This window comes from Pagrus pagrus (genome assembly GCF_965226575.1).
Source record: "Pagrus pagrus genome assembly, chromosome: 6".
NCBI lineage: Eukaryota > Metazoa > Chordata > Actinopteri > Spariformes > Sparidae > Pagrus > Pagrus pagrus.
In genome coordinates, this window is record NC_140190.1 from 2,536,875 (window position 1) to 2,608,326 (window position 71,452).

Here is a 71,452-nt window from a genome sequence, read left to right on the forward strand (position 1 = left end):
AGAGCTTTGAAAAAGTGAACTCAGGAGCTCGTGGAGCTAATGCCGTCTGTGATCCCTGGCATACTGGTTTAACTTGTTGCATAATGTGCCTTGGATTATTAGATGACTCTTATTGTGTTAACAACAGAATATACAATGATTTAAAATCACAGGGTGTAACGGTTGTTATTCAAAAGAAGGTGTGGCAATGTTGTCACAGTGTCGGAGCAACACAAATCAGGAGGGTTAACGCAGACTCATTGAAACAAAAACTAATATGAAGGCATGTTTTATCAGAAATGTTTTTCATTTGAAATTGTCACACAATTTGAGATGAGCTGTACACATCAGCATCAGTGTAAATACACAACAAAATATGGGTGTTTTTTTCTTGTTTAAGCAAAAAGGTTTTATTGACTGCATTATTTATAATAAATTGTTTATACACATTATAATGCGGTTGTAATGTAAGGACATTTTAAATGTTTATTGGTGGACACTTTTCCTATTAATACATATTTTCTATTAATACAACTGTGTTATACTGTCATTCATGTTCATGTACCAGCATCCACTTATCCACGGATACGTCACAGGACAAGTATAAGTTCTGTACATCTACTTCTATAAACACTGAAAAAAAACTCATATCTATTATTATCCATGGCTGAAGGGCTCATCATTGGTTTTGCAGATATTTAGTCATAAACCAAAAGTACTAGACAAATTTCAATTTTGATCTGATTATGGTGCCAGAAGAAAAGTTAAAGGTACCAAAGTTATTCAAGTTCATACTCAGGGGGACATTATTGTCTCAGTTAAACATCATGGTAATCCCTCCAATAGCTGTAGAGGTGAAACTCATGGTGGCGCTACAGGAACAAGGCAAAAAGAACAACATGTAACTAGGTGTGTGTGTTTTTGTGATATACAAACGACTTCATGAATAACATACCTCAAATGTTTAATGGCCTATTACTGAGGTAAAAATAGACAGGGGCAGTGCCATCTATTCAACAACTGCAGGTGGGGCAATGCTGCATTATTAAGGTTTGCACGGTGCTCTACTAACCAGGACATTTGTGAGAAACCGAGAGAGAATTATTGTTGTTTTTGTACAGTTTGTATTCAGACTAAGCACTACTAAGCGTCTTACTACACAATTACTATACACGTTTTCTATAAACTGATCAATGTACAAGTTGTAAAGTCAGAGTTAGAATAGTGTTTAACTAAAGTGGGCCTGTAAAGACGGACTAGTGAGTAGATGAGTCTCCCTGTTCGCTGTGAGGATGTTTAATGTCCCCAACAACCTCTGTGGTCTCATTTAGGCACTTGTTAGCAACCACCATTTATAACACACGGAAGAGCCTTATAATTAAATTACGGGAAATTATGGATTTTGCATTGTTAGGCACAATGTGAAGCTTTAGAGTCAGATATGATTAGGTAACTGCACGGTATGGGTAAAGCACTGTTATTGCTAGAGATGCACCCATCCGTGTCAGATATATCTGATTCTATGCTGGTCACATTTACACACATGCTGCCCGCCCCCTACAAACAGGGCCGCCAGCCTGAACTGAAAGAAACAAGTTTTTATGTTATGTACCTACTTTATGTGCACCCTTTTCATGTCAGCCTGGTGTGAGAGTCTTTACTGCACTTTGCCATCACTTACAGTGGCTTTTCTCCCCTCCGCTGTGTGTTTCACCGAAGCAGAGACAAGGACGTTGAGTGGATGGCAGGATGTGTTATTAGCTGTTGCAACAGTTTTAGTAAAACACTGTAGCCGAGGGTTGTGAATGCAAAATAACAACAGGGAGTTTACATTATCTGAACCAGGACAGCCGTAGTTGAAATCAAAGTGAAGGCAATGTTCATGGGGGCCAAAATTAGGGGTTATGTTTCACACCCCGGGCCCACATAAGTTTTGATGCCGTCAAGAAACTTGAGCACTCATGTCATCATGTAGTCGGGTTAGTGTTTTTTAAGGATTTTAATAAATGAGTGAATGAAAATTGAATGATTTTAACGACAATTCTAGTCATATTTACATATTGCCCCTCATTCATTGTGATATTTCTTCTTTTATGAAGTAAAATATAAATACTTAATTAATAAGAGAAAAAAAAGTAAAAATATTATCATCAATATTATATAACTAAAGAAGGGTGCCGACTTTATATTATTGCATGATCAAATTGGATTATTACTGCTGTTTTAAGATGTAAGCAGCTTTCATTCAAGGTCATCACGTCTTCATGTCATCATGTACTTTACAGTGAAATGCTGCAGCTGAGTTATGTGCACTTCCTAAAAAGATTAACAAACTCTGCCTGGATTTTCTGCAATTTCTACAATGCAGTGGGAAACACTTCGGCCTACACAGTCATCACTGAATAGAGTAAAGATGAGTTGGCAGTTTGACACCATTCCAAATGATGACAAACAAGAAGAACCTGAAACGCAAGTGGTGTTGAATGAGGGTGAGATTAAGGGCATACCTGTAGACAGTATGTCAGAGAGTTTCCTCCCTGTCAGAACAATGTCTAACACAATGACAGGAATTTGGCTTTGCCTCAAGGAAAATCTTATTAGTGTGAGTGCTGACACATTTACACTCTAGATACTGTATTCTTTACTATCAGCATTCCTATTCTGTGTGTTTTTTGGTACCATACAAATAGCTAAATGTTTGGCTCTTTAATGACCTTAATCCTTGTATTCCTCTTTTACTTTTTTAAAGTTTTTTTCAACACATTAGTAGCTCAAAAGACTCCAGCCACAGCTACAACCTTTACTGAGATTGCTGTTCCTAATAATAATAATAGGCTTTACTGCTACTTGTACTACTGTTGATACTACTACTGCTGCCCTTTCCACTTCTTCCACTGTGTTGTTGTGTTCCTGTGCTCCTCCCCACCCTAATTTTCCTTCCACACCTGTCTCGTGTCAGCCTCACTAGCCCTGCCTTTTCCCCAGCTGTGTCAGCTCCCTCCCTTATTCCCTTCACCTGTTTTTGAAGCCTCTCTCCACCTGCACCTCATCCACTCGGCAGTTTATTGTCTTTAAGTTCAGTCATCAGTTCAGTCTCTGATGGTTTGTCTGTCCTGTGTCCCCACTTTGCTTGTCCTTTGTCACTTGCTTTTTGGGATTGGTTTTTGGACATTACGTTTTGGATTCCATATTTTGGACATCAGCTTATCAATAAAGCTTGCTTTTTGTTATACTACCTACCTGCCTGCCTGTATGTCTAGCTTTCGAGTCCTTTTACTATAACTGTGACACATTTCTGCTACTGCTTCTACTACTAGTACATCTATTGCTAAAACTACTGCTACTAATACTATCGCCACTCCAGCCTTGAATATGAGCAGCTCTATTTCAAACCCTCAGCTGACTTTGAGTCAATTATTGAGATATCTCCTGCCATTGTTCTGCAGATGGTATTCAATTATGCATTTTGTTCAAACCTCAATATGTTTCAAAAGTCTGTTTTAACTGGCCTCAACTCTGTAAAGTCACCCAAATCATATATTAAAGAAGCAAAATAAAATGTTGGTTACATTTATTTATGTCTGCCTGTGCTACCCTGTGTAACAGGAGAGAAATTACTCGCTTTCAAACCCTTTTAAACTCATTTTTGAATTTTAATTAAATGGCGGTGCCTCCACTTAGCAGGAAAAAGCATTTATGAAGTGACTTTTGAGGACAGCTTCAAATATCGAGATATATATCCTGTATCATCATATAGCCCAAAAATATATTATTTTGAGGCCATATCACCCAGTCGTAAACCCTTGGAATAACCAGAAACCTTTTTCACCAAATCTTACAGTGTACGAGCAGCCCAGTTTTAAATGACAAATGGCCCAGTACCTGCTTGGAAACACTGCTCAATGCTCTTGCAAACAAAGTATTCTTCAGTGTGCTTACTGCCAATAACACAATATCCCAGTGAGAAGCGTTTTACCTCAATAGGAGGCACAAAGGGAGAGGTGTTTGAAACAACACAGACTTTTCAAATGAACTCAACAGCACAGTTTCACTCTCATCACAGTAAAACTTTATTCAACCAATGAGAATGAAAAGAATAAAAAACACATAATACACATGACTTACAGCTCTTTGGCTTTAAGCTGCGGTTTCAACTGTCATACGCCTGATACAAAACTAGACTTTGACTTTAAAAACATAGTGGTGTTTCATCAGTGCGCTTCGGAAAGCAAGTAAAATTTGCTTTCACTGTGTGACTTGACTTGAATGGTTTATTCTACAAATGTCTGATTGTACAAGCAAAATTCATGTGTTCAGTTCATCCCTTTGGTTCACGTACCAATAAATTTAAATCTCATATCGCAGAACACGAAAGACCAACAGGAGGTTAAAGCTCTTCTTTCTTCTTCAAGATTATCTGCCGCACCATATCAGCTATTTTGGTTCGGATTTCTTTGACAGAGACTTTTGGCCCCCATGCATCCACCACTTTGCCGTTTACATCGATTAGATACTTCCAGAAATTCCAGTCAGGCTCTTTTCCAGAAGACTCTGCAGGGAATGAGAGAAGAAAAATAAGTTAAAGCCTTCACAGTGTAAAAACATTCTTTCAGACAACAGTGCATATTAAAGTGTTATCGTTCTCTGCTCTAAATACGAACTACAGCCAGAAATGGCAGCATCACTGCTGTCTTGTACGGCAATGACACTGAAGATGGGAAACAACATGAACACTGTAATATTATGGTTGAAAGGATATTCCAACCAGAACTGTTCAAGAAGCTAACTGATGTTTAAGCCTATTGGAAAAGTTACCAATGTTTTTTGAATAATGGAGAAGCTAACACTGATGTTAGCCTGTTCGTGTTAAATTCTGTCATTAAATTGAATGGGAGTAGCCTTTCCTTCACCAACAAGTTAAGCTAAAATTGATTTAGTCCAGCGCACCAACAACATCACACGTCACTCACCAACAAGGTACTTGTACACATTGTTGGCTCCAGGTCCCACAACAGCGATTTTGCTGAACAGAGGGAAGGAGACTCCGTAGACTCGACGCACAAAGCTGTCGATCTCCTTGTCGCTGCCGGGCTCCTGCTGCCCAAACTGGTTGCAAGGGAAGGCCAGCACATTAAAGTGGTATGGCCCATAGTCCCGCTGGAGCTGCTGCAGGTCTTTGTAGTGTTCCTCAGTGAAGCCACATTCACTGGCTACGTTCACCACCAGGGACACCTAAAGCCACAGAAATACACTGTGAAAACACTGCAGTTACAGTCCTCACAGTCACAAAACAACAATCAGCAGCAACTGGGGGGCTGTAAACAGCTGTTAGCTTCCCTGAATGAGAACAGAAATGCAGAAGATGCTTGATCGCTTGGGCTTATCTCACATGTAACTACATGTGAATGGAAAGAGTATGTTTTCTCATGCCAGGGTTAATCTTATTGTTCAAGGTTGTTTCACCTCGGCACATGGAACTACACCCTACAGTGGCATCAGTGTACTGGCACAGCCTGCAAAGCTTTACATAAGTGCCAACTACTCATTGAAGTCCAGCCAGCTACCGTGTAGCATGTTGTATTGTTTTTTTTATTTTATTGGTTTACAGATATACAAAGTATGTAGATTAATATACACATGAGCAACAACATATGTGATGGAGAGGAGCTGAGAGGGGCTTGATCTGGGCACCCTCCAGTGCAAAGACTACAGAAAGACAGTGCCTTCCTCATGTGCTCTATATCAATGTGTGCACGCTCTCAGTTTATAGGAGAGTCGTCTTCAGTGTACACAAAATGTTAGCAAAACAACTGATGGCTAAACAAAGTAAGAACTGAATTGATTGCACAGACATTGGACAACCTCATTAGACCAGCAACGTCGGAAAACACTGGAAGAAAAATTTTGTGTGAAATTTTGTCAAAATTAGCCTATGATTAAAAGTAAAAGTCTTAAAGTATCTGATATTAAATGTACTTAAGTATCAGAAGTAATTTTGTGGGAATAAATGCGCTGAAGTATCAAAAGTAAAAGTAAATTATACATATATTTATATATACATGTACAGTATATACTGTATGTGCGTTGATGGATTTATTATCAAATCTTATATTCTGCATTTTTCTGATTATCTGATCTGGTGGTTTTTTTTGTTCATTTGTTTTTAATCCAATTACAGATAAATTAAATTAATTTAAAAATGTGCTACTTTTGCTCTGATGCAACATGTAATCTGCAACTAGTAACTAAAGTTATCTAATACATGTAGTTGAGTAAAAAGTACAATATTTGCAGTGGAGTGAAAGTATGAAGTAGCAGAAAATGGAAGTACTCAATCCGTACAAATACCTCAAAATTGCACTTAAGTACAGTACTTGAGTAAGTGTACTCAGTTACATGCCTCCGGTCAGAGCTGATCTGGATGCATAATTAAATACGTATGAGATAAAAACGTGGGATTAGAAACATGTTCCCTCTTAAAAGTAACCTTACTTTAGGTGAATAAGCACATATTCATGGTTTGATAAAGAAAACATTTACCATCATCGTCATGCTTGTTGTTGTTGACCTGTTTCATGTTCGGTTAATGAAGCGGTCAGAGGTGCACAGGAACACAGGTGAGTCTGTTAGTACAGGTGTACAGCGTTCACTGTCAGTAAGTAAGCACATGCATTCAGTCAGTGCTGACCTCTAGTGTCTCAATGAAGCAGCTCCATGTGAGCTCTGTACAATGTGTAGATCCTAATCGGGACCCAAGTCCTTCACAACCACAAGGACAGATGGATGAGATGTTTGAAGTAGTGTGATTACACACTGATATGGTCATTATGAGCATCTGTGAACCAGGAGACCAGACAGGGGACTATTTTCTTTATTGTGTTTTACTTTGCTGTCAGGTTGTTTGTCTTTTTTATACAAACTGCTGATTGCAATAAAGAAAAGCATCATGAGTGGAAACCTGCCTGCAACCTAAATCCTGTATGTTCAGTCTCCTAAATAAAATGTGTAGAAGTTACAGGTACACTGTGCATCAGTCTGTTGCGGGCAGATTAACTCTAACCCGGGCTACTGATCCCTACCTGGTTTGAATGAAACCTGATGAAGCTCCTGCAGCTGCAGGGACTCTGCAGGCCTCTTGCCACGTAGGCTAGCGGGGCGACATGACGGGACATCCCGAGCAGCCCACAGCGAGCCGACCCGCCGCAGCAGGACTATGTTATTACATCTACAGACAAAACGTTAGTGGGACAGAGGACGGATGGACAAGCGACATTCATTCATGCAGCATGCAGTCATGCGGTGAGAGTGAAGACACCGACGTTTATATAGGCTACATCTCCTCAGACCCACTTAACTCACCGAACCCCGGTACTTTTCCAGGGACACCAGCTTGCCCCTGCTGTTCACCACTTTAAAGCTGTAAAAGTCTTTGTGTTTGCTCTCGGCGAGGCTGAAGACAGTCAGCAGCACGGTGAGCGCTGCGGGGAGCATCTTCACGGTCAGACTGCCAACACGACAGCGGGGAAACTTCTCCAAACTCCTGCGGATGGATCTCCTCCTCCGTCCGGTTCCGACAGTCAAGCCACACACAGGAAGGACAACACTTCCGGGACCGGCCGGCACTTACAAAATAAAAGCCTCGAGAAAAAAAAAACGTCCTTCTGCGGTTGTAACGTCAGAATAAGATTTTTCATAAATGTACGTAGTAATAAACGATGAATAGGCTTTATAGATAAATAAAGGAGATACTTAAGTAAATAAAAAATATGAGAGAAAAGATATACATAACACTGATTCAAAAAAATAGAAAACTATGATTTTTTTTCCAAAACTTTACATTAAACTTAAAGAATTAAAGTAATCAGATATTAAAGAAGTTCAATGTCCATTCATGGTTTTTGTGATTTAGTTTCCAAAAGCAAGCACGCAGACAGAACAAAGGAAATCTGTACCCTCTCCTGCTCTGGTGAAAACATTACCACAGGCCCTCCCAGGCCCTCAACACAAAAACAAAACAAAATGCTTAAGACTTAACAAATAACTAGCAAAAGAAAATGCTATCAAACTCTTGTCAAAATACAGCAAACATCTAGAATAATCAAACAAAAAATACTATTCTTTATTAACATAAATAAAAAACAAAACTAACAACAAACAAATAGTTGCAATAAGCAAATTCATAATTTCCAATAACTATCCCTCATGTTTATGCAGTATGCACCACAAAGGTATATTTTTTTCTAGAGTTGCAACCATTAATTGATTAATTGTCATCTATTGAAATAATCACCAACTATTTTTGATGATTGATCAATCATTATTAGCTTCTCAAATGTGAATAGAGAGTGTTTCAGGTTTCTTTAGTCCTTCTATGTCAGTAAAAAATTTAAATCATTTGAGAACGTCACTTTGGTCTTTGTTAAAAAAAACAAACACCTATTGAAATTTTTCTTCTGACATTTTATAGGCCAAAATCAAACAACTAAGCAAAGAAGGATCAATCTAGAAAATAATTGACAGAATGACCAGCAATGAGAGACTAATCTGTCTTATCATTTATCAACTTAGTTATTTGTATCTGTATGAGGCCACATTTGTCATTGTAATGAAAATCTTTAAGTGCCCCATACATTTACTGTATGTATGTTTTTATGAGATACAACATTAAAATTTTAATTTTGACTCAGTATCTTAAAATTCTGTCTTATCATCGCATAATTATGCTGTCTCGAAATGATAAAATAGTATGTTGTCTATGCAAAGTCACATTTGTCACAATGCAACATCAGCCTTTTCTTCTCTTTTGTAGTAAAACAGCATTTTTTTAAATCCTTAAATGCTTAATCCTTAATCCTTAAAGGCTTTTCATGGGTTGCACAACAGCTGACATCCAACTTTATTTAGATTTAAATTAATGGGCTATATAATAACATTCTGTGGCCCATAAAAAGCTACTAGTTTTTTTTTTAAAGCTTGTGAACGACCATGAAAGTCCTTTTCATCACAACCAGTGTGGGATTATTTTGGTTTGCTGGACTTCCCGAAGCTTTTATTTTGAAGCTGTATTGGAACTGGAACAAAAACTTTTCCACCTCTCACTCTGAGCTCATTAGGCAAATGAAGGCATGCACACCATGGCCTACTTCTTCAAGAGGAAAACAAACGAACTCAAGCCAAAAATACAGAACAAAACCTGAACACTACTCCTCTGTAAGAAGGAGTAAACTGGGTCACATTTGTGGGGGAATTTAGGCTACGTCTCATCCTCAACCAGAGGAAAGTTACACAGACTTGAGATGAGTTTTATCATGTTGGGTAATAGATATGGTGCTTATTACCCAACATGGTATGGCCATTCACTGAAACACTGGTTTCAGTGAATGGAAGCAAAATATGACGAAAGATCAGGTTTCAAAACATTCACGTCTACATCAGATCTTTGGGGCAGGTAATGATGCACAAGGAGAGAAGACAAGACAGCTCTGAATTACCTCACACATGTGGAATTACTCTGCTTTTCATAACCTGCAGAAGACATTTATGAATATAATCTTCATGGGATAAAAGATGTCTATAGTGAGTCTTCTTAGGCCAATAAATATTTTGATCATTTTCCCAAGGAGAAATCCTTGCTTGTGGAAATTTAGAGGGTGGTAAGTCTAGTTGTGGAATGTGGAATGATAAATAAATACATAAATAAATACATTAATAAAATCCCAGTCTATTTTACTTCAAATATAGACAACATTGTCTGGCAAGGGCAAATTCCATGAAGAACAAAGCCAAGTAGAAAAACACCCTTAAAATTGTGTTTAATTGCTTGTAATGCAAGTGTTACACATACAGATGTTTTATTTCCGTTATGTTTTATCATTGTTTTCTAAATGTATTCTAAATGCATCTGCAAGTTTGGGGAGTAACAAAATACATGTAATGGGATTACTGTATGCTGGTATAGGTACAGGGTTAAGAGAGTTTCTTTAAAAAATGCATTCAGATGCAGTTAGTAATTACCCTTCAACAATGTAGTCAGTATCGTAACCCAAGTATCACATTATGAAAGTAATGTAACTTGATTACTTTCCTGCACATCTGTGATGTTTTTCATGTCATTCTCCATAAAAGAAACAAAGAAAAGAAAAGAAAAGGACTATTGGAGTAATGCAAAAGTGATGGAAAGTATTCAAGTTACATTACTTTCATACTATGATACTTGAATTACGTTACTGACTACATTTCAAAGAGGTCATTACAAACTGCATCTCAATGCATTTTTATAGAAACCCTCCCAGCCCTGTTTATCTGTTTTTCATTTTGTTTTCCCATAAAAAAAAGAAAAGAAAAGAAAAGAAAAGACTTGGGGGATCCTGTAGTTATAGTACAGAGTTTCCGAGCCGTCGTTGAACGCAGCACGTTACACGCCCCTCTTCATCATCACTGGCACTCCCACAATGCAGCGGGGTAATGTATTAACATGGCGTCAATGGTTGCTGTTTTGACCAGGGCCGTGGGGTTTGAAAAACATTATTTAGACCAGAACGACAGAGACAGCTAAACAATAATCCGGATTCAACTTTAGAGCTCGAAAGTAAGTTGAGACGCGCTCCTCTGCGCTGTAGCGGTCGAAGTGTTGTTTTTCTGTCTTTAATGACTTGATGCTGTGTGGCAACTGTGTGCCAGTATTATTTATTTCCCGTTAGCTAGCTCAGCCGGACGACCGGGCACAGCGGCTAACGCTAGTTAGCTTACGAAGACAGCTAACAACAAAGTCGGCCAGGCAAAGAGCCCCCTGGAAGTCAACGCGAGTCGTTGCTAAAACACAGGAAATACATTTTGGTTTAAATGGTGAGCATTTCTTTTAGTCGATAATATCTGCGTGCGTGATGACCCCCCTTTTCGTTCCTGTTGTGGAAGTTGAGCTAACGTTGAGTCCCGGTGTTGCATCGGAGTCTGTTTCTCCCTCAGTTTCGTTTTTCTCTAAACTGAACCAAACATTAACTTTAGCCACAAGTGAAAGTATTCCTCTGCACCGCCTAACTATGACCTTACATTACTCGAAACTCATTTCTTTCACCTCCCAGGGAGAGTGGCGGTACGGGATTCACAGAAAACAGACTTCGACTCAGCATCGGTACCAGCGCTGCACTGCCTGCTGTGGCTCTGTGTTTGTGTTTACAGGGTCATTCAACACCGCTGTCGTTTTACTTATTATATCCCAAGAGATTCATATAAGACCTTTGTTCAATGATATACAGTGGTATGAATGTTTTGATTTTTATGGGAAACTCTATTAGGGATTCAACTACCATTTTCAATTGATCCGTACATTATTATTTTGATTGACTGATTAATACTCTAGCCTTTGAAATATTGAAAAATACCAATGAGAGCCCCACATTCAGTCCTCAACTTTTCTTTTTGTCTCTAAACTATATTACAATCCAGTTCAAGGGACTGTCATAAAGGATAATATACTGTTTACAGATATTTCTTAAGTGTATGTCAGTTACAATTCAAGCAGAGAGCTGTTTAGAGGTTTTTAACTAGTGCTGCCTGTTAATCAAGATATAATTAATTAATAAAATTGCAATATAGCTGCAATGTTTTGATTAAGTTATAATAAATGAGAGGACAATAGTAGAATGAAGTACCGTAGTGCTGCACAGATGCATCGACCTACAAATCCTGTTCTTCAGCTGTAAGAAAACAAGTTTGTTCGGTATTTTGATAGTGTTTTCAGTAAAAAGTTAAAATTATTTATTATATTTTTTTTTACAATATTGTGCAGCCCTCGTTTTAATTGGAACAAAGAAAAGGTCTACCATCACTCCTGTTCATCTGTTGTCACACTGGCTTTTAATTAGTTTTAGTTTGTTAGTTTTTAAAAGAATTTCATGAGCCATAGTTGTAACCTTCCTTTAAACATTAGGGACTTAAAGCAGCAACGCTCCATACTGTGCATGCGTGATTTTATCCCTACACTTCCTGACCTTGTAGTCCAACAGTTTACTGTGGGAAAACGCCTGGTTTGCTGTACCCAGGAGTACTTAAAAACTGTCAGAAGGTAGTTGTAGAAGTAGCCGTTGAAAGAGTTAAATGTTGCTTCGTGATATTCGTTTTTTCCACTACCACGGCAAACCGTTTGAATGTTTATGACTTTTTTATATTTGAATGATATAGAGCCCAACCAGTAAGTTTGCAGTTTTTGGGGCTGGTGCCAAATATTTGGGAGTAAAACAATTCTGACATCATTATATCGGCCAATATACACACATTTCCTGCAGTGATCCCTAAAATATGGTAATCTTACACTTGTGACAAAATATGTAATGGAGGCAGGATATTTGACAGTTTAACAATAAACGTTATTGTCAAAAAAGATATAACTGAACAAAAACCATGAACTTCCCTTGAATTCTTAATCAGCCCAAGCATCGTTTTCTGCACTGTGTTGTTTACAATCAAAAAGTTTTCATATCAGCCAGTATGGTGTCATGAGTTACTCTGTGATTCCCACCTGTATCAGAGACTTGCCCCTCATTCCATAGTTTGTATGATTAAAATATATCTCTATCTTACAGATAATAGCTTGAACGTTTACATACTCTGTGCTACTACTAACAACTGAGTACAGTGATGCTGTTTCCTGCAGTTGTGGACCCATAAATATCAATCTAGATTTTTTTATTTTCGGTTTAAAACCCACCCATATACCTTTTATTTTAACCTGGAATCTGTTATTACTGCTCTGCTGTCATTGTCTGATAATCTACTCTAGAATCTAGAATATTAATCAATGGACAGGACCTTAATCTGTGACTATTTTGATAATTTATTGTCTATTTGTTTAAGACCTCGAGTTGGTGACAAAACAAGCAATTTGATGACATCACCTTGAAATATAGGAAACTCTGATGGAACTTTTTATTCATTGTTTTGTCGGATACTTTAATTCATTTGTTAATGGATAAAATAAAAGGCATATCAACTAATGAAGTGAAAATAAACCAACCCTGTATAATACTACATGGGATTTATCCTGTGAAAAATGTACTTGGATTGATTTGTGATTTTGTGATTAATCAAAACATTTTTTCCCTCTTTTATATTTTGCGCTGACTTGGGAAACATTTTGACACACACAGACAGTTAGTAATGATGTGGAGATGAAACTTTTCCATGTCCTGTCCACAAGAAAAAGAACAAATTCCTCTACAAACCAAGGCAACTTTTTTTAAGTACTAAAGTTAAATGGCTCTTACTTCTCTGGCTTCAGGATCAAAGACAAAGAGATGAAAACGTCTTGTCATCTTTTTTGTTTTATATTATTTGTCGCACACAAATCAAGAGAATGTTATCTGTATTTCGAATGTTTATTTCACGTCACAAGTCAAAAAAGTCAATTTTCAAGCTTTGTTTTCATTTTAATAATAAACTCAAAAGCTGCATCAATACTGTGTAAGTGTAAAATCTGTAGTATAACATTAAGTAGAAACTTTAGTATTCATATAGTCAATATTCTGATAGTGACTTTTGAAACATTTTAGTTAACTGAGTTGATGTGTAGTGTAAAACCACGTCTCCATTTTCTTTTTCTTTGTTTGCTTGTTAAAGAATTAATATTCCTCTTTGTTTGTTGATTAATTTCTATACTTTTAGAAACGTATATAAGTCCTAGGAAGTGAAATGCAAATTAAGTTGGAGTATGTGTTTGGTCATTTGATCTCACCTGAATGGTAAAACAAGATACAACAGGCTATCACAATGGTTTTTGTGAAGTTGTTTTGTTATTTCGACTGAAAGCTATGATTTCTCATCCCTATTTTACCTAGACTTTAGGTGGCCTTTGTCCCCGGTCATCCTCACCGTGGTGTTGACTCCACCAGGGACAAGAGCAGCAGGACAGGAGGGATGGATGAGTCCAGAAGTCCAGTAAAATCAGGCAAACAGTCTCAGCCCAGAGGAGCAAAACCTTTGTCCAGCGAGAAGTCAAATAAAGACACTCCTGCCCAGAGAGACGGTACCAAGTCTGCACCCCGCAGACAAGAACACCTCGCTGCAGCAAAGGATGAACATAATATAGGAAGCCGCGGGCCAGGCAAAACTTTCACAGATATCCCCCAGGACAAGAGAAGAGGACGGCCCTCCAGGCTGACAAGACTGACTGGAAGAACGAGTTCTGGGGAGAGAGGGAAAGGAAAAGTGTCAAGCTCGCAACAGCAGCTGGTGGCACAGGCTCCTGACTTCAGGGCATCTCTTTCTGCTGACAGCAGCCCCTCAGCAAACAGAGGGACCAGCTCTCCTGCAGTCCCTGGTACACCTGAGAGAGGCCTCACAGAACAGGCCAGGAGCTCCACTGTAGCTCCAACAAAGGAAAGGTCCCATGGTGAGTTTGTAAGATGTTTTCCCTGAGATGATCTTCTCCACCAAAAGGGTCTCTGGTAAACTGCTCAGTCTTTGTTGTTTGTAGGGGTGAAAGCTGCAGCACTGATGCATCAGTCTGTTCAAGAGGGCAGAGAGGTGAGGCCCACTGTGGAGGAAGGACCGCTGACAGAGCAACAGCTGGGCCTCCGGCAGGCAGAGGAGCGCCTCTACAGAGACTACATCCACCGACTGTTGAAAGTAAGGAAACAATCCAGTCATGACGGATCTGTAATAGATGGATAGTTTGATAGAATGAAAACAGATCAATGGATGATATTTAGTTACAGATGCACTGTAGCCATGTTTCCATGTAATTGTTCAGCAAATGTTGAGCACATTTTTTTGAATGAAAAGAAAATGTATGAGTTGGGTGTTTCCATCAGCTGGTTTGTAGCGAATAAATGTGTAATAAACAGAGTAGAAGACATTGAGGTCCCGAACTAAAAACAGGACCAGTTGTTTGAAGAAGTATGAGGAGGAGGAGGAGAAGAAGAAAAAACAAAAGCACTTGCATTGGCCAGCTATGAGAGATAAACTGAGACAGGTCTTCAGGAATTTTAAAAAAGTTGTAATTTATTCTGTCATGTCGGTTAGTAGTAGCAGCGGACACCGCTAACATCTTCCTCTGGCTTCTCCTTTTCCTTCTCTCGGAGCTGATCAGTCATTCATCAGAGTTAAATGTTAGCTTCGTGAGAACTTATTCAGAAAAGGTGTATTTTTTTGGTAGGCAGGTGGACTTCATGGTTGCGATTATGATCAAGTGGAGGATAAAACGACATGTATAGAAAACATGGATAAACTGATTGCTTTTGCCTCTGTCTTTGTTTTCACAGCAGTCCCCCGAGTACCCAAACTATCAATACTTATGCAAGCTCTGTTCTGTGCACATTGAGAACATACAAGGAGCACACAAACACATCAAAGAGAAGAGACACAAGAAGAACATAATGGTATGGGAATTTAAAGTTTGTGTCTTCACTCGTCCCTGTATGCTTTGTTGAAGAAATGAAGAAAGAAAGGGTTTTGAATTTTGTTGTTTACATTCTGGCTCCGGTGTATCAGGAAAAACAGGAGGAGAACGAGCTGCGTGCCCTGCCGCCCGCCTCCGCTGCCCAGCTCAGGGCCGTGGACGCGTCCGTCCGAGAAACAGCCAGGCAGCACGGGATCTCAGAGGAGGACTTTGAGGTTCGGAAGGCCGTGGTCATCAGGATGGAGGAGATCATCAAGAAGCACCTCTCAGGTTGTATGCTATGATGTCGCTCAGCCTGGTTTATAATATAAACCTTCTGAGTTAAAGTTTTAATGCATATATTGTATAATCACAGTAAAATCTAATACGCTTTCTTTGGTTTTACAGCTTGTGCTCTCCGTCTCTATGGTTCATGTCTTACCCGATTTGCCTTCAAAACGAGCGATATCAACATTGATGTCACCCACCCTTCCTCAGTAAGGCTGCCTCTGCTATTTTATGAAATACTCATGAATGTTCTCTAAAAACATAGAGGGCACTGTAAATCAGCACTAACATCTGGCCTTATAGCTGCTGGTCTCACTTGTTCTAATTATTTTTGTCTGTTCAGATGACACAACCTGAGGTCTTGATTCAAGTGCTGGAAATCCTCAAGAACACCCGTAAGTTTTGCTTGGTGCATTGTACATTTTCTCTGAAGTTTTGACGCGATTTATTGTTGCATAAGCCCACTGCTCTGGTTTGTCTGGAGGTATTAGTTTGGCCTTGTTGCTTCACGTTTGATTGAATATTCAAATTACACTGAGAACAGGACAAGAACAGCATTACTTAGAAATACCTCATCTGCTTTGGTCTTGGAGTAATTCTACTTTGTGTGGTTCAGCTTTTATGTAAAAGTCCTGCAATGAAATTGGGTTTGTGCAACTTTCCTCAAGGACATTTCCTGTGTTTTTGTTTTTCTCCTCTCCTCTCCAGCTGAATTTTCAGAGGTTGAGTCAGATTTTCATGCCAAAGTTCCTGCCGTGTTCTGTCGGGATGTTTGCAGGTGAGTGTTGGATTAAATGCACAAATGCAGTTTTTTAAATATTTTTTTTATCTGTGTGTATATATATTTTTGTCACTTTACTCTCATTGATGTTTAAATTGTTTGTCTAGAGAGGGAGTTTAGGTTTAATGTAGTTATTAGGGATGCACTGATTTATCAGACAAACATTGATATTGGCCTTGTTGACTGCTGCCTATCGGCAAGTAAGACAACATTCACTGATGGCAGTGGCCACTGTTTATCTGTGGTCTCGCATCAATTTTGTGCTGGCACATTCATGGGGTATTGGCTCCCTGCCATCAGTTTGTAAAACTATGTAAGCTCTGAAAAATTCTTAGAATTGCTTTGGTAGTTGTTTAGCGGGCTCAAAAGGCCTTTTAATGTGAAGGGAGGTTATATTAAAAGATTTTTATACATTTGTGTTCTCGAGTTTGTGCTCTTTCAAAGATAGTGTAATGAGGGGCTGAATGACTTTTTAAAACAGTTTGGTTATGTATTTCCCTGGCACAACAGGGAGAATAAAAGGGGACATAAACAAATAAACAACAGCAAAAAACATCAGTATTGACGGGTTAGGGTTACGGCTATCGGCCAAATTGTTATTTTAAAATTGGCCATCAACCCAGAATCTCACAATCAGTGCATCGCTGTTAGTAAAAGTTTTTTAGTGTGCAGTTATCATCTTATTTTTAAATATTTGTGACTTTACACTGATGATCAGAGGAAGGAAATGTTATGATTATGTTAAATGATGTCTCATCTCTTATTTAACTTCACATTATTACAGCACATATCGGCTCCTACTTGCCTGACCTTTGTGGCCTGCAAATCCAGCACTAATTTACTGTCTGGCACCAACGTATATATATTTATCATATATTTATTGATTTTTCACCTGTGTTTCTGTGCAGTGGCCTGATGTGTAAAGTGAGCGCAGGTAATGACGTCGCTTGTCTCACCACCAATCACCTGGCAGCCCTGGGTAAACTGGAGCCTAGATTGGTTCCGCTGGTGCTGGCCTTCCGCTACTGGGCAAGGGTAAGGCTGTAGCTGATACCAACCCCTCCGTTCAAGGAAGAAATGAGAAAGATCTTCTAATGGGTTTCAGTGTTGAGTTATTTTTTAATTTTAGCTATGTTAATTACTAATTACCAGCCCCTCAGTCTAAAAGTTATGTACTGATATTGGACATATTAGTTATAAAAACTGACAGACCAGAAATAAATACTTTGTAATGGCTGTGTATGTGTGTTCAGGTTTTTCTTGTTAAATAAAGTCAGAGGTCTATCTCTGCACAAACAAGCCATATCACCTGTTTGTCCAGATGCTGAAAATGGAAAATCTAATATGTTGTTCTTTGTAATGGACTTATCATTTAAATTCATGTATTCATTGAACAAATCCAATTGAGTTTTACAGTTTCGCTTAAGTCGATAATGCATTCGAAATTGAAAGCATTTCTTTTCTTGCATATTTGTCTCTGTAGCTGTGTCACATCGACTGCCAGGCTGAAGGTGGCATCCCCTCATACTCCTTCGCCCTCATGGTCATCTTCTTTCTGCAGCAGAGGAAAGAGCCAATCCTCCCGGTCTACTTGGGCCGTTGGGTAGGTCAAATGTTTTTCTGTCTTATCCACTCTCACTGGAAAAGAGCTGAGAAAAGGGTTCGTGGTTGGCACCTTAACCCTGCTGCCGCCGAGGGCGCTCTCCTGTCGATCCTTTTGTAAACACATGAAGTACAGAGACCTATTTTAAACAACTCATGTAATGATAAAGACAGTTGTTGTCATTGAAATTACTGTGCATATAACCTGTACACCCAAACCTTTTTTGGGAGGCCCCTTTACACAGCCTGTTCAAGGTGGGAATGTTGAGCCTTTATTCTGCAGCGCCATTCTGCAAAAAAGGTATGAAGATGGAATGAGGGGTCATTGTTGTTCCACCTCTGAGCCCTACTGATGTCTGTCTGAAAAGAATGAGCCTGTGTAGAGGCAGGACGACACAGGGGTCTGACCTTTGTTAACACGGTATGTGTGCGATCCACAACCAGTAGATTTAAAAGCAGCTAGCCGCAGTTAGCAGCTAACTCAAAGAAGTGAAACGGCTACTGAAAATGTCTGCAAATTTGGTTGACAACACGAGGTTGAGAGCATGAGATCAACCTCCGTATACCATCTATAGCCATATTATTCCCATTGTTAAGAAACTGTTGTCCGACGACTTATACATCACAATAGATGTCTCACCTCTTTTGCTTCTGGAGCCCAGCATGCTATCTAAAATAACACTGCGGTGGCATTAGGCTGCCATTTTTTGGTTGAAGTTAAAAAAACAAAGCCAGCGTAATGAAATATTTTAGCATCACCTGTAAAAAGAACTTGTAAGATCCACTTTCCTTCAGACAAATTCAACCCAGAGCCTCGTTGTACAGATTCTAAAAGAAGAAATATGATTCTCGAAAACTGCTCATGTCTCTGCAACAAATACAGATTTGCTCATTTATGACATCTTGTTTATGGGAGTATAAACATAATTATTTAAACGTAATAAGTGAATGAGAAGTGGTAATGCTGATAAATGCATGGAAATCCATTTATCTGTGCCAACCTGTGTACTCCTGAATTATTTGTGGGGCATTTTTCAGTCTTTTATAATATATATACACTGTCACCTCTTGATGCAAAGCAGTGTGTGCCCATTTTATATAATGCACAGGATGACCCACATTCTTCATCTGCGTCTTGTGTCATGTTTTGCGAAAAAGACTCCCACGCAGCTCAAGTCTGTGTTTGGAAACACAGGATGTTGATACATCTCCGTCTTATTTAGAGGAGGCACATTAACTCGAGAGAGACACAAGTGAAAAATCATCCTTCCACTGTTATTAAGATGATCTAGATTTTTTTTTTTTTAGCACTATGCTGCATGTATTTGCATAATACTGAGGAACATTATGTGAAGCTGCTACAAATCATTAATTTCTTGAAGATGTAAAATTCATGTTCATAGTTGCATGAAGATATAAAAGAACCCATTTAACTGAGATTGTATTTATCATTCCTGACTGTTAGAAATAAAGTAGACGTTGTATTTTTACTGCATAGCATTTACCAGCAGGAAGAACTCCTCTGCAATGTTTAGACAAGTGTAGGTGGGAACATGTTTTTTTCTTCTTTGAGGTGAAGATTATTTTCTTCAGAACTTCAGGCTATTTGTGCCACGAGGTGCTTGCAGAGAGATGATCATGTGATAAACTGTGTGATCACACTGTGAAGAATAGAAAGATGTACTTAAAATTGGCAGCAGTTACACGTTAAAAGCATAACTTGACACCAGGCTGATGACAAACCTGCAGATGCAGTGATGTAGAACATTTATCTTGGAGTACCATGCAATCACAGAGTTGTTTATCCAGGAGAACTCTGTCTTCCTTCTTTGCACGTTTCTGTTCGAGTCTATCATGTCTGTCGGTAAAAGCCCAGAATGCCTTTTAGACCACATCTTGTTGAGATAGAAACACGACCATCGGGGAGCAACTCTGTAACTGTCCTGCTGGCTTGTGTGCATCATTTTTTTTAGATGAACATAAGCACTTGCTATGATTGTCTTTGGGCTGTAGCTCTGTCCTCATTTTTATTTTACATAGTGATTAAACACTGTTAAAAAACATTCCTTTATTATAAACTGAGGCAGATAATAAAAAAGATAATGTATCTAAAAACACAAATCATTTTTTTCCTAATATGAGCCTTATTCTCAAACTTTTGGACAATATACCTATTGGCAATTAAATAATTTTACTTGTCAAGTTAAACGCTGATCCAATCGATGACAAGCTGCGAGTTGACAACACATAGCCAGTCCTCCAGTCCCACCACCAATAACATGACAATACAACATTAAAACGTGTAAAAGCAGCTTCAAAATTCATATCCTATAAAAAGTCATATCTTTGCTTACAGCTATTTTCCCTCTGTTGTGTTTGACTTCATTCTCCTCGTTCAGATCGAAGGCTTTGATGTGAAGCGTGTGGATGAGTATCATCTAACTGGAATCACGTTGGACACATTTGTCCGGTGGGAGCGCAGACCTCCGAGCTCCACGGACGGACGAGGGGAGAACCGCAACGAGGCCAGAGGAGAAGGCCGACCTAAACAAGATCAGAAAAAACCTGATGAAGGCCATTATTCAGAAGGCTTGGTAAGTGTCACTACAGCATCATATTGATAGAACAATTAACGTTGCCTTTGATTCAGAGCTAAACTTATATTGAGGAAAGTGTTGTGTTACTGCTTTTAACAACTCCTGTGTCACTTTAAAGACCCGCCTGACCTTGGACCTGGGTAAAGGTGTGTCACTGGGCCAGTTGTGGTTGGAGCTCTTGCGTTTCTACACACTGGAATTTGCTCTTGAAGAGTACATCATCAGCATCCGCTTGAAGGAGCTCCTCTCTAGGGAGGTAAAGAACTGGCCACGTCGCAGGCTCGCTATTGAAGGTAAAAAACCACTCAGTCGGAAAATTCATCATACAGCTCTGGAGAAATATCAGAAATTCACACAGTGTGTCTCTCTCTTCTGTTTTTAGATCCTTTTGCCTTGAAGAGGAACGTTGCACGAAGCTTGAACAGCCAAATGGTGTTTGAGTACATCCAGGAGCGCTTCCGTACGGCCTACAAATACTTTGCTTGCCCGCAGAGAAAGGGCACGGGGGGGCGCCAGAAACGCAAGAAGGCAAGCAAGCAAGGTGCAAAATTGGAGGAAGTGGAGAGGAGGGAGGCTGCGCTGGTGAACAAGGAAGAAGACGACGGGAAAGGTGAAAAAAGCCAGGGTGCTCAAAGGGGCCGCCACGGGCTGAAGGAGGACGAGGAGTCTGACACCGATGATGAAGATGGGTCAGATCTGTCCACGAAGAAGGATGAGAAAACTTTGGATGCCAGCCTCATGGACATGGATCTCAGTGAGAGGAACAGAACTTCCTTATCCCCCAACGGACTGCTGGACAGTGACAAGGAGGGGGAAGAGGAAGAGGAGGAGGAGGAGGAAGAGGATGAGGAGGAGGAAGAAGAAGATGAAGATGAAGAAGAAGAAAGCAGTGTTTCAGACAAGGATGGACCTGTTGCATCAGAAGATCTGCACTATGTGTTCGATAGGATGATTTTCACTGGTGGGAAGGTAATCATGGTGTTCACCCTTTGTTTACATGTTTTCATACATTTTTCAGATATTTTAATGGAAAAATATAAGTAATAGTTTTTACTTTAGCAATGGTCAAATATCTTAAAAATACCAAATCTTGTCTGTTTATAGTGTGATATATATCTTCTGAGTTGTGTGTTATAAAGCCAATTTGAAAAAAAGAAGAAGGTATAACATAAAGGAGCATCATCTCACCTGTCGTCATTGTTTCATGATGGGATGTTTACATTTAGGAAGGGTCGTTATTGGTTTGTTGACATGTGATGACAAACCTCAGGGGTTGGTAAAGAACATCACACAGCCATTCATATTATTTCAGCTTTTGCAACACGGGACATTGCCCCACAGAAATGTTTTGTAACAGTGATGTAAGCAGGACACGGTAGTTGCAAAATTTTGGAGCTTTTATTTATGCCATTATCTTGCACTTCCTTTGTGGTGGTGAAGGCTGTCATGTTCTTATTGCTCATTTAATTTATGTTCTTTGAACTTTTTTTGGTTCCAGCCTCCAACTGTTGTGTGCAGCATCTGCAAACGCGATGGTCACCTGAAGGATGAGTGTCCTGAAGACTTTAAGAAGATCGAGCTGAAGCCTCTTCCTCCTATGAACGACCGCTTCAGGGATATCCTCGATGGGCTCTGCAAGTTGTGCTACTGTAAGTTTTCTTTCACGTTATTCTATTCTAGAAGGTCTACAGTATAACCACACCAAGAAGATCAGAGTGCAAAGTGGCAAATTTCCACATTTCAAACAATGAAATGTTTGTATGTTTGGTGTCAAATTGCTTAGAATTATTCTGCAACTATTTATCACGCGTGAATCCTTTAGTTTAAATTAACTAATCGATCAGTCGACTAACCATTACATCTCTGTGTGACTACATTTCTGTTCTGCTGTTTGTAGATGAGCTGTCACCTACTCATGCTGAGCAGCAGAAGAGGGAGCAGATCCTCGCTGGCCTGGAGAGGTTTATAAGGAAGGAGTACAATGGTGATTATTGAGCATAAACTCTCAGATAATTGCTGTTGTTGTTGTCTTCTGTTTATACAAATTTGATGCTTCCTCTGTGCATTTCAAGTTAAAGCCTTCACACAGTTCACGGGACACTGGAAGTCACTTATTGTTAAACAACCGCTGGAATTGCTAGGTTTAATTAAGTAGAATCGATCAGAATATATAAATTAGACAGTGAGAACAGTATTTATTTTAAAGACGAACTAGGCAACAGTGTGGTGAATATAACATGTCTGTTGTTTCTTTACTTTACCCAGATTGTCAACAGACTGGCTGTTATTTTAGAAGCCAGTTTTTATTTGAGAATCTCTGATCATTAAAATTCCTTCCTGTGTGTGTGAATCCACAGATAAAGCTCAGCTCTGCTTGTTTGGCTCCTCCAAGAACGGCTTCGGCTTCCGCGACAGTGACCTTGACATCTGCATGACTCTGGAGGGTCATGAGACTGCAGAGGTAGGTGGACTGAACAGGCATACCAATGTTTTATGCAACTCGCGCTCCCTCGCTGGGACTGACATTTAGTGACTCGTATAAATTCTTTTCAGTCTTACATAACATTTCTGATCTGTCTGAACAGAGGCTGAACTGCAAAGAGATCATTGAAGGGCTTGCAAAAGTGCTCAAGAAGCATACAGGTGAATGATTGTTTTACTAATAATCATTTATCTGTCTATATCTCTGTGTCAAGGACTGAATCTGACAGTTTTTTACGCTGACATCACAGGTCTGAGGAACATCTTGCCTATCACAACAGCTAAAGTGCCTATTGTGAAGTTTGAACACAGACAGAGCGGTCTGGAGGGAGATATTAGCCTTTATAACACCCTGGTGAGTGTTAGCAGAACCTGCCTTCACTGTTCTATAAAATGCTTAGACGTGCCTTTTTTATTGAAATGGCTGAATGAATTGCTTCGGACGCGTTGTCTCTGTAGGCTCAACACAACACTAGGATGCTGGCTACGTATGCAGCGCTGGATCCACGAGTGCAATTCCTGGGATACACGATGAAGGTCTTCGCTAAGGTGAAGATACTCTTCACTTAGGATGTTTGTGAAGTGTTCCCATGTTGCCTCTTGCTGTGTGACTAACGTCCCTCTGTGCTCACAGCGCTGCGACATTGGGGATGCGTCCAGAGGAAGCCTCTCGTCCTACGCTTACATCCTGATGGTGCTCTACTTCCTGCAGCAGAGGCAGCCGCCAGTCATTCCTGTCCTGCAGGAGGTATCGGTCACTGATTAATGACCATAAATTTAAACTCAGAACAAATGAGCTCTGCCTGAAATATAAGGGAGTGCTTAGCTTTGAATGAAATGAACAGCTCATTATGATGTCGTTTTAGATCTTTGATGGGACGACTGTTCCCCAGCGGATGGTTGACGGCTGGAATGCTTTCTTTTGCGATGACCTTGATGATCTGGTGAGTTCAATGAAACAGGTGTCTTTGAACTTGGAGCAGTGTCGTATCTTTGGACAGTGTCTAAATGTAGTCCAAATGTTACTCCCGTCATATCCTCCTCTGTTGCAGAATTGAAAAGGTACCGAGTGTGTTTGTTTTGTCTTCACAGCGCCGGCTTCTGTCCGAGCTGCAGCCGAACACAGAGTCAGTGGGAGAGCTGTGGTTGGGGCTGCTGCGCTTTTACACAGAAGAGTTTGACTTCAAAGAACATGTCATCAGCATCCGTCAGAGGAAACGCCTCACCACCTTTGAGAAACAGTGGACCAGTAAATGCATTGCTATAGAAGGTGCTCACACAGATCTGCTCATGCCTCTGTTTTTACCTGCTTCTTTACATTTCAGTCAGTGTCTTATCGTCTACTCACTCATCTGTTTGTTCTCCTCAGATCCCTTTGATTTGAATCATAATCTTGGTGCTGGAGTTTCCCGCAAAAGTAAGTGCTTAGGTCCTGGTATAAAGTTTTCTTTTTGTTTTATTAAATAGAATAACTAGCTAGAGCTCCAATAATTCATCCGTTGATCAATTATTAATCAGCAACTATTTTGACAATTGATTAATCGGTTTGAGTAATTTTTTAAGGAAAGTAGTCCATATTCTTAAATGTGAATATTTTCTGGTTTCAGGCCTAGTTAGAGCAAATAAATATTTTCTTGTGGTAATGAGTCAGAAGTGTTTTCTTCCATTACTGCAGGCATTTGCTCTTTGACAGCTGAGGCTTTTCATCAGTTTATGTCTGTTAGATATTTGAATAAAAAAGCAGGGAGTTCATGTCACGTTGTGTAAAACTAAGCCTGTGCACTCTGTTGCTGATGATGTGATTGCAGCCGCCTCTAAACGTATCATTGTTCCTTCTTGGCTTCCTCCAGTGACAAACTTCATCATGAAGGCGTTTATAAACGGCAGAAAGTTGTTTGGTACCCCGTTCTACCCCGTCCCCGGCTCTGAAGTGGTACGTCCCTCATGACTCAACCAAGTTGTACAAAAGATTCAAAATTTGAACGCTGTCTGTTGCGTCTCCTGAGGAATCCGTCTTAACTATCTGCTATTTCTGTCGTGCTCTGCTGCAGGACTACTTCTTTGACTCGAAGGTGTTGACAGACGGCGAGTTGGCGCCCAACGACAGATGCTGCAGGATCTGCGGGAAGATCGGACATTACATGAAGGACTGCCCGAAGAGACGCAGGTTGTCCCCTCGTGGTTCATCAAAACATTTCTCTCAGCGAATTAGAGTTCCAAGAAAAACTAACAGACGCTGCTGAGAAATAATAAATATGTCACAGATTCGTATAACTCCTGCTTTGTTGTTCTCTCGCAGTGTAAAACAGTTTATTCAAATGTATCTGAACATTTGTTTAAAGCATCACTGTCCACAGTAATGATGTTTTATACACCAAATCCATTACGGTTACAGTTGTGATGTAGTTGCCACACGGTAATGTGACACGGTAATGTTAAAACGGATGCCTCCTGACTGCAGAGTGGATAGTCATTTAAGTAAGAGCTAGTTGGTAAACTTAAACGTGAGTGTTTCCATCATACAGCAGCTGTGAATCGAAACACAATGATGGCGATTCATTTTCCTGTCCTCTTTTTAATCACAGCAATTTGGACATGCATCAGCTAAAACCATCTGGAGTATGATTTAGTCTAAGTTGTCCGCATTACTACTTCCAACACAATGACCCAAAAATACACAAACGTAAAGAATTAGGCCGTTGAATATCAGCAACGCCTTGAGAAAGTTACAAGAGGGATACAGGAAGAGGAACAGGTGAACTTATAGATTTCAACTATCAAAGTGAGAACAATGAACAGATGGCAGTGGAGAGTTGATCAGAGAAGAAAAGAAAGGAGTAGGCCAGGCACAGTGAAAGAGTGACTCCTGAGGCTGCAGCTGAGGGACATACAGGGTAAGTTAGGCTAACACAGTTAGGCTAAGCTGCTCTATAGGTGGTGTTTTTAAAGGTATAAAAAATCTTAATTTTAGCCTTGTTTCACAGTAGCATTGTTTCTATATTCAGGAATTGTGGCAAAATCGTTATTTTCCTCATTAAAATCATTGTTTTTGCGAGACTTCTGTATGAATCTAACTATGTCTTGACATTTGAAGGTATTTTTAAAGGAAACAATGTCTATTTTTCTTATTTTGGAGAGCCTGTAGCATTGTAATGTTTCTTTGTGTTTGCTCATTAATGTGTGTTTGTGCTGAATGTTTATTGTTTGTTCACCCTCTTGTTGTGTCCTGAACTTGTTCCCTGCCAGGATTAAGAAGAAGGAAAATGACAAGGACGAGGACATTAAAGAGGAGGAGCGGGAGCCGAAGGACAGGCGTTGTTTCCAGTGTGGGGACATGGGTCACGTACGTAGGGACTGTCCCGAATACCGCCACCTCAAACAGAGGACCGTCGGAGCACCAGGTATCCCCAGATTGAAGAGACGTGAAATATTTCTTCATGATATTCTTGATAGTATTTCTGTTATTCTCACTTGTACACATATGTTGAAACATTAAATTGTAAACTTTGGTTCAGTGTCTTGACAACATATATTCAGACCATCAGGGGTGTTTATTATGTGGTCTTATTCTTCCCCAGCTCCTCACACAGTACGAACCATAGTGAGCTCCCAGTCCATCCCCATTCCCCAGACACCTGCAGACTGTCCTGGAAGAACCAGGCAGCCCTCTGAATGTGTGAGTACAACAGTTAAACATTACAACTGTGTCGGTTCACCCAAAAAACAAACAAACTGAAATGTTATCAGCCGTGGTTCCATCTAATTGTCAGGCGAATTTGAAGCAAACTTTAGAAGAAAAGGAAATGCACATCAGCCACACGTGCATAAACTGGTTCGGTTTTATGAGAATATCCTTAAAAGCGCAGAAATGGTAGAAACGGCTGCTTCTTCCTCACGAGGAGTGGAAACTGCTGATCAGTAATGTGAATTAAAAGTCCGTCATGTCAGGATCATATTTGGATTTTGCTGCTTCCATCAGCCTTTTCTAATGTTATACTTCCATATGTGTATGAAAATAATTTGATGGAAACAAGTGATTGACAGTGGGAACACTTTTTTGGTTTCTTCAGTTGAGATTTAAAAATCGACGCACCAGTCAATAGACGGAAGTTCGTCATATTAAATAGTTCTTTGTTTGCTTCCAGTGATATCTTGTAATGTGGGCAAATAAACCCTTTAAACCTGTGTTGATGCTGCACATTAACCACAGTCTGAAAATCAGAATCTGATTATATTTTGCCAGTTGAGTGAATGAATATTTGAATAGAAGTATGACTGATTTGTTTTTTTTGTTTTCTTCTTTATAGTCCGATAGTCGGCAGACTCCGCCCTACTCCCCCCAGCCTGCAGCTGTCCCTCAGAGTTCGTCCCAGTCCTCCAGTTCCCCTCAGCCCTCCCACAGCAAGACCAGTTCTGTTGGTCCCCTGAAGCAGCCTGCACATCCCCAGGTCCCCCTGTCTCTTTTCAGCTTCCCGGCATCTCATCAAGGCCAGTACCACCCAGGGACGCTCACCGCACTGGGGCTTCTTCCCACCCACCAGCACCAGTCACACAACTCCCAGGGGAAGCCTCATCACCCGGTCCACCTCCCTTCCACCTCCTGGCCCATCCACGGGCCAGTGCTCACCACGTCCTCTCAAACCGCCCCCTCCCCGCCCGGCCTTAAATTCGCCCTGCGTTCAGCATCGGGGAACGGGAGTCCCACCAGCTCTGGGGGCAACCCCAGCCCCATGAACCTGAACGACCCCAGCATCATCTTCGCCCAGCCGGCGGGGAGACAGCTGGGCATCGGTGGGCCAGGACGGGACGGACACTGGCACAACCACTTGGCACAACCTGGGTCACTCATGGGCAATGGCACTGTGGTCAAGTCAGGTATTCACTGGGTGAAGTGTGGTGGCACGTCTGTGTGTGTGCGCGCGTGTGTGTCTCTGTCTTTGTCTTCCTGTTTCTCAACATTGGAATACAAATGTAATTGAGGTTAAGTTACATGTAGAGACATTTTATTCTTTGCTGCTTTCCAGAGAAAATCAAATAATATTTTTTAAAGGAGGTCTGTGATTTTACTGTACATGGTCCGTCTGAAGTACAAAATAACATCATGTTTAAACCAGTCTGGACCACACCCTCCTGTCAACACACAGAAATCACATTTCATCAGTTTTCACAACATTTAAGTTTTACTTGTCTTGTCTTGCCAGAGTACAAAAGTAGAAATGAATGTATTTTCAAGGTCACTCAACTTTCGATCTCAAGTGTTGTTTCTCGAGCTGTGAGGGTTTTAGGCGGTTGACATCGAGAAAGTTTTTATCTTGTTATCTTTGATTTGCCTCCACTGCCTCGAGCTAACATTTCAGGCCGTTGTGTTTTTAAGTCAGCAAACAGAAGGTCGTTGGTTTTTAGGAATGTCCCTGCCTGTCGCACCTTTACAGAGAAATTTAAATTTCAACAGATGATTTTGTGTTTTTCTTTTTTCCCCACTCTCAAATAATAACTTGAGTATCTGATTAAAAAACAGTTAAGTTGCTCTTTTAAAATGATTTTTAAACATATTCATTTCAGATAGTAAAGGGTTAAATGTGGGTAATGGTTCCTTACATCTTTTTGTTATTAGATTCTGTTGAACTTTGTCGTCTTAGTGAATATGTTTGTTGTTGTCTCTACAGAGTCAGGCCACCCTGCCCAGTTTGTAGGTGTGAGCCAAGCCTCTCGCTTATGGGAGCACAATAAAGCACCACAGTACGCCCTGTCTCCGTCTTGGCCCTACCGGATGCCCCAGAACTTCATCCAGCAGGGCAACGGAGGCTACCAGCCGAACAAACCCTTCGTGACCCAAGGTCAGACACGATAAACAGCTTTTTATTGCTGCTGCGAAAAATAGAGAATCGTAAGTTCTCCATTTGTTCTGACTTTTTGTTTTCTCTCTTCGTTCATCAGGTTCTGTGATTCATCAGAATCCAAACTTCCCACTGGTCCCACATGTCCGACATCAAGTAAATCTGAATTTTATCCAACAGAAGAAGTGAACTCGCATCTCCTTTTAATTGGATTTATGGTCAGTAACGTAAAACAAAATCAAATTTATGTACTCTTTGCATCATTTGATCACAGGAATTTTTAAAATGAATTTTATCATTTTTGTACAGTTTTTATGTTTTATTTTTTGTCTCATTACATTGATTTGTGATACAAATGTCAAATATTTTAATACCCCCATTTTTGAGGGGGTCCAAAAAAGTGTTTTTATTTTATGTGTAAAGTAAGGAGGAAAAATGTAAACCTTTATTTTTATTAGCTGTATTCATACTTTGCTTGCAACAAGATGAAGGCTTTGAATAGACGTTTGTTTTAAAAACAATCTAACATGTCACCCTAAGTATGTAGTGCCAAAAGCAGGGATAGCAAGAAAAAAGGGAAAAAATCTTAAATATAAAAAAAAAGCTTCAAAAAAATAAAGAAAAAAGCAAACAACTCGTGTTGTGTCGTCTGAGTTAATCTCTTGAGCATGTTTGTGGGCTCTACTGAACGATTCTGATACGATGGCCCAATCCCAACGTCCACGCTCACAGACTTTGAGGTGCGTTCATGGTGAGCCCGTGAGAGATTTGGACCATCCCACCGTCAAATCATCATGTGCATGAGGGTTCACTCAGGCATTTTCCATAAGTCCACATTTCTGCAGACTTTGCATTTGACATTTCATCCCCACTATGTGGCACAAATCAAAAGATGGTGATAATGGTGCAAATTAATAGATAAGTAAATCGATAGACGATTGACTGTGTGGTGGATCACTCATTACAGTGTCGAGTATCATCTGACACTGATGAGCAGGCCAGCGCAGAGTGAAAAGGACAGCAAGCAAATGTGTGCCAAATGAATGTAGTGTGATAATCATATATATGATGTAGGAGGACTATTCTTCTCAATGATGCACAATAATTTCTGCTCTATAATGAATTCTCGTCCTCTGAGCTGTGGCCAGAGGAGTTTGGCTCTGGTTTCTGTCGCCTCATCGATTCTCAGCGTGCTCAGATTTACGATGTGATAGTCGTGAAGAAGCTTTGTCCTTGTTCAGGTCGACTGAAGCTGCAGAGAGGTGGAAAGGAGAACGTCTTAAGTTCAGATGCACAGAGCGGATCCAGAATACAGAATCGGATATGTTCGTTTATGGATTTACCTCACTGACTTTGTGGAGTTCATCTGGGAATGCAGAACTTCTTATGAATTGTAAGAGATTTCTGTAGTGAATCTGTGACAACACAAAGTGAATAACTGACATGAATACCGTACACAAGTTTCTCTTTTATTTTATATGAAAAAATGCAGTGTGGTGAGACATTGTTTCTTTGGGGTAAGTTTCTTAAACATCCCCAAGACGAGGGTTAAGGTAATTAAATCATATAGATCATCTGAAACCGTCGCTCTGAAAATAAAGAATGTACAGATGTAATTGGATTTATTTAAAGAAAACAGCATGTCTAAAGTCACTCCAGGGACTGCACAAGGCTACATGATGTTCACGTGTATCTGCTGAGGAAGACCTTGAGAAGTGGTTGAAACGACCTTTAAAAGCTGGTAAGTTGATGCTCAAAGTCTTTTTTTGTTCGTTTTCGTTTTAATGTCTATTAGAAAGTGCATTTTTTTGTGAGGACAAAACACTGATGCTAGTTTGTTGACATGCACAGGTCGACCTGACAGATTTAATATTTGTTTTGTGTGTAAATATTAATATGCATACAGGTGGTGGTGAAATGTAACTAAGTACAGGTTCTGTACTTGAGTACAAATTTGAGGCACTTAGATGTTTCCATTGTAGACCACCATCTTATCCTGTAGTATTGTTGTAATGTGGTTTATGGCCACAGGTGGCAGCACAGATGTCACTGCTGCTGAGCAGCACCCTAAGAAAAAGAAGAAGAAATCCTGCGCCATCTTTGATTCTTACATGGTTTGTATGACATCAAAGTTTTTGTTAATTTTTTTTAAACTAACAATTTCCCACCATCCAGTGTGATCATATTTACACCATTTTCCCTGTAATGAATGTTATAATATGTCCTTGGATCATCAGAGAGCCATGTGAGCCTGTTACATGGCAACCTTGCCATGTGAAGCAACCTTGTCGTGAACAGCAGTGTAGGACAAAGTGTGATGGTGCTCGAGTCTGCCCAGAAATCTATCTAGTTGTTGAGAACATGGTAAACAAAGACATTGTAAAACCAGTTTTCCATGTGTGTGGAGTTGAACTGTTACTGCGACCTCACCTGTACCGGATCGTTTTTATCACAAAACATTTGGAGAAGCAGAGAAAGCGTTGGTAGCTTCAGAGGAACATCATGTTTCAGAAACAGGTGAGTGATCTCAGATCGATGCAGCGTCCCGCTGAAGGTGAGATCGAGAGCTGCCACTTCGACCTCTGCTGATCTCAGAGAGGAGAGCTGCCAATCAGACAGCTCCTCTCTGACAGCCGAGGAGAGCTCGGCCTTATCTGCGCCCTCAGACACACCTTTCTGCAAGGGAAGGAAAGGTGAGTTTATCTTCAGTCATGGTGGCAACGGTCCAGTTTAACAGCAGAGCTGCGCTGTGAATGTGTGATGTGGATCATAGAGCTGGAAGATGTCATTTTAAACCATTTTGTCTTGTATTCATTAGGAAACAGCCACTTTATTTTATACCTTAAAAGCCTGTAGAAGTTTTTATTAGGATGAGATGTGCTGACAATGAATCCTCAACAGTGTACAGGGAATCTGTAATGTTCCTCAATCAAAGAGGTTTAACGGTTCATGTGTTCATGTTAATCAAAGAGAATCAGAGATTACAATCAAAGATCTAAAGAAGCCTGGAAGACCAAACCTGCTATTTGGTGGGTAATTTTATTAATTTTTTTAATGAAAATATATTTGCTACTTTATTCTAGAGAAAAGACTTTTATCTTCTGTGTACACAGGGTTTTTTGCCTGGCCTGATGTTCCCAGTAAAGCTCTGCGTCTCCTTCGTGACCTTCAAAAGGTCAGAATCTGCATCTGTTTTGTTCAGGTTTTGTTTCTACGTGTGTTTCCTGATGATTTCACTGCAATAAACTCTGCATTTTTAAAGTTATGTATTTTACAGAAGAACCTGTTCTGATATCTCCAGAACTTCAGCTGCTCTCGGTTCACAGTTGTGACGAGTCTTTGGGTGAATGTAGGACCTGGAGCGATCACCAGAGGGCGCTGTCACACACCGTCTGTCAGGAACCTGTAGAGAAACGCAGTGAAGAGACCATGTACATGAACAGTTAGGGTCCAGTCTGCTGTGTTCACACACTCTTCTACAGCAGCTCTTAAAACAACACAGGTAAGAAGAAGCAGTTCATATGTTCTGATACTTTACTTGAGTATTTCTATTTTCAGAGACTCAACTTTTGCTCCATTTCAGAGACGGAGACTGTTTTTTTTGTCAGCTACATTTTCCACCGAGCCTGAACAGGCCTGTCACCATGTCAGATTTTCACTGTACGATTATCGTGAACAAAAGACTTATCCGTAACCATATTATCACCAGATATTTTCACAGCGTATTATTTATCTAGTTTTATATTTTATGTTTTGGATTTGGTTTGCACGTATTCTTTGTTTTCACTGTGAAGTACTTTGTAACGTTTTGTTTTTGCAAATTACTCCATAATAAGCTGTTATTATTTCCTCTGAATGTTAAGAAGCTGTGACATGTACACAGTTTACTGTATGTACCTGGTTGATGACAGCCCAAAGTGCAGAGTCCACTCTGTTCTCCACCTTTCTGTCAGAGCTGGACGCCATCACATCCTGTTTTTCTGGAGGTTTCTTGAAATCACCATCAAATGCAGCTTTAACCGGACGACTCTCTTCTTTCTTTGACACGTCTCCAGAGTCTCTGTTTGGGAAACACATGTGAAGGTGAGGAGTTTTGTACTTTGACACACAAGATGTTTTGATCCGTAGTTAATGACACTGTGAGGGGCTGCTTTGTTATTATACTCACTCTCGTGGCTCCTCGATAAACTGCTTGACCTGTTTGCTGCCTACGATCTTGACAACCAGTCTGGGGATCGGACGCGCTTCAGACGTGTTTTTCTGAGCCATGATGCAGGTGATGTGATCGGGGTTCCCTGGAGGAAGAGACGAGGAGATGCATCAATCACTCAGCTGATCGAGGGCCGCATGGCTCGAACCTCGCTCCTATTTTTCACATGAAGCACCAACAGCAGAACAAACAGATAACGATTCTCTACTTACACGTCCAGTTATTCCATTTCTGTTTTCCAGTTTTCACTCATTTCCAGTTCACTTCTCCATGACCAGGTGGATCATGTTTCTTGTACTGTGTGTGTCGGGTTTCCTGTTTACTCTTCCTGCACCATGGTTACCGCTCTGTCTCCACCCTGCAGCACACTGCAGAGGACTGGGAGGCACTTCAACACACACACAGACACACACAGACACACACACTTGGGCTTTATGTATGTGTGTGTGTTGCATTTGGACTCTGCTGGCATTATCAAAATGTGTGGACAGGTAGAGGAGAGAGGTGACCAGCAGGTAAATGTGAGACAAAATGCCAGATGAAGAAATCACTTTGTTTTTGTTTACATCAGAAATGTTTGTTTGGCTTTTAAAATGTTTTTTAGCGATGAGGTTCTGACAGGACAGCCACGCTACACACATGTGATGATCTTATAAAACATGATGTCCTGCTAAGATTAAACTAGGGATGCAAATTTTTAAGCAATCTCTTCAATCGATAGTCGGTTGTCGTATCAACCAATGACCGGTTAATCATTAACATAATTGATCTATGTTCAATGCAAAATCAGAGGAGGCCACATTAAGAATTAAAGCTGCAAGCAGTGATGAACGGGTCCTCGCCCCCCCACGTACGTCGGGCTGTGGCGCCGTCGGAGGCATGTGCGCTCAGATGTCTGCTTTCCCGTTGCCTGTGTAAATGTCCTACCTAAATGGGATTCGTGTCACACACAACACAACAGTGACATCTTCAGTGACTTCCTGTGTCCAGTGGGTGGCGCTATAGATACGTATTATATAGAGACGTATTCAGGATGAGTTAGTTTAAGTACTAGACATATTGTGTCAGCCTTAGAAATGGGTTCCTACAGAATGGGAAAAGCCATAAGGGGGGTCGCGAAGTGGAACACACTGCCACGCCCACCAGGTATAACGGAAACTAGAGCTTTTCACGAGATTCGTGCTCGGGCCCTAATTAAGGGACAGATGAAGTAAACAACAGGTTACATGAATGAAAGCAAAATGACTGAGTTAATTTTCATTGCGGTGCTCCCGTCTGTCCATGTTGAGGCTGCTAAATGGCTAAAATGTAATAATATCAGTTTGTATCGACTGTTTTTTATTTTATTTTATGAATTAAAAATCACCCGTATTTAAATTAATATTCTTTCTTATACCAGTATTCTGTTTTTTATTGTGATATATTTGATAAGAAAGTATTTCTAATTAGTAACATGATACTTTTTTGATGTATATGTGCCCATCTCTAATTGTCCATTAATACATAGTTAACGGCGATTAATCGATTACTGATCCATCATTAACATCCCTAGATTAAACTATGCTTTAGTATATTAGAATTAGCTCAACCATAAACATCTGCAGCAGTAATATTAATCCAAAAGCATCAGATATAGGAGGAAAACACTGCGTGATGAGTACTTTTACTTCTCATACTTTCAGTACATTTTGCTGCTAATCCTATAGCGGCAGCAGAAACGCCAACTGCTGCTCACTTTTCTCTTTTCTGTGGCTGTTTTTGCTTTAACAACCAGCGGCCATTATCAGGTAGCCCAATTAGCCAGTTAGCTATCTGCCTGCACAGGGGAGTCCAGCATAGGTCAGTTTGAGGTCAGACGGGCGAGGACATGAGATGCATGAAGCTGCGGAGTCGGGCAGCGGCAGTGGACGACGATCTTAACATCTTACTCTGTGAATTAGGGATTTATGGAAAGACAAACCAAGACGGTTTCAGTTCGTCTATGTCAAGTTTAAACGAAGTGTGCGTTACGATGAGTTTACGAGGCGATTGCGCTCGTCTTAGGACTTTCACTTGCCAGGTATTTTACTACTTGAAGCTGCATGAATCTTTTCTTTGGCCTCTAAAAGGCAGCAGATCTCCACAACAAGCTGACGGACACACTTCTCCACATATCATCATCGTGTTTTCGTCGGTCTGATGAATGTCAGTCTCTACCAGTTCCTGAGATAAATATCCGTTTCTTTAGTTGCTTAACGTTCCACTCGATTCTGAACAGGTCGATAAAAAACAACACTGACAGTAAATGTGCTGCAAAACCAAAACACTGAGCTGAAAGAGGCCAAAGACCTCTGCAGAGTTTGATAATCCTCTGTGGGTCCAGCTCCTCGGTGAATGTTATTTGGTTCACTGTTAATATAAAAAGATATTGATTGGTGGAGTTTTAAGTGCAGTACTTAAGTAATGTACATCCTGTTATTCCATTCCACCTCTGTCCAGCTGTCCAACTCTTCTCTTTATACGCCTCTGGCCAACAATTAACAAGGGAATCAACCGGCTGAAGTTCACTTTAATTTTGCAAAATCATTAATTGGAAAGATTTTTCTAATTAAATTTCCAGAAGCGATAAGGAAACAGCTTTGATAAGAGGCCTGAGCGGAGATAGAGGACCTAATTACATTAATTACTCTATACCTGGAGGAGAAATCTGAGTCAATAAGTTCTGCAGCCCTCTAATCTTTTCATAGAATAAAGCAGGAGGTGGACCACTGGCACGTCGCCAGGTGCAGCCACTGGAGCTCGGCCTCTCTCCGTTTGATTTGCAAGAATTAAGTTATTAAACGCTCTTAATAACTGTGGAAATGGCCGCTCATTCTTCACGGCATTGTCAGTCCCTACACGTCACAGGCCTCTTTAAACGTCCTGCCGCGGCTGAGGTGTGAAAGTCAAACTCAAAGTCCAGATCAAACGAGCAGCAACAAAACAGCTGTAGGACGTTTGCTGCTGCGAGGAGACCAAAGGCGTCCGCACCAAACCAAGAGCCTGTTTACGGACTGAAGGATCCTCAAAGGCCCATCTGGTGCTTCTGTGGAAATTTTGTCCAGTGTGTCTGAGTCCCGGGAGGCAGCAGCACCAAGACGTACAATTAAATGTTTTCATGTATTTCTTTTCATGTGCACAGTCCTTATTTTTTTGGTAATATTTAAAATGCTTTTCTGTGAAAATATGAAGTGATATTTCAAAATACCAATGATACTGTGATTGTGTAAGGAGATTTAATATTGCAAGTACGATTGTTGATGCCATGTCGGGACTGTAGCTGTCACTCTTGCGTTCATATTGCAGTTGGGTCCAAATAGCCTACATGAGCACGATGCCTTCAAAAGCCTCCTGTGCTGTTTTAACTCAGGACTGTTTTCAGTCTGACCACATGCTGCATGGATGAGTTAATTTCAATCACCTTCATACGTAATGTTATATCTAAAATACCAACTTTCATTAGATTCTGAAAGGTTTAGGAGCATGTGAAGGTGGTGAGTGGCAACTTAAAAGATCGCTGAGCTAACAAGATGTTGTCTGGTGAGGCTGGACTCATTGTGTGGACCCAAAGATCATTACCCAGGGCCTGAATTAACAACCCTCTATAGTCTGCAGTGAAAACAGGTCAAGGTGAATGACTGCAGACATTTGGACAGGAGAAGGTAAAGTTTGTAAATGTTTGTGTAGCGTCAGTTATAATGAGCAGGATATGACACGCTGGGGTAAAATGTGTTCTGTTAAGTCACCTCTCTGTGTCTCACAGCTCCCACTGTCAGCCTCATTTATGCACTCGGCTGAGACGGTCTTTTCGCACACAGCCCTTAATTGATTAGCAGCCCAATTAAAGAGCAGCGATGGGGGCCGAGGGTGGAGGAGAAGGTGACAGAATCACGGCGCTGTCCTCTCCTCTGAGTAATTCTTTTACTGAGGTCCTAAATCGGGTTTGCCTCGGACTGATAATGGATGTCCGGGCTATCCAAACATGCACCCAGAAGCCAGCTCAATCCCTCAGCTGAGATAAAAGCAGACAAATTACACAAGGAGGAAAGTACAAGGAATAAAAAAAACCCCAGAACAACTCCTGAAGGGTTTTATCGGACGTGTTGGAGTGTTTGTGTTTGTAGATGTGCTTGTAAGTGGCTGCACCTCCATGTTTGTAGCAGTGTGGGTGATTATTTTTTTTTGGGGGGGCGGGGGGGGAGAAAAGGACAAAATAGGAGATAAAATTCAGAATGATAAATTGATCTTTTAATGGGTTATCTCTGTCTCGTTAACCTTCGCCTGCGTGCAAATGATATGTTGGATTAAACAATGGGGTCTGAACATGGCAGGCACTACGTCTCCTGACCGGCTGTGTGGAGAGACACATTGATCAAAGCGTCACGTCCAGGATGTCCAACAACCCGCTGCGCTCCGAGCCATCCATCACCAGTCCCTCCTCCGGCTCACATGGCAGTGTCATTTAACATTTTTATAAATGCCCTCTGCTCGACATACCTGCACAGGAAATATGTGACATTATACTGTCCTTCAGCAGTCTCATGGTCACTCTGTGGCCACGCTGTGAACTTGTGAGGCTGTAATGCTCGTTCTACTTAAGAAAAACAATTTGTTGGATAAATGAAAAATGCATAGACAACTCTGCTTCTAAATCATCACCACCAGTGGAAGAGAAAACAGACGTTCGTCCTGAAGGTTGCGCCAGCGTAAACAACATAAAGGGTTTATTGTCTGTGCAGTGCACATTTTTGCAGGCTCAGAGTGAAATCATCAGCCTTGGTGCAAGTTCCTACGTTACGATCTTGAATGTTAAGATGCTGTCTCGTCTTTGAACATGTTAGCTTTCTAACACGCAAACGATTGCTTGCTAATGCTGCCTTCACACAGAACTCGGCTGATTATTTTCTACACTGAAAGTTTGTTTGGCAAAAAAATCGCGCACTTTTGATGAAAGTCATGAAAACACTTTTGCGAGGCAACCAAAAAAGTGGACATCATGTTCAGAAATACAGAAATATAGTATTCCTCATGGTGGAGGAGGACTTGAGGTGTTGGACAACCGTTCCTCTACCTCCTGTTGACACTATGAACAGTTAGGATGGCGTCATAAGGATTCCCCTTGTGGGGTTATTAGTGTCTGAATAGAGTCAACAACAATTTCTTCAGTAGTTGTCAAGATATTTCCCTTTGGACCAAAGTGTTGGACCAACACTGCCATCTGTAGACGCTGCTCTAGTGACTGAAAACCTCAAAGAATCTCACTCAGATTTTGTTGGAAAGAACAAAAATACCTTTGATCGTGGTCCAATTATTGCACGTATGAGAATTAATTTGATCTCAACGTTGCAAACGTTCAGTTGTATGAATGAAATATGAATCAAAGCGTTGATGGTTCAACATCGACCGTTATTCAGATAACATCCTGCGCGCCCCTCACAAGTGGCAGCTGTCGTCCATTTACAGGCTCAAAATCATCCGATACTGCAGGAACTGAACTTCCAGTGGAGCTGCAGAGACGTACGGCTGCATGTCGCTGGAGGTCAAAGAGGAAATATATCCCTCAAGTACACAAAGTAATGGCTTTTAGTCAAATATACAGAAAAAATGTAAGATTTATTAATATTGGGAACTAGATTATGAACTCTCACTGAGCAGAATAAACTGAAATCGTGTTCATCGAATAAACAGAAAAATAAATACTGAAATGTAAATCAAAGGCATGCATCAGTCCAGGATTATAAATCTAGGCTGCAGCGGAGCCATGCCTCTCTATTAAGGAGGTGTCAAATGTGATAGGAGGGCTCTGCTCCGCCCTTCAGGGAGCTCGAGCAGCAGCGACACTCCACTCACACTGTTCCTCGTGTTAAAATGCAAATTGCTTTTTCCTGACCCCTCTGCAGTGGACAGGGAGGGCCTGTAGCTTTCAAAGTGACCTGCTTTTTCTCTTCAACAGGCCGCACACTATGATGCAGCAGGCGCTGACAGGGCGAGACAGCTTAGCAGATAATATCGTCCATGGCAACAGAGCAGGCGGCAAGCCAGACAAAAACACCAAAATACCCTCCCACACAGCACATCTTCAACCCGGCAGGCTCGGGTCACAATTCTGCTTTACGCGCTCAGACTTGTGTTATTCAGTCAGTGAATTTAAGGTGTAAAACTGTTGAAACGGATCCTTAAGAGACCGAAAGGAGCCATAAATGTTATTATGCTTCCAGTCTACGCTTCCATTGGTGATCAGAGGTTTCAGTTTGTTATAGACCTTTCTCGCTCTGGCCGTTTCAACTTTTCAAACAGTCGTAACTGATTGTATTAATCATGGCAGCGTTTCATTCAGATGTATCAGCTCCACCACTCTGGTGTCGTACCTACACGCTCGCTGCGTCGCTTACTGGGGGACGTAAAAAGGAGCAGATTTATTATTAATGTCTTTAGTTCCGACTATTTTTTTAAAGCCATGTTAGCTCCTGAATCCGAAAGTTATTTTGACAATGGTATTTCAGCGTCTCTGTATTTATTTATTCGTTCCTTCGCTTTGATGGACTCGAGGCCGTCATGAGGGTTCACCAAAAGATGAATGAATGAATGAATGAATGAAGCAACTCAATAGCTGGATTGCTGCAAAGCTTTTCACAGATATTCGTGATCTCCCGGAGGACGAATCCCACTCACATGTGATCCTCTGACTTTTCATGTAGCGCCACTTAAGTTCATAAACAAATATCTGTAAAACTAAAGACACTCCCATCAGTGTCAGCTGTACTTTGTGTTTAGTGCTAATTAGCAAATCTTAGCATGCTAATACACAAGATGGTGAACATGGTCACACACACAAAAGGTTAAGAATGATATATCTTAAAGAAAAATACACAGTAAACAGTGAGGACCACTTTCTCACTCTCAACTCAATCAACATCTAATACAGCAGCTTGGTCGGAGGCCTTAAGCTTCTGTGACGCTCTGCCTACACCACCAGTGTCAGCTTTGCACGTGAAGGTCTCCACCGTCAAGTTAGCAATAATATGTAATATGCATCATCTGATGACCTCATCATCATTTCTTGCAAATTGGACCTTTAACACAAACAGTATATTAACTGTATATATTGAAATACTAATACAATGAACATGAACAACTATGTTTAAAACATTTTTTAAAAAATGTTATAAATCACACGAGTGGCAGGCTTATTTTCATAAAAATTAATGAAAATGTTCCCGTTTCCGATAGAAACTTCTCATGACGTAAGCTGCTTCTCCGCTCATGGTTCGAAGGCATGCAGTTAACTGGATATTCAAAATTATGGGTGTGAATATTGTGTGTGAACGTGTGTGAGATTGACTGGTAAACTGTCCAAATTGTGCCCAGTGTCTCACAGATAAGCAAGTATGGCTGGATTTTCAAAGGCTGCTTTGTTTAATTATCCTCTTTTCTCTTTACCTCTTTTATATCTTCTTTAATCAAAGGCCTGGGAACAAGCAGGACATTCTGGGAGCCGTTCACAAACAGAAGATGAAAGCAGCTAATTAAAGCTTTTTATACGGAGGAGTTGTGTCTTGTTGACCCGCTGAGAGATCCTGCAGAGCTCTGCTGGTCTTAAAACACTCATTTATTAGTGATAAACACATTTTTTTGAAAAAAAAAAAAAAAATGCAGAATCCAATCAATAGTAGACAAAAACTCATTAAAATATGTTTTTTAATGTACACTAGGGGTTCCTTAAAGAAACAGTGTAGACGTGTTGGGAAGTGTTCACTTTCTCTGACAGTTGGATGCTCTGACTGCGTCAACCAGCAGCCGTTAGCTTAGCTTAGCACAAAGGCTGGACTCAGGAGGAAACAGGAAGTCCATACAGTACAATACAGAACATACACGCTGACAGTTCAGTGTTTTTATACGAACAAGATGTAAAGTGATGATTAGTGAGTTTCCACAGAGCTCTGTGTGCGTATGCCAGTCAACCACAAGTCCATTCATTACTGTTGGAACCACTGTAATCTATTACATATTCACACAACTCAGTGATGGAATGTAACTAGGTACATTTACTCAAGTTCTGTACTTCTACTTCACTTGAGTATTTCCATTTTCTGCTACTTTAATTATTGTACTTTTACTCCACTACATTTAATCTGATAACTTGAGTTACAAGTTACTTTGCATACTTTGATTACAATCTGCATCAGAGCCAAAGTAAAACATTTTTAAATGTATTTATTTGATCAGCAATGGGATTAAAAAAAAACACTGACTGATAATCAGAAAAATGTGGAATCGGATCAAATCTGATCATCAGATTGGAATAATGTACTTTCACTTGTACTTTTGATACTCAGGTACATTTATTGCTAGATAGGTACTTTTGATTCTGAAGTACATTTAATATCAGATACTTTTACTCAAGTTCTATTCATATGGGTGACTTCACTTCTACCAAAGTAATATTTTAACATATCTTTACTTTAATTCAAGTGACGAACAAACAAAACTTCTCCATCACTTAGTTTTTTTTTCCGATTGCAGAACATGTTTTGAGTGCGTCGAAAAAATGTGAACTCAGCTGGTTAGAAAATGTTTTAAAAATCTGCTCAGTGAAATGTTTGACGGCATATTTAGCTAGTTAAATTAGTAGCACGCTAGCAGAGTAACAGAGATCGCACGCGTAACTTTAGGGGCGTACATCAGTCATTACAGAGGTGTATTTTCTACCTTTAATCTGAGCCAGGCTCGTTGTTTCCTTGTTTCCAGTCTTTAGTTGTAGCTGTTAGCTGTAGCTTCATAGCGTAAGAACATTAAAATGCTATCGATTCCTTTAAATCTATGACTTTAATGCGTAAACTTTCCATTAATTTGCAAGATTTTTTGCCCACAGGCAGTTCAGGTAAACATTGAGCTAATAAAAGTCATTCAGTCATACATTTAAAAATGTCTTTGTCAATAAGAAGGTGAAAATGACCTCACTCCTCAGTGTTTGAGCTCACCAGGCATCATAGAGCTGTAATAACATGCAGGATCAAACGTCTGCACTCATAAAGTCACCTTCCTCAGACAGATACACCACAGCTTGCACAATGAAATATTAAAGTCACACAACATGTTAGTGCGGTGAGCCCAGAGGAAGGCTGCTGTTCACGGCAGACTGACGTAAATCTGCACTGAATTTCTGGAGCTGACAATCATCTACAGCAGAGGGCCTTCCTGAGCTTCTTCTGCTGCCTCTTATCTGTCTGCCGGAGGATATCCAGGAGACAGACACATAATAAATGTGTGAGTGCTGAGAGTGTGTGTGTGTGTGTGTGTCTGTGTGTGTGTGTGTGCGGCTATTTCTATCCAACTGCACAACAAAGTCACACTCCGACGTTGCAGAGAAGAGAAATGATGAAAATCGGAACGTAGTAAAATTCAAAAACAGCTGATAAAGAGATTAAACTTGCCACAGTCCTGTCAGGATACCATCATTATTATCTTCTGCTCGTGTATATCTGATCGTTTCTTGACATAATTCAGTCACTGATGCACAGCCTTGTTCTTCCATCTTAAACATTTCTGTCTGTAAAAGTTTCTTGCATCATACTTGAAGATCGCACTGTTTTCTTTAACTTTGTAACATATGAACACGTGCACAAAACCAACGAGCCACCAGTTGGATAGAAACACGTGCCCAAAAGAAAAGCCAACATTTCTGGTCAGCGGGAGAAACTCGGGGATTTCTATATTTTTGGATGTGCACAAATATCGCAGCACCAACCTTTTCAAGCAGGTGGTTGAACAAATAAAAGAGAGAGGCTGTGTTCGCGTGGTCGAACAAGTCCGTCGCCGGTGGAAAACTTTTTTTATTTTGACACAAAATGGCAGGCGGCTCCAGAAGTGACACCTTTTCCATTTTTTGATCATGATAAAAGACCACATTAACCAGAGTATGCAGCGCTGCATGTAAACAGGAATATTAGCACAGCTTTCATTTAATTAGCCACGCGAACAGCTTCGTAGGAATATTGTCTTTTTATGGAAAAAAGGCCAAAATCGACAAATTTTGTGAATGTAAACACAGTCGGTGTTAAAGTCATTGTGTGTCCATCCTCTACTTTCAGCTCATCCCCTTAGACAACCTCATGCTGCTCCAGTCTTTCATACTGAGCACACAGTATGTTCTCAGAAAGTCTGGGCCTCTTCACAACACATTGCCTGACCTTGATCTGAAAGATCTTCAGACCCTGGTAGTAAAAACTATATATTTGACTGTGTAACGACTCTTCACCACTTCACTTTGATTCATCTCCGAATCAATCAATTAGCTCCTCCTCATTCCGCTCGGAGGAGAAAAGGCTGCAGAAGAGATTATTTATCTGCTGTCAGGACAGTCGTCAGCTGACGGGACAACAAACGGCGGCCGTGTGTACTCTGAGCGCCGAGCAGAGCCGGCTGGTTTGTCGGAGGCACAGCTCAGGGAAAAAGGTTAATAAGGACGCCTCCTCTTTACCGAGAGACAGCGCCGTCACTTTGCCAGCGAGGGAGCCTCGAACGGGTCTCTGCCACATGCAGCGCAGGAATATTTTAGAATATTAATTACACACTTAGTATGCTGTTGTCATATGGCTTTTATTAGTATTCCATCAACTCAATGAGGCGTGAAAGGGCCAGATGCTGTGTCCTCATCTATCCCACATATACTCTTGTCTTTTGTCAGCGATCAGAGCAGCGAGTGTCAGTCGACTCATCACTTCAGCGATCTGATGTCATGTATTTATTAATTGGACCAGTGAGTTTAAAAATGGAAATAACACTCGGGTCTGATCTACATTATCAGAGCGGGGCTGCATCATGTGGAGAGCTGTTGTCAACACACACAGGAGTATAACTGAGGACTTGTGACCTGTATTAAATTATCTGGAGCGTCAACCTGACATTATATATTCTGCACCTAACCACATCAATCTTACCTTAACCATTAACATTAAAAGGAAGAACACGGGGCAGTTTCCACCGTTCATCTCCTCATTTAACCTAAAACAAGAGGGTTCCTCAATAAATGGAGAATTATACAACCTGAAACAAAGAAAACGACTTTAAGCAAATCTTTTCCTCTTAGACAGAAAATGCATGAACAGAAAAACTAAGATTTCTTTGCACTTTACCCGGGACAATTTGTGTTACAATCACCTAATTCATTCATATTCACCGTCTAGGCCCAATTTCAGCTGAAATATTTAAGTTGTACTAGATCTTCTTAATGTGAATCGTTACAATCGGGTTTAATTGCTACTTCAGATGTTTCTCAGCTGTGATGAAAAAAGAACGTGTAGCAGTCCCATTGTTTAAGACTTGTTATCTTTCTTTTGTTTTGTGCTGATTTTCAAAATCCCTCTGGACTAACTGCAGTGGATTCAGATCACCTGTGTGCAGGTGGGGAGACTGACTCCTGATGGAGGAGTGGAAGCAGCTTGGGGCATTTCTCTCCCAGCCAATCACGGTGTGACGACGCCCTTTTGTGAAGGCTTAAAAGAGGTGGGGAAGTCACCCAGGTGACTCTCACACTCATCCTGAATCTGTCCCTGACTCACTCCGAACCTCATCCCACTAGGTTGGCCACCAGAAACTCTGGTCCTATCATGATTTCTTGGCTGCTCCACGTCATTCTAGTGAGGAAACAGTGTTCATTCTTGAAACTGAAGTCCCTGTACACCTTCAGTTTTGACACATCACTGGGGCTTGTAGGAGCACATTTCAGTTTGATTATCCCCTGAAGAGGCATTTGTTTATTGGTTTATTGTCCAAGTAGCTGACATTGGGCATCCCCTCTAGATTTACATGTTCATGCTTTATATTTTTATGTAGGTTGGGCCGGCTTGTAAGCATTTTACTGCCAGTACCGCCACACCACCAGTGTGGACAGTGAAGGAAATTGCCGCCTGAAATACTTTTCTAGTTGTGTGATTTCAAGCAGCACTCGAGGTGTGTTAGCTGAATGTTCGCTACGTCAGAGTTTATTTGGCAAACCATTTTGCGCATTAACTCTGATTCACAAAGACAAAAAACCACCTCAAGCGAGCGTAAAAACTTTTTTGCTAATTCTTCAAAATGCTTTATGGGAACACGGCTGCTGTTACATGCTTCCATCATCATCATCATCGCTCCGGACCAAACGATGTGTCTAATTCAGAATGTCATTGATACAGACTATTAACATCTTCTCATCTCACCTCAGTCTGATGACCGACACATGGTAAATGGTGTAAAAAGCTCCGGTTCTTCCGGGTCTTTCTCCTTCAGTTGATATTGTACTTCAGTGGAACATACTGGAAGGGAAAATGAACGCCTGGCCCATTTGGCGATCCAGCCATGACGAAGTGTTTTTGTTTGTTTGGCTTTTCTTTGCTGTTTTATGTTGTCGCATATTAAGATTTCTCTATGGAGTTAAACTTACACCCCTGTAGCTGTGAGGGTCTGCATCATGTCGCCTCGGGTCAGACGCCGACCCGAGCTCACTGCTGAAATAAATGCACGTTGTTATAAATGCTGATGTGACCAAACTCAAATCCTAAACTTAAAGATAACCATTTCCTGTCCGTACTGAATTCATCCCAACTTAAACCACGCAGCTAACAGCTTTCTGTCCCCAGATGAACGTCCCCACAAAGTGAGTCACTGGTCTTAGGTCCCCGTGACGTCCGAAAAACAGAACACCCACATAGAAGCCTCCATATATCAACGGATGTTAGCGTCATTACTGCAAAGATGAAGTACAGCGTGAAGCACAACTATCCAGAGGTACTCGATGCTCTTTCTTTGTTGGATTGAAATGACGGTTTTAAGCTCCCCTCCTTCAGATCGCTGCTGCTGCTGCAGAATTAACTGCATTTTTGTTTCCAGCGTTGCTCCTTTGCTCTTTACATCTGAGTCACAGCACTTACTTTTTAATCGAGTTGGATGAGTAACTCTTTTTGATTCCACTTTAACTCTTTTTTTTTTTTTTTTTATGTGACCATTTGGGACCTAAAAATGTGGTATTGTATTTATTTTGTGGAAGGAGGATGGTATTCTGTGGGAACAAGTTGTCTTTAAAAACTTCTTTCCACTTTAAAAGATCTTGTTCTCATAAATTCACATTTTATTCTCGGGGGATGAAATGAAGAACATCTTTTTGGACTTTGTGGCTTCCTCCTCCTGTTTAGCTGCAACTCTTTATTGATATTTATGTTGGTGTGTGGGTCATGTTTTATGTAATGACTTGTGTGTAGATGCCTATTTGTGCTTTGACATCTTGTTTAATGGCTGTTTCCAAACTCATTTCCTGAGGTTGACTCGCTGATGTTCTCTGGCTGTGTAATCACGTATAAGAGGCATTCATTTACAAGGTTTTGTCCACTTCCTCACCGTGTCACTTAGTGATTTACCTCGGTGGAAGTGACTTTTACGACTGTGTTGGAGGTGAGAGTCAGTGAAGCACATGAGCTGAGGTCTTCAATAACATTATAACTCTCTTTTACTGCACTCCCGAGCTGCGAGCTGGTGGCCGGGAGCCAGGCGGGAGGAGCAGCGCCTCCGTTTCTCCTTCAACACCGTCAGTATCACCAGTCTGCTCACCTCCCTCAGAAGAGCTGATAACCATCAGGAGCACCTTTTTTTTTTTTTTATCTGGTGCTTCACCTCCGATATCCACACACTCACCACTTCTCCAAATAAATAAGAGGAAATGTTTGGATTGTGGCAGTTTCTTTAGTGAATATAGTTTTTTTTAAGTTTGGGTTTGATGATTCTGAGCTTCCTTTTAGAGAATATATCTTATCAATACTGGATTTATTCTGGGGATTGTTCTAAGTTGTTGTTCAGTCAAAACCACTTATCTCCAAAATGTCAACGTTTTTTATTGAGCTAAGAAAAACAGCCATGTTTTCAGCTCTGTGGCAACACATTTTTTAGATGATTCAGAGACTTTATAAATGGTTTGTTTGGCTTAAGAAATGGGAGAAACTCGTAAAGGCTCCGTCCTTCAGTCTTAACGAAAAATTCGGCTCGGTTGGTGATCCAGGGTTTCTTTTTCCAGCCGTGAAGTCGAGCTTTTTTTTGTAACGGAACATTCAAGGAGCCATTTTGTTAATTTGTGCAAGAAGACCATGTGACAGAAAATTATATCACAGAGAAGGACCCCCTATTAGCCTAACTGCTGCATGACGAGTTTAGTAACTCTCTTTGAAATCTTGATGATTTGACATTTTTAGGGTATGGTCAGGTGTGTTTAGGGTTACATGTCAAATGGTATGACCCCAGGAAAACATTTGTCATTCATAATAATTGTAAAAATAAGTTTATTTTAAAAAATGTGTTTGAAATCTTCGCACCAAGGCCATGTGCTTACATAGGTGTCCATCATAATATCTGTTAAATTTGAATTTAAATTGAAAAGTCAGATGGTGTAACTGGTTACACCATCTGACTTTTATTACATTCCTTTTGGTTAGAGGCCGATTTTTTTCTAATATCAGTAGTTTATGATGCTGATTAAAGATGTAATATGAACTAACTTACGTTATGTGGGACTATTTTCAAGTGTTAAGTGTTATATTTCTTATGAAGAAGTGGTGATTTATCCACAACTTTATTATCAAAGCTCTGGAAGGTTAGGATAAAATCATTATTTTGCATGCTTTTGATATTTTTTTAAATGTTTAGCTTTAATATATATTTGTATTCCATTCACTTACAATTTTAAGCAATATATGTAATTTCATAATGTAGCAGAATGAAGGGGGTGAACAGTGACAATGTTGAACATGAACAGCAGCTTTAAAAATACTTAAAACTCTAATAATATGAGAATTGTCCAACTACATTGCCTGAAAACGAAAAAATCGGCTTCTGGCCAGAGGAGACAGTTGACTCCCTTTTTTCCAACTACGTTGCCTTAAAACAGAAAAACATGAATTCTGCCCTGAGACCAGTTTTTCCTTCATAGAAAATAATAAAAAAAACTTCAATTGACCTTGCTCACTGTCATGCTTGATTTTTAGTGCCAGTTTCTTCAACAAACAATGGCCTTCGACTGTAGAAGCAACATAGTCAGGTCGTGTAAATGGTTTGTGTCAATTAGTGTAACCAGTATTTTTCATGTAAATATTATAATATACAGGAAATTCATGTGGAATAAGATGTAATCCTCTATTGCAATGTATTAACATATTTAACAGTTTATACATAATTTGTCAAATATTATTTAGAAGTGTTTTCAGCATTTGTCCTGCTCTATATAACAAAAACAATTTTAATTTAAAATAATCCTAATAAAATCTATTTTCATGTGATATTTTAAAATTAAGTAACTGTTTTCATAAGTACACTTGCATACACTCTAGGAGGAAAGAAACATCTAATATTTCTCCTTTTTGTTGTGGTTACACCACTTGACATTTTCAGGGGCATCAGTCTTACCTTTCTATTTCTATTAAATGCTATTTCAGATTACATGAAACCAACATAAATACAAAATATACATTTTAGCAAAACTGATGCAAGCTTTTAAAACAATTTTTTAAAACATTTTTGAATTGCTCATAATGCAAACCCTTATTTGTCACTTACCCATATATCATATAAACATTTCTTCACATAAAAGCTTTTAAAATAAAACATTAATCTCAAAACAACACCGACGATATTTAACTGAACTTTCTCCACCTTTTTTTTGTTATGATGTTGTTTTATTTGCTAATTTATAGTCCTTTCCACACACACACACACACACACACACACACACACACACACACACACACACACACACACACACACAGTGGCGATGAGAGTCCCTCAGTTCATTAGACTTTAGATTGAAATCTGTGCTGGTGTTGGTTGTGGTGGCTGTACTCGGTCCCTGTAGGATTGGAGAGGAGGAAAATTGAAACCACAACCTTTGGACAAGCAGACATTTAGGGCCTTGTCAGAGTGAGATAGGGCTCCCCGGCCCTGCCAAACCCCGACGGCCGACTCCATCACTCTCGATATCCTCCATCTCACTCACAGCAGCTTCCCCTCTTAAACAAAGGCAGATGTGGGGAACAGATAGCTGCTCAGAGACTGCAGAGCAGACAGACTTCACCCTTCTCCTTCTCAAGGCAGGTTCAAACTGAGCACAGAGTAAATTCTTTCAGGTCACGACATTTCATACACAGGTAGAGGAAATATTCAAGTAGACGTAGCTTCACTCAGGAGGGCACGAAATGGTGAAATTTAACAAACCAAGGTGTTCCTGATGAAGTGATACTGCTGAGTCTGAACGATCACACAAACACAAACACACACATCCAGCTGATAAACTGGTGAACAGAGACTAAAACGCCCTCCAGCATTCAGATTCATGCAAATAAGTTGAGGCACAAACTTGCTTTAAGATTTTTTAGGCAGAGACAGAGATAATTAACACCTTCCAGCGGAGTCATCAGCTCATTTTGGTGCATATAGCTCTGCATCACCACACAAACGCTGATGTACACAATGAAACACACACTGCACCGTCTCAACACCAAATCATCAAATTAAGATGATAATTGTTGTGAGGTGAATCATTACCATTTAAAGCTCTGGCTCCAGCACAGAGCCAGAGATCCAATTTAGTTACATTCCTGTTTCTGAGCTCAGTGACATTTTCGTGCAAGCTGCCAGCTGTTTCCATCAGTGTCACTGTAATGACATTAAACCAATGTGATTGCTGTGAGTAAATCCACATTACCGAACGTCATTTTTTACCGTCCTGACATCCTGTTCTGTGGGCTCACGCTGTTTCAGTCCCTCCCGTCGTCGTCCGGCATCACTTTGCAGAGATTGGACGGTAAATGGCAGGAGACGAATCGCGGCCTCAGAGAGCCTCGCTGTTCACCTCGAGGGACCTCGGTACGAACGACACGGCACGACGATGACGACCACACGAAGGTTAGACGTTCATCCGCATAAATCTAAACTGCTGCAATCACCGCTGTTACATAACTGCTACACAAACAACAACAGTCCTTATCAATCCTGCAGACACTGACGAATGGCATCATTACAGAGAATGAGCTGGAGTCAAATTACGAGGGAAAATAATCTTTATCTTATGATTAATTGAAAGTTATTGTCTGCTCTGCCTCCAGCTCGCCTCTCTCCTCGGGATGATCCAGCAAAGTTACTGTCCCATCTCTAAAGGTCTACTTCACAGTGTATTTCATACTGTGAAGGTTTGGTTACAGCTGTGGAGTGCAGTCAGGACGAGGGGTCCACAAGTCCTCGTACAGAAACAACAAAATAAGTCTCATTGTCTGTTTTTTAAATGTTTCAGGTTTGGTTGAGGTCAGGCACGGGCATGGCTACGGTTAGAAAGAGACGGTGGTCAGGATTAAGTTTTAAGACCTGCATTATTTTTTCGCTGCAATACCACGAGTATCAAATTGGAGGCAAGGCTGAGCGGCACCAGCGTATTCAGGTCTAAATAGTTTTAGATTCATGAGTTGGAAGAACATGTGTAACTGGAAAAAGAGTCTGTCAGCATGCCAGCAGCTCAGCGAGGCACAAGGTGATGCTTTCGGCTAATGTCAGCATGCTAACATGCTCACCATGTCAATGCTAACATCCTGGTGTTTAGCAGGTCCAATGTTGTGTCATCTGGCAGCCATGAACGTCTGAATCAAAGTTTACACCAACCCATTGAGTAGATGTTGAGATATTTATAGGAGAAGTGAAAAAGGAGTCACCAGTCATCAGCATTAATCCTGTTTTGGTCTGGAAAACATTGGCAGACCGACTACATGTTTTCCCTTTAGCCATGTTGCTGCAGTAGCATGACTAGAAACAACCCTGGTGATTTCAAGACGCCTGCATTATGTACTGGCAGTGTGGAGTGTTGGACTACAGGAATGAAGGTGGACCCACCGCCAACGCTTCATCCAGCTGTCCTTCTACATCCGTGGTATTTAACAGTTAGGGAGGGTCCAATGAAAAGACAATATTGTGTTTTTGGGACTAAAAGTCGGTCACTGCTGCTTTGATTTTAAATGCTCTGTTTTTAATCTGTTTCTTGTACTTCCTCCAGCTCTATGTAAAGAACTAATCTGTTTGAATATCCATCTGTTCAGGATCATGATGTCTGATGATGTCATGATGTCTGATGATGTCATGATGTCTGATTTCACCTGTCGACTGTCGGATGGTTGAAGGCCACAAGTTTGAAACCAACACAAATTGTTTAATGTGTTTGAATGAAGCTGCGCCTCGTCTCTGCTGCAGGCTGCAGGGTCCCGCTACACTAGCTGCTGCTACAACACACCTGAAGCTCAGACTGAACTGTTGGCAGTCATGTTGCATTGTGGGAAATGTAGGCACCAGGTTTTTCAAGAAAACTGTGTGGGTAAAAAATGTATATCTTTGGTTCTGCATACTTTGATTAACTAAAGAGAAAACAATAATAACAAACAAATCAAACTGATGTATCAGTATCAAGAAAGTTAATGAAACAAGTTGATTTGTTTTAGAAAATGGTGAAATAATCATACGGACAAGATTTAGGACTTAATTACAGATAACTGATTTGCTAAGATGCAGATTTTTTTGTGAAATCAAGCTATTTTCAACACTGGGACTAAATGAGAGTTAGCAAGTGTTCAAGCCAGTTGTGTCTCCTGAAGACCTGCTGGTCTAACTGCACCGAGGTGGTTCAGTCTGATGTCCGTGTGTTGACATCGGGGGAATCTCCCTCTGTAACTGAACAGGGCCGCCCTGTCTGTGCAAGCCCCGGCTCCTCCAGCTCACCATTTGTGATAATTAAATTTTCAGAGAGCAGATTTTGTCTCTCTGACACGTCGAGGAGGAGGCTGTGAAAAGACCATTTTCCCCTGCGAGGATGTCTGAGGAGGGAAAGCAGCAGAACAAATGTGTTTCATCAGGGAAAAGACAGCCTGGAAAGGCTTTTCAAAAACAATCCCATTTGCCGGAGGTTTCCATTATCACATCTGAGATGGAGGACACCGCGAGGGGAGGGAAGATCACAAAATGAATCTCCTCTAAAGCAAAATTGCATTAAGCAATAAAGACATTCTGCGAAAAATGTTGATTTTTAAAAGGACAGCCTTGGCACCAATGTTTACCTTTACACAATTTACTGACTCTGATAAGAGTTTACATACTTGTGTTTCTTCAGCTGACATTTCAAAGCTTTGCATTACATTTATTTAAAGGAGCAGTCTGTAGTTTTGTTGAAGAAATGTTGATCAGAAGAGAAAGATCTTCACTGGCTGATTTTAAACAAACTAAATAAACAAACGCTCTTTGTTTACATGACTGAACAAACAAACTGACCTCAGAGGACAACACAATTCACATTGTTTTACTTTGTTAACATGTGGCGGACCCTGCCACCTTTCTAGCTTCAGACAGTGTTCCTTATTTTCCTCTGAGAACAGCTCGTTTATTCACTCATGGATGAGGTAAATATTAAAATTATGGTTTTAATTTCTTTACCACGGAGTGCCCCTTTAATTCTGAGGTCGTATTAAGTCTAAATGTGATTTCTCGCCTGTTGACTTTAAATCGCAAAGTCTCTATTAACACAAGAGCGATGAGGTTATCATGTCTAACTGATTAAAAACATTTAACACCTAATCAATTTTAAACTGTATCGACCAGATGATGTGAGGGAAACCCCCCCGACATGTTTGGGATGCAGCAGCAGAGCGGAGATCGACTCTTTAATGATTCATGACGAAGGCGACCGAAGAGGCGGAGTGACTTTGCTGAACGGGCTGAGACGGGTACCCTTGGAGTCCAGTGGAAGGAGAGAGCACGAGGGGAATTCATTAATGCCGTATTGATCACAGTGACATTACTATCAGCTGAGATGAACAGAAAGGTCGAAGTCACTCACTCTGACTTTACCTTGTGTGTCCAGCTCTCCGACACAAAGAGAGAAGAGATGGGACGCAACTATATCCCGTAAAAACCGAGCGAGCCGTTTTAACGAAAGAATGAAATTATTCCTGTGATCAAACTGCACGCGTCAGTAAATGTTATTTCACCTCCTCAGATGTGATTTTATTCTTTGTATCCCTCAATCCACAAATCTCTGTTCAAATAAGACACCGAACAATTTCTCAGGGCAAAGGTGTGTTTTCTAGCTCATGTCTAACCTGAAAGTTTGAATCATCACTGATTGATTATTATAACCTTTAACTCTCCGGTTAACTTGCAGCAGAGAATAATTCTCATCCCTCTACTTTCATACTTCTTGCTCAAACGTTCTTGAAACATTTATGACTAAAAACCCGGATGACAGCTGTAAGGATGATGCGAGGACCAGCATGCAAAGTTGCAGATGTTGCAGATGTTCTTATCTGTAATCCTCAAACAGTACAAGACTTGAAAATAACAATGCTTCACACACTACCGGACTATCAACCTGGGAGGGAGCGATGCAAGTAGACAAATCACAACATGTCACAAAAGGAAAAATTCAGGTTTATCTCTTTAACCAAACTGAGACGAGCTTAATTAATAACTCATCATAAAACACACTTCACTCACATAAATGTCTATTAGTAAAATCTCCTCCATTGCAGGGAATCACGAGCCACTTTAATTTCCCCCTCTGGCTACAAATATGTGTATTCTGGTGCTGTCTTCACCTCGGACGTGACGCTGGAGCAGAGACAAGTTTTTACCTGAACGTTAACGGGGATTCACCCGTTTTCCTCATTACGTTCCCGGAGGCTTTTCCGGGACGGCCGAGCTAATTACTCTCAGTGACGAGCAATAAAGAGACGCTGTCAGTGCGTGAGTTAATGTTCGGATGTGTCTGTCCCACAGCTGAACCAGAGGCACAGCACATCTGGCACAGGGAGTCCCCCTCAGCACGCCTAATGATCCAAACCAACTGATCTGCAGCACCAACAGTTTGCTTTTTCCTCCGCTGGATGACTGATGATCGTTTCATGAGGCTCACAGGAGCAGATGTGACAGCAGGAAATCAAAGGAAGCACGAAACGCCGACACTTTTGACTCTGATGGTCTCCTAAACAATACTTTTTGCTGCGAATCCAAAGTGTACAACACAAGGTCAAGCTGTAATCACAAGGTCCTAGAGACAAGACGAAGGCAGCAGGATAAGAGCAGCACTCTCTCTGAATCCTACCAGCAGACAAGATGTTCATATTGAACACTTCTGCAGCTCAGTGACCGTCTGCTCTGAAAGATCGAAGTTACGCTTGATTCAAAACTCAAATGCTTGAAATACCTACCCGTACTAGACTAAGTGCTGAACTTGCCACTCACGTATATCTCCCAGCTGACTGTACCTCAAGAGGTGATAGCCTGTTACCTAAGTGGTATTAGGAGACAGGACGGGCCGGGGCTAGCTGGTTAGCATGCTAACACAGTGCAAAGATGTCCACTCTGTTGTTTCCTCACAATCAATTTTTTTTTGTGTTTGTAAGATACAGCCAGAGATTTAGTTTCAAAGTGCCCCTTTAATGTGTGTATAGCATTTAATAAATGTTAATGTTTCACATAATATCACAGATAGTGAATGTTTAATAACTGGAACACAGAATCAGCTCAGTCACGGCCCTCCTGTTGGTACTTTTGATCCGAGCCCTCGGTGTGCAGCCGCTGCAGCTGGCGCGAGGTCGAAGGTGTTCGCGGCGATACAAAAGTTCAAAGGTGAGCAGAGAGTTGGACTTCGCCACATGTCAGCTTCTTCTCCACGTAGAAAGACCACCTGGAGCAGGTGAACGCAGGACAGAGGGACGAGACTGTGCTGAGCGCTGAACAAACGGCAGCGTGACAGAAAAAACAATCCACTAAACCGAGTTTTCATTCACTTCCTAAATTCATGCTCACCTTTCTTTTTCCATTTTAAATATTAAGATCACAATACAAACAGTGATGTCCATTTTTGAAATTAATCTCCTGTTTGATGTGATTAATGCGATGGCAGTAGCTGCTGCTTCTCATATCAGAGGATAATAATGATCATGAGAGTTAAATCCAGATTTTGTGTCGTCTGTAGCTTCAGATCCGACACGTGCTGCACAAACAGCTACTGTCATTATTTATGGACATGCTTACAGAATATAAATCAGAATGTAGGTCCACATATAAATTATTTCATATTTATAAACTCTTATAAAGGTGTTTACGTGAAGAGTCCCCAGGAAGAGAGGGAGGAAGCAGAGCTGTTGTATAATCTCACAGTATTGTCAGTGCAACAGGGATCAAGTCACCTGCCTCGTCCCTCCACAGCCACATGAAGCCTGACTGTCAGCTGACACCTTTCATTTTACAATTGGGTGACGCAGGCCCGGGGCTGTCACGGTTCTCCAAACCCACAACATGATTTGATTCTTGGTTTTCAGGTCCAGATCCAGTCCCATTTTTATTTGAAACATTATTTCCAGAACTGAAGAAGAACTATCAAGTCTTGATTTGTAAAGATCCACAGATCGTTGGCTTTACGCCCCGACAACCGTCATTTACTGCTACATGGTTTCACAGAGCAACTGGGATCAAACTAGATGGGCTCTGGATGGCAGAAAGGGTACTTCAAGGTACGACAAGGGTTTAAAAAAGCAGAAGAATGTTGAGAGAACGAAGTCGACGAACGATACCAGTTTGTGATGTTTCCAGTCATGATGCTTTCTATCGCTCCAAACCACGGTTACTTGTAACGTGTTACGAAAGCAAAGCGTTACAGTGATATATTTCTTTTAGCGGTAGCGGAGTGATATAACACCTTACTAATAATATCTCAGTAATGTTTTACTACAGTTATGTCACTGAGCCTGCAATTAAAAATATTTATTTCTATCTCATAATATATTAGACTGTGATCCTTTGTCTGCCTGCTCATCTCTGAGTCCAAGCACATTCATTTATTTAAAAACATTAAGGCTATTAAATCGTTCTATAGAGGTTATTTGGGCATTTTGTTGAAAGTAACTAAAGTGGTGTAATAAGTAATATATTACTCTTTGCAGACAGTAATATTGTAATGTAATATATTACTTTACAATGAAGGTAACTAGTAATGTGTCACATATTGCATTTTGAAAGTACTTTCAGACTGGGATAACGTGCCAGCAGCACACGAGCATCAGAGCCGGCAGGGACCTGGACTCTGACGCTAAACTACACAAAAAACAAAACCAAACATGAAACCCAGCACATAAAAATTCATAAAAACGTCACCCCGGGTGTTCTGCTTTATGCCGGTGTGCTCGTGCATTTCACTGATCACATTACAGAACAGGCTTCAATGTAAACGCGAGTCAGCCGACAGATGTCCCTTTGACCTCCAGCTTGAAGAGGACGCTGCAGATCTGATGGAGGGACTCAAAATGCATCAAACCAATTTCATTTCATTGGTGAAAAAATCAATATGGCCAGTGTCCTATTTACCTGCAGAGTATCCAGGAGGGATGGAGGAGCAGATGAAGTTGACCTGCTCCTGACATGATCACACAGATACGCTGCAGGTGACTCAGGAAGGCTGCGAGCCACAACACTGCTTTTATTATAAAACTCTGACGACATGTGAGAACATGACAAGTTCAAAGGTTTAACACTGATGTATAATGTATGTTTCTTCTTCTTCTTCTTCTTCTTCTTCTTCTTCTTCTTCTCTCGCTGTGGCTCAGGAGTAGAGCCAGCGTCTTGTTATCGGAAGGTCGCTGGCTGGTCTGCGTGTCGAAGTGTCTTTGGGCAAGATACTGAACCCCAAACTGCTCCTGATGTGCTGGTCGGCACCTTGCATGGCAGCCACCACCATCAGTGTATGAATTACTGTAAGTCGCTTGATCTTGATCAGGGTGGCCGAGACCAAATGTGACAGTGGATCAGTTTGTCCTATTTTGACAAAGTAGGTTTACATTTTTAATTAGAGCCGACCGTCGCTTTCCGTCCTCCGTTGTTTCGTCTGTTTTCCGTCCTCAGATTTACACCAAATTATGAGCTTTTTGTGATCCGATCCATCTCTTATGAGCAGCCTCAGGCCGCATGCACGCACTCTCACTATAATTAAGATGAACACAGGTCGCTGAAATGAATTACTTGCGATAGCCTCACAGATGGATGGATGAATCGTCTGCTTTACGGGGCCACACCTGTTTTTATTCACACTGTCCAGGTGTGAATGTAAAGCAACCAGAGCCACAGGTGTTGGAATAATACATTGAAAAAGAAAAACGAATAAAACCAGCAGATCCACTGAGGCCTAAGAAGTTCATTTTTAGAGGAAATGTCAGGGAAAGGGCCAAAAGGTTTGAGGATAATGATCGCAGAGAGTGTGTACTGAAAGTGAATCCCCTTCCTGAGACCCGGCTCACCTAAGGGTTTCTGAGGATCAGGACCTGACACGAGAGAGGGAGAGTGTGACCTTGGTGCTTTTAGGGCGAGAAAATAACTTTTTTCATCCGGGCTGGCTGCGAGGATGAGGGCCGCCGAGTGACACGAGAGAGCTTAATTCAGCCTGCAGGATGGAGGAGGGAGGGAGGGAGGATACAGAGAATGGATGAGCGAAGAGGTGGAATTGAGCATTTGTCTGGCTTGGGTCATATCTGATTAAAGTATATGAGTCCAGTTTGAGGGGTAATTTTCATCAGGCAGCCAGATAAGCCCGAGCTGCACAGACAGAGATTCTTTGTTATTCAGCAGGACTCGATCACAGCCGTGTGTCCTCCGCTGCCGTCACAATCCCTGCTGATTAACACGGAGAGGATGCTCTGTTCCAATTTCTCTCTCTACACCCCCACCCCTCGTCTCTTTTTTCCCCTCCTCCAGTCTCCCTGGTGTCTCTCTTCATCACACAGAGCCTGGTAGGTGTCAGGGGGAGACATTTCTGATAGATCGTCCCCTCAAACTGAGAATAATTCTTTGAAATTGATTTGTCTGCTCAGTGTGGCTATTTTCTTCTCTCCATTTAGTCATTTGTACCCTTGAATTACTCAACTCTCTCTCACCCGAATTAATAATTTATACGCCAGGAAAGTTCTTAAACTCCGACTCCCTTTAAATAAAATAAAACAGGTCCAGTGCTGTGATCAGTGGCTGTTTACCAGGTTGGAGAAACAGTAACTCATCAGAGATGAAGAGTGGAAACATCACTGTGCCAGAGCCAATAAAGTAGTGTTTAATTGCTGCAAACAGCCGGATGACTTCACTGTACATTAGCTGTAAACTAGCAACTTTACAGGTCATGCTACAAGCTGAATTCAGCACTCAGCAGAGACTCTGGTTCTGGTTCTGGTTCTGGTTCTCTGTCTCCTCTCTGCAACGTTACGTTCATGAAGTAAAGTCCATTTCCCCTCCAGCTCCAGTCAGCAGTCAACGTTACAGAACAGAAACACCCGACAGTGGAGGTCACCTCGATCACTGCTGCAGTCAGGCTGATAAACAGGAGTGAAGATAAATCCACTTTATAATCCCACAAGTTAAACAGTAATCCCTGAGCTCTCCTCCCGTCGGTAAACGGCTCCGGATCAGAGCAGAATCTGATGTGACTCCAGGAGTTCCGGATCTGGACCCGACTCCCTCCTCCAGAGCTGGCCGGCTGTGAGCAGCTGAACAGCGGCTCTGAGCACCACTCGGCCTAGCCCTCCCAAAACATCTTTTGTTTTGCAGAAATGACATATTATATGTTTAAATCGACGTATTTATTCCACGTCACACTTGTTGCCTGCTATCACAGCTTGTGTCGACTGAAAATGACATTAGCTGGACAGAAATATGAGCCACTACTGAGGGTTCAAGAAAATTGTAAATGATATAAAAACATGTATTTCTGTCTATGATGATATGTATCGTGTGACAAACACAAATCACAATCTTTACTGCAATATTTTTTTCGTCATTTGTGCAAGTGGTGACACAGAACAGGTTCATTCTGAACAGAGACTCTGATATAAACTATTTATTCATTACATTCACAGGAAATGTGCTTTATTGCACGATGTGTCTATATCGGATATGAGATTTTGGATGTATGGGGCAGCTCCACTGTCAGACTGAAAGAAATGGCAGTTCAGTCTGGTTATCAGGTAATCAAATTACTTCTTTCCTTTAAATTAAAAGTGAATGAAAGAACACGTTTTTTTCCATTTATACAAAATAATTAATGTAAGAGAATGAATGAGGTAGTTTGAGATCGAGCTCAGCTACTCATGCGGTCTTTGTCATGTTATAGAAAATAATTGTAGACATGTAATTTCTGTGCAAATGTGTGGAAAGATACTTCAGAGTAAGACTGTACTGACTCTCAACTCATCCTGAACCTGCTCGACTTGTCTCACTGTCGCCTTGACAACAGCCTTGGTTAAAGTGAATGAATTAGAGATGATCGACTACAACCTTATCGTGGGCTATCATAAATATATACCATAAGCACCTTTGTACATGCCTAATATGATATATATTCTATTAAATGATTAAAATAAACACAGAGTCTCATCTCTCTTCTATAAACAAATAAAACATCCGAGCAAACAGCAGCCAGACGCACACGAAGCCCCCGGGACAAATTAGCAAACTCTTCAGGGGACTTTATTATAAATATACTTACATATTTCTCCATAAACCACAGTCACAGTCCCAGTTGGATTATCAGACTAAAATAACTTCAGCAGCAAACATCCTGTAACTAAACGCTCTGACTCCTTTGTCCTTTAAACAGTAAGATGGACTCAGAGTATGAGCAGCTTCTTTCTGCGTGTTGATGACAGTTGATAGCAGAACTATTTTAGTATTTTTTACTTGTTTGGTTCGTCTCTGCCCGCTCCTCCCTGATCACCTTCAGTCTTGAGGGATCATAAGCTGTGATCAGTCGGGGTTTAACATGAAGTAGTCGGACATGTCTCAGACAATCACAGCAGGCGCCAGGATCACCTGATCTCACACGGTGACAGACACATTCAATTCACGTAGTCTGATCCTGGTGAACATTAACATAATTCATAGTTGTGTTTATGTCCGTGCTTGACACGGTCGACTCTGTGTTGCACCTTTGTGTGCACAATGAGATGACCTCCATCTTGAGACCGTTGATGGACGAAGTTGAAAATCTTGCGAATATTTCCTCCTCAGCTGTCACGGCTGAACCCTCCGAAGGCCACGGTGGCGTCCAGAGTGACTCACTGGATGCCATGATTGATTTAAGGGTCAGTAAGTCCAATGCATTTCCTCTGAGCCGATCTTTGAACGGCTGATGTGATCTTAATTGAGTCTAGTTCATCTTCCCAGAGAAGGAAAGGAGAAAGACACAGCGTTCAGATCCACAGAGGTACAGGGAGTATCACAGAGATACGTGGCTGCAGACAGAAGTGTGTTCAGATGGTTTTCTAACGTTTCACTGGACACGGTGTCCTTTTTTCTTTCTGGTTGGCAAACGACGACATTGTTCTTCTGTTGTGAGATTAAGAAGCATCTCTGGGAGACCTCACCTGACAACAACATTAGACGTGAATGACGCCTCTACCGTCTGATCCGCTGTTCGAATACACAACATATCACAAGACAACGTTGCAGAGATATGAAGAAGTAGTTAATCAACTCTGTGTGCAACGGCTGATTACATTCATACATGTATCCAGGCAGATCTGTGTTTTCAGCCGAGCCAGCAGTGGGGAGAGGATGGCGATCAGTCCACCTCTTCGGTTCAGACGGAAACATTTCAAAGACTCCTGAATGGGTTGACATAAAAACTCTGAAGAGACAATCATCGTCTCCAGAGGACGACTCCCTGACCCTGACTTCTCTTTAGCGCCACCAGCAGGTCAAAGTCTTCTCTCATTCAGTGAAACATCTCCACGTGCTAACGTGCTAAACTCAGATGATGAACACAAGTGAACATGATGAACGTTACCTCTGAAACATCAGCATGTTAGCATTGTTGCTGTGAGCATGTTAGCATGCTGATATTAGCATTTAGCTTAAGGCTCTGCTGTCACAGAGATGCTAGGCTGCGGATGACATCTCTGTCTTGAAGCTTTTCTGTGGAGAAGAAACTTAAATGGACGTAAAATTAGTCTCACTTTTCGCTGCTCGTGTTCAGAAACTCGGCCTTTAATTTAAACTTTTGAGACTTTTGTTTTTTTTGATCTCATTTGAACAGCAGAAGTGAGGCAGAAATGAGCCGCCAAATGTTCTCAAAACTAACTAATCATGTTTTGAAGACGTCTCCATGAATCTAACCGACTCCCTCCAGCGTGGACTTCATATGACTTTAACTGATTTCACAAAGTTCATCTCAACTTGACAGACAGAAATATTAGCAGCTATTGTTTCCTGTTTGGTTTCCATACAGCAACATATATAAAAATAACTAATATTTAATCAATATACTTTCACAATATACTGTTGAGCTGCAGTCTTCCTCTGCTTTATTGATTTGGTTACATTCATTATGTTTTGTTATTATTTTCTATTGATCTGACTTCGTGATGAGGGTTTAATTTGTTTCACTGTGTCTGTCCTGAACCTTTGTGTCAGTCTCGACACTGTATCTGGTTTCAGTTGAGCTGTATTGAGAGAACAGAGAGCGCCATCTCTCTCCTCTCACCCCACCTGCTCTCATTTCTACATCAACATCGTTGGATTTCTTCACTCCCGGAGCACAAAAACAACCCAGCGAGGTCAGAAACATCAGCATGTGGTAGAAAAGACATGAACTCACCTCCGACTGCAGAGTCTGAAGAACATCGCTCCATGTGAAGTCGACAGGAAGGCGAACAAGTGTCTCCCGGTGTCCCCGCTCCGCTCCGCTCTCTCTCCAGCCGCACATTTCAGCTCCGGACGGCTGTGAGAGCAGCGGGGGAGGCGGCGAGACTCCTGCAGGCTCACAGGACCGTCCGGGTCGTGTTTTCCGTCTCTAATCATCCTCCTCATCATCATCATCATCACCACGGCACAGTCACCGTTTCTTGGTTCCTTCATCCAACATTTACGCGCTTGTACCGTCGGGAGGAGAACGCTGACACATGTACCCGACACGTTTCCTTTCTCGCAGGACATTTTAGGCTGTTGTACTCTGCCGCTGCGTCGTTTTGATTTCACTTTTGGATGTAAACCAAAAAAATGGACGCGTAAAAGTGCTTCTTTATTCGTGCGTAAAAGCTCGTCAATGAGTGACGCGTTGTGCGTTTCGTCAGTGAGAGCTGGGTAAGTTTTCAGAGGCGCTGATGAGCTCCTGTCAGACGGAGACTTTGGGCATCTGAGTGAACCTGTTGGATTATAAAAACCTCAATCTCTTTTAAGGACGACAAGTTTTGGAGAGTCTGGCGCGTCTTCAGCGGATTTTCTTTTCTTTTTTTTTGCGCCTTTGTGATCCTGAAAACCCAACCCTGCCTGTGGTGATTACATGCTCGGAACAATGTTTTTATGCAACACGAGTGCCATTAAGGACTGGAGCTACTTCCTCTCTCAGATTTTGCCTCTGATGAATAAAACTAGCGGCTTGGTGAACATGAACAAAGCGGAGGATGTGACGACCACCATGGTGACGGCTCTGCAGCCGGACAGCGCCATGAGCGCGAGCAACCCGCCTCTCAACTCCAACCATACCTCGGGCATGGAGCACGTCTTTCAGTACTCATACTCGGAGAGTGACCTGCTGTACACGGACTACCGGACCCCGGCGCGAGACTCCATCCCGCTGCCCAAAGCGGTTCTGTACCTGGTGATGGCGGCGCTGGTGGTGGTGGCGGTGGCGTACGCGATAGTTGGACACCTGGTCAAGGATGTGGTCAATGACTTTGTCGGTATGTGACCTCAAGTGTGTGTGTGTGTGTGTGTGTGTGTGTGTGTGCATAGATTCCCACAGGGATTACCAAAAGGGAAGAATTTGAATTTCTGTGAGGAAAAAGTGTTTTTTTAGATCATTTATACACTTTTACATTGGAGTAACTTGTAGTAAAACATTAGTGAAATTAACCCTTTCCCAGTTTTGCATTTGGCCCCCTGGAAGCCACACAAGGACCCCTCCTGGAGCCCATTAACACAGAACAATCTGCCTGAAACACACACACACAATACAAACATCATAATTAATACATGAATGAAGTGATTTGGGGATTCCTTGAAATAGCAACAGACGTATTATTAATTAATAGAACATGTACGGTGACATTTTATCATCTCTACCAAACAAAATGCAAAAAGTAATTCTACTGCAGATGTTCTGGAGCCTCGTATCAGACGATGACCTTGCGAGGCAGACGTCCTGACAAACTACACTATCAGCAAGTGTCTGTGTGAGAAATGGAGAGGAGGTCTGCTGTTTCTCTATTTCAGAAGAGTCCTGAGAGCGATACATAATGAATGAAACAATGAGTCTATTTTTAGGCCACGTGTCCTCTCAGACTGCTGACCTGACCTGGTCCTCAGCCCTTCATATCAAAATTCAAATTTCACTAAGTAATGTCTGATGATCAGGACAGGGGCACGTTAACTGAGCAGCTTCAGGGGGGCCACAACCACCGGGGGCCCCTGAATGAATGGAAAGGTGCTGCCTGGATACATTTTATTATCATAATCCAAGTTTTTAATGACACAGTCCTTGAATTTGTTATCAGACCCAAGAAAAACATTTCCACGCATCTTGGAGAAGAAAATCACAATGTCTAGAATTACCAACATTTTTGAGTCATGACACCAAAGTTATATTTTTGGTTAATGATTTGTATTTGGCTGCAACACAACAAATGTTGTAACTGCGACAAGTTTGTGGTTACTTATAACAAATGTTTTGATCCGGGGCACGACAAAAAAAATCTTTTAACAAACAATTAGACATAGTATACACATTTTTTATTTATTTAATTTTTTTGCATTTCACTCTACAACAGATTCATGACCAATACATTTATTTACCATTTGCTAAAACAGATTTTTGGAATTTTCAGAATAAATATCACATTTTATGATTTAGAGGCGTAAAACAATTAGAAATATGGTAATGAGAACTATTTTGTGGGACTTTGTACCAGATTTGAGGATTTGGAGTTTGATATCATGACCAATAATTTGGGGAATGATCTCTCTGCAGTTTGCAACAACAAAATTGGAAGTTATGAAACCAAATACGTCACATTTTTTTAATCTTTTGTGACCAGGTAAGACAATAAATGCTGAGGGGGATGCACCAATTTTTAGTTTCGTTATAATGTTTGAGATTTCAGGAATGTGGGTATAAATATATTATGAGTTGCATTCATTAGTCTGTGGGGGATCTTCTCATCAAAAACATTTGGGGAAACACATTGCAGACATTTTTTTAAAGCTGGGTGCAACAATAAAACTTGTGCTTATTACAACTACCTTTTCAGTTAAAATACCAAGTTTGGGGGTTTGGCTTTCAACGAAAAAATGTGGCATCATGACGCAAAATCTGGGGGATTTTATATAATTTTTTGGGGATTCTAAGGCCGAACAATACATTTGGGGTTTATTGAAAAATATCAAATTTAGGGGGATGCCATGACAGTCATATTGACAAATTGTTAGATTATGGCAATTATCAAGGTTCAGGACTATGTAACTTTAAAAACCTCAAACATAGTTCAACAGTTAAACCAGCAATATTGGCTTCATGTGATGTGAGCTGCTGGGATTAAACCTGCACACCCTTCAGTTCTGAATTGTCACTGGTGTCGTTACTACGGTGCACAGAGCCTGAGAGGTTTGGGCCTGATCTGCTCTGCTCTGCTCTGCTCAGCTCAGCTCAGCTCAGCTCTGCTCTGGCGTTTCTATATCACTGAACACTATTTGCTTTCTCTCTGCTCAGTCACATCATCACACCTGCCCTCTCACTTCTGTTTCTGCCTTCATCACATCATAAGACACAGGAGTCTGTGTGCAGAGTCACTAACATGCCTGTTCTCTTGCTGACCGCATGTAGGTGGAGGCAGGTCGATCGTTGCCGAGGGTGACGGCGGCGAAGCCAGTGAACCAGGTAAAGAAACAAAGCTCACACGGGTCACAGTCTGCAGCACTTAGCTTTGCCACAGAGACATGCTGACCCCCTTTCAGCTGGTCAGCAGTAAGAGCTTATCTGTCGGTCTACCTGCGCCTCACCTGACCTTCTTACCTTTTATATGACGACTCACACATACACATTGACACAAGCACACAGCTGACACAATGTGTGCTCTCCTGGGCTTTTGGCTGAGGTGTAAATGTGGCGGCTTCTCAGCAGATGAAGGTCGCTGTCGAGTTTCTGCTCAGAGCAAGAAGCTTCACTCTCCTGACACGGTGCGACTCAGAACAGCCTGTTGTGGACACGCCCACAGATAATGTACAGGAAATGTACTTACCTTCTCACCTGTTAACTCAATATTTTCTCATGTGATAAGATAAGATATAGATTCAGTTAAAATGAGAAAACTGTAGTTTGCAAACTGAGGACATTTATTTTTGACGGGCTTCTTGACTGAGAGACTTCCTGCAATGAATTCACCTGGTGTCGTGTTTTCTTTGACATGAATAAAGACATTCCTGCTATAAAGGCACAGATTTGTGCACAAAGAATCACCAGAAAAGCAGGAAAAGAAATGTTTAATGTTCAGAGACTTTATGGAGAAATGAGCCTGAAACTATGTGAGTGAGGAGACAATCCCGGTGTGAATGGTGGTCATGTATCAGCTGTGTGGGTCTGAGGAGTCCCGTTCGTTCTGCCGTCCGTCTGCTCTTCACACTGTCGACTGTCGGCCTCAATCTCAGCTCCTCATCTGACAGAACAATGATTGATGTGTCCCAGTTCAAACAGGCTCCACCACACATGACGGGGCTGCGGCGCGGCAGACATCTCACCCAGAAACAATTTTATGGTGCTTTGCCTCTAATGGAATTACAGAAGCTGAACCCATCATAACTTTCTGTCAGATGAAGTTTGCTGCCTTGTTCTGTGCACGTTTTAAACACTCAGCTTGCTTGTTTTTTGCCCCGTGAACATGAATGCTCCAGCAGGCACGTGGTCGCGCTTTATACCTCCACCCGCCTGCCAAGGCTCGTCATGAACTATGATGGCAGCGGTGGCACCAGCACTCAGTTCCTCTGTGATGCTCCGCCTGTAAAAATGCTCCTCAGCAGTAAAAAGTTTGTCAGGAGCCCGAAGCAAAAGGACTCTTTGGGTTTGAGTTTTGGGGATTTTCTGGTTTTTAGTTAAAAAAAGACATAAAGGGCAGAAAGAAGAACAATATTTTATAGTGTTTGTGTTTACCTGCCACTGAAAAGTGGCAAATAACTAAATCTAAAGCTAAATCAGGCAACTTACTGATTCAGACAGAAAACTCATCAGCAACTAATTTAGACTGAATTATTTTAATAAAAGAGTCATCCTTTGAGAAACTCTGCAAGTAAAACTGCCAAATATTAGCCTGTAATAACTTCCTGAAGGTTTTGAACTGTTGAACTGACAAAATATGCAATTTGAAGACTTCACCATGAAAATAATTGTGGTTCCTGACAAATAAATAGATTTTATTTTTATTTTTTAAAAAAGGAAAAGAAAGGGGGGAGAGAAAGGCAGAGCGTAGAAAGAAAGTGAAATACTAGGGAAGAAACAGGAAAAGAAGAAAATAAGTAATATCTTTATTTATACAGCGTTTTAAGAACAGTTACATAAAACAAAGCAACACAGTGAAAGTAAGAACTACAGTGGCAGTAACAAATATAAATGTAAAGACAACAGAATGAATCAAACACGGTGAAGAAAACAAGTAAAGTCAAAATAAATGACATGAAATCAAGTATGTTTTGAGGAGCGATTTAAAATGGCACGTCTGATCTCTTCATCCTGAAGTCTGGGGGCTCTAATGAGTAATAATCAAATGATTATTCACCTTCAGCTTTTAGTCTCGACTTTGAAACAGCTGTAGGGAGTTTTGTTGAAGATCTCAGGTCGTGCATTTGTCAAAATGTTAGGGAATCCACACAGCGATTTAAAGTATTTCAAAAACTGTTCTCAAAGGCACGTGAAGACAATGTAAAGACACTAAAATGGGAGTGAAACGGTCACATTTCTTTACACCAGTTAAGAGCTGTGCTGCTGCAGTTTGTCTGAACTGGAGGTTTTAGAGAGACGTGTACAGGGAGACGATAAGATGAGATGAATGAGTGAACACAACCCAATCACCAGAACATTTCTACAAACCCACAGATAAGTTATAACTTTATGTTCTTTAGGTTTGTTTTTCTATCCCTCTCTCATCACAACGCTCTGGAGTTAGGAAAACTACATGTTTTGGCTTAAGATAACAGTTTTGGTCGCTACAAACACGGCTGGAGATCGTCCCGAGGGCTCCTTAGGAATATCCAGCGGTTTCACACTTAGAAATGCTGAAACAGAGACTCGAACTGCGGTCAGTGGCTTGGCAGCGTTGTCGCCTGTAACTCCTCCACCTCCTGATATGAAAGTCAGGGAATAAACACGTACGGTAAACTTGCTGTGTACAGTTTTGTACAAATGTCACGAGGTTCATGACAGTATGGACGTATCGTGGTTTGGAGAAACTGCCAACATTTTATCCTGGCCAGTGGGTGGGTGAACAACATTTTTCAGATCAGTGAATGACACAGTTGATTGGATTTCTGCAGTATATTGTAATTGATGAAAACACGATTGATCAACCTTGGAAAAGAAAGAAACCAAACAAAGAAATACCTTCATCAGCACTGACCTCCAGAGTAACAGCACTGTTGTCTCTTTGTCTCTCTTCAGAGTGGGTGTACGGCTCCCGTCGACTTAACAACCGCAACAAGACCGAGGTGAACTGCATCACCAACAACATGAACGAGATGAGCGAGCTGAGCGAGAGGCCTCGGCTGGTGGACATGAACTTCATATCCCTGAACCACACTAACTGCCTGTGCCCCAGCAGACCGGAGGAGGTGGTGGTCACCGTAGACGAGACGTTACAGCAGCGACCTCCAGACACTCACTCTGGGACTTAACCGTGACCTGACCGACCCTCTCTGGGAGAAATACAGCAGCGTGTTTGCTCGCGTTTCTTGTTCAAGTGGATTTAAAAGTCTTTCATGAATCAAAGCTCTATCCACTGTTTTATCACCTGCAGGTGGGCCGTCATACCTGTGTAATGTTGGGCCTGTGCTGGAGCATTGGAGGCGTCAGACGCTGATGTTTGGATCCGACTGGACTCCTCTCTGTGGAGCTGAGCACAGAGGACGGCTGCAGCTTTTTTTTTTGGACGAGCTGTCTGACAGAAAAATGTTGTTATGTTTTATTTTTGTCCTCATCGTCCGGCCCCCCGTTTTTTTTTTTCAAGTGACCCGTTGTGAAAACTCTGTTAATGTGACTCATGCGGTTCACAGTATGTAATCACTCAACATCATACAACACACGCTGGTCAGTGCTTATTGTAATATTGCTGCTAGCAAAGTTAAACACTTTTAAAACAACAACTTTTCATTTTCCTCGCTGCAGTGAGAACGTTTTTTTGTAATTAATGTAAACTTTGTATGACGTTCTCTTTCTGTAATGATGCTGTAGTTTACTGGAGGCAAAAAAAAAGTTCACAACACAGTGATCAAATTAAAGTATTTTGTAGTTTCGTGTTATTAGCTTGATGTGAACAAGTGCTAAATCACCTTTAAGAGCTCTGGTTACACCTGATTGCAAAAAAAAATCTAATACAGAAGTATGAAAGCCATCGCTGTTGAGTTATTTCAGTTGTGTTCTGGGTAAATGTCCCAACATGACGTCACCTCTGAAGCAAAAACTGCTCATCACTTGTTCATTTTTCTAATGTTTAATATTTCACGTGAAACGGCTTTTTAATCAGAGCCTTTGTTTACCGTTATTACCTCACTGTTAAGGGCTACGTACCGCTGCTGAAGGGTCTGTGACGCCACCCGGGGCTGCGACTGACGGGGCTTATCTTTCTGTGCATGCTGTGATCATTACAACCTCTGTAAACTGACACTGATGTATGAACCAAACATGTGTACACACGTGCACGCGTTTGAGTGGTACTTGAACACAGATGGGACCTATTTTAAGGGCAGTATTATAAAATGGTGTTTCACTCTGCAGCAGTGATCATCTCCCAGACGTGAAGTGTAAAGACTCAGAATCTGAACCTGCAAAAAAAAAAAGCTCATTTTCATTTTCACCACCTTGATCACTGTATTCCTTTTCAAGTCATCTAATAAATATTCATAGATGAACGTGTAACTGTTAATTACTTGTTTGTTATTTTCATATCCATTACTGATTTTGACCTCTGGCTATGTGCACGTCTTCTGTTGTCATGGAGATAACTGTCAGCTTCATACTTAGGGTCGTGCGCTGACGACTGAGCCGTCTCCACGTGAGAAACAACCAGACTGGTTGAAAACATCAGCAGAAGATAGAAAGTGATCCAATAAGACGCTCTATTTCCAATAAATAATTAATTATAAGACACATTTATTGATTTTGATTAATCTAACTTAATTTGTTTACCAGTTAAAGCAAGAAAATGTAACTTTCCTGGAGAAAAATAGTTGATACTCAGTCTCATCCTCAGGTTGTCGGATGCTGAGGGTTTGGGTCGGTGGCTCGGGTCGTACATCAACCCAAAGCACCAGTGATCGACGACCTGGGAACAAAACTCAACAAAAAATTATAATATATTTAGTAAATTCAGCAGAAAACAACGAATAAGGCTGGTGATATTCTGCCTCCACACCAAAACCAACCATGAATACCTCCCTACCTTCTCAGCTCCAAACCCTTTGGTTCCTACTGAAGACGTAAATCTTTTAAAATTGCCTTCAAATATAAAGTTTCATTTGTTAAAAAGGTTCAGTTATAAAAATAAAAAATAAAATAAAGTAAAACTGCTGCTGTGTGTAGTTTTTATCACACAAACAGGAGGAAAAGTGCATTTGTTAGGGACTATCTTCAGCGGCGGATTAATCCACATTTGGTGCTCTACTGAGTGTTTGTGGCAGCAGGACGATGTGCGTTGGATTGAGTCAAAAGTAATTTATTTATCGATCTATCACAGTAATGATAAGGACAAAATGGAGCTAGGAGGAAGAAGACGCATCAGACTGTAGACACACACACGGTACTTGATTTTATTACTTAGTACATTTATTATTGGTTTTGATCTTTTGTTGTCAGGAAGAAAAACAGAATATGGCCGACCTTCTCCTGTGAACCTGAGCTCCTTCAGGTTTCACCAACAGTACACATGCACCCTGTATGTATAAATAAATGGTTTCGTATCAGACAGGATTTTATGGTCATTTTCTTCACTTGAATTGAAATTCACAGTCACAGTGAAGAGCAGTCTAAATGTCTCTGTAAGGTCAAAGAGACAGCAGAATAAAAATGTTACTCTGTCGTCCTGAAGCAGTAAAGCATTAAAGTAACTCTTCTACGGAGGAAATCAGCAATGCACAGCTTGAAAGTTTTATTATAAACCCAGAAAATCCGTGGATGGAGGTGGTGTAACGTGACCTTGAGGATGCTGCAGTGTGTTTTTCCTCCATCCACCCCTCCCTGAACAACTTCCAGTCTCAGAGGTTCTTCAATGCAGTGACCAACTGCTGAGAGGATGTGAAGGAAATACTAATGAGGCTCACACGTGTATCAATGGGAGGACGACATCTGTCTCATGAAATTGTACTTAAGGCTCCAGAACATCTTGAGCCAACCCTGGTGGGAGTCCACTGATGTTTAGTATTTTCAGCCATGGTGGTGTAATGTCGGTCTGTTGGACCGAATTATCTCATCTGTGAAATTTGGTTCAGACATCCGTGGTGCCCAGCAGATGAATCCTACCGACTTCAGCGATCCTCTGATGTTTCTTCTATATTAAACTCTATACTTTCTTCAATACTTTAATGTGTTCAGTGCTAGCATCAGGCCCGGATCTTATTTTTTGTTTTTGCTAAACAACTTTAATCAAACATTTCCAAATGTACATGTTATGCAATGAATAGTAAAACATGTTCCAGACAGTTTTTCCATCACAGACTGCAGAACTCCACAATATAAACACTTATATAAAATAAAGATAATGTACATAAATTGAACTGTACAACACGTAACAACACGTAAAGATTAGGATCATTTGATCAGCAACGTGACAGGAAAATGTTGAATATTGGTGCTGATAATCGGTCTACCACTGGTGCTTTGCTTTCAGCTATTAATAAACAGATAATATAAATATGAATACTGAAATATAAATCAGATGAGTAAATACTCGGTCGGACCGATAATCTGTCGACCCCAATAGCAGTTAAAAGGTCAACTTGTTTGTTCACCAAATATCA

At 41.0% G+C, this 71,452-nt stretch overlaps 4 protein-coding genes across 6 annotated transcripts; 2 read left to right on the plus strand and 2 right to left on the minus strand.

The window, feature by feature from the left end:
- Positions 1-4,037: 4,037 nt before the first annotated feature.
- Positions 4,038-7,546, minus strand: gpx7 (glutathione peroxidase 7). Of its 2 annotated transcripts, XM_084354736.1 has the most exons (4): positions 7,339-7,424; positions 7,059-7,204; positions 4,950-5,211; positions 4,038-4,530 (listed from the first exon to the last, which is right to left on the minus strand). In XM_084354736.1, the coding sequence occupies exons 2-4, from the start codon at positions 7,149-7,151 to the stop codon at positions 4,367-4,369; spliced, it is 519 nt and encodes a 172-aa protein (XP_084210862.1). In that variant the 5' UTR covers positions 7,152-7,204; positions 7,339-7,424; the 3' UTR covers positions 4,038-4,366. The 2 variants fall into 2 exon arrangements, with proteins under 2 accessions (XP_084210862.1, XP_084210861.1); XM_084354735.1 differs by lacking the exon at positions 7,059-7,204 and having other exon boundaries at positions 7,339-7,546.
- Positions 7,547-10,432: 2,886 nt separating this feature from the next.
- On the plus strand, positions 10,433-29,572 carry tut4 (terminal uridylyl transferase 4). 2 transcript variants are annotated; one of them, XM_084354731.1, is made up of 31 exons: positions 10,433-10,567; positions 10,660-10,824; positions 13,812-14,365; positions 14,450-14,601; positions 15,237-15,353; positions 15,466-15,643; positions 15,761-15,849; positions 15,984-16,035; positions 16,349-16,418; positions 17,330-17,456; positions 17,905-18,024; positions 20,423-20,617; positions 20,739-20,913; positions 21,003-21,589; positions 22,119-22,269; positions 22,518-22,604; positions 22,978-23,081; positions 23,206-23,263; positions 23,353-23,456; positions 23,561-23,650; positions 23,736-23,849; positions 23,968-24,045; positions 24,194-24,371; positions 24,471-24,518; positions 24,952-25,034; positions 25,153-25,268; positions 26,348-26,502; positions 26,680-26,777; positions 27,409-27,976; positions 28,768-28,938; positions 29,039-29,572. In XM_084354731.1, exons 3-31 carry the CDS (start codon positions 13,891-13,893, stop codon positions 29,125-29,127), a joined length of 4,629 nt encoding a protein of 1,542 aa, XP_084210857.1. In that variant the 5' UTR covers positions 10,433-10,567; positions 10,660-10,824; positions 13,812-13,890; the 3' UTR covers positions 29,128-29,572. The 2 variants fall into 2 exon arrangements, with proteins under 2 accessions (XP_084210857.1, XP_084210856.1); XM_084354730.1 differs by lacking the exon at positions 10,660-10,824.
- A 1,781-nt stretch (positions 29,573-31,353) lies between these two features.
- On the minus strand, positions 31,354-33,458 carry c23h1orf87 (chromosome 23 C1orf87 homolog; the record flags this gene model as incomplete). The annotated part of the gene is made up of 5 exons (XM_084354102.1): positions 33,361-33,458; positions 33,107-33,233; positions 32,836-32,998; positions 32,222-32,341; positions 31,354-31,614 (listed from the first exon to the last, which is right to left on the minus strand). Exons 2-5 carry the CDS (start codon positions 33,205-33,207, stop codon positions 31,354-31,356), a joined length of 645 nt encoding a protein of 214 aa, XP_084210228.1. The 5' UTR covers positions 33,208-33,233; positions 33,361-33,458.
- Positions 33,459-62,311: 28,853 nt separating this feature from the next.
- Positions 62,312-68,352, plus strand: LOC311258464 (uncharacterized protein). The gene is made up of 3 exons (XM_084354734.1): positions 62,312-62,925; positions 65,064-65,117; positions 67,884-68,352. Exons 1-3 carry the CDS (start codon positions 62,526-62,528, stop codon positions 68,114-68,116), a joined length of 687 nt encoding a protein of 228 aa, XP_084210860.1. The 5' UTR covers positions 62,312-62,525; the 3' UTR covers positions 68,117-68,352.
- The last annotated feature ends 3,100 nt before the right edge of the window (positions 68,353-71,452 follow it).

What these genes read in the sequence shown, in the direction of transcription:
- gpx7 (XM_084354735.1), bottom strand. Translation starts at nt 7,470, where the DNA reads ATGCTCCCCGCAGCGCTCACCGTGCTGCTGACTGTCTTCAGCCTCGCC. An exon ending in TGGAAAAGTACCGGGGTTCG is followed by an intron (nt 5,212 to 7,338) that starts GTGAGTTAAGTG and finishes CTGTGGCTTTAG; the next exon opens with GTGTCCCTGGTGGTGAACGT. An exon ending in TGTGTACAAGTACCTTGTTG is followed by an intron (nt 4,531 to 4,949) that starts GTGAGTGACGTG and finishes CATTCCCTGCAG; the next exon opens with AGTCTTCTGGAAAAGAGCCT.
- tut4 (XM_084354731.1), top strand. Translation starts at nt 13,891, where the DNA reads ATGGATGAGTCCAGAAGTCCAGTAAAATCAGGCAAACAGTCTCAGCCC. An exon ending in TATAAGGAAGGAGTACAATG is followed by an intron (nt 22,605 to 22,977) that starts GTGATTATTGAG and finishes GTGAATCCACAG; the next exon opens with ATAAAGCTCAGCTCTGCTTG. An exon ending in TGGCACTGTGGTCAAGTCAG is followed by an intron (nt 27,977 to 28,767) that starts GTATTCACTGGG and finishes TTGTCTCTACAG; the next exon opens with AGTCAGGCCACCCTGCCCAG.
- LOC311258464 (XM_084354734.1), top strand. Translation starts at nt 62,526, where the DNA reads ATGCTCGGAACAATGTTTTTATGCAACACGAGTGCCATTAAGGACTGG. An exon ending in TGTGGTCAATGACTTTGTCG is followed by an intron (nt 62,926 to 65,063) that starts GTATGTGACCTC and finishes GACCGCATGTAG; the next exon opens with GTGGAGGCAGGTCGATCGTT. An exon ending in CGGCGAAGCCAGTGAACCAG is followed by an intron (nt 65,118 to 67,883) that starts GTAAAGAAACAA and finishes GTCTCTCTTCAG; the next exon opens with AGTGGGTGTACGGCTCCCGT.